This window comes from Coregonus lavaretus (genome assembly GCF_964263955.1).
Source record: "Coregonus lavaretus genome assembly, chromosome: 37".
Taxonomy (NCBI): domain Eukaryota; kingdom Metazoa; phylum Chordata; class Actinopteri; order Salmoniformes; family Salmonidae; genus Coregonus; species Coregonus lavaretus.
In genome coordinates this window covers 11,100,621-11,167,714 of record NC_140024.1, presented here as the reverse complement: position 1 = coordinate 11,167,714, position 67,094 = coordinate 11,100,621, and the positions used below count along the sequence as shown (strand labels likewise).

General features: G+C 42.6%; 2 protein-coding genes across 6 annotated transcripts; both read right to left on the bottom strand.

Annotated features, from left to right (window-relative positions):
- Nucleotides 1-7,452: 7,452 nt before the first annotated feature.
- On the bottom strand, nt 7,453-29,646 carry LOC311111809 (CTD small phosphatase-like protein 2-B). The gene is made up of 13 exons (XM_084154664.1): nt 29,465-29,646; nt 20,782-20,972; nt 13,938-14,076; nt 13,616-13,783; nt 13,100-13,321; nt 12,886-12,979; nt 12,579-12,690; nt 12,021-12,107; nt 11,762-11,824; nt 11,566-11,645; nt 11,148-11,274; nt 10,904-10,999; nt 7,453-9,038 (listed from the first exon to the last, which is right to left on the bottom strand). Exons 2-13 carry the CDS (start codon nt 20,947-20,949, stop codon nt 8,973-8,975), a joined length of 1,422 nt encoding a protein of 473 aa, XP_084010790.1. The 5' UTR covers nt 20,950-20,972; nt 29,465-29,646; the 3' UTR covers nt 7,453-8,972.
- Nucleotides 29,647-31,051: 1,405 nt separating this feature from the next.
- On the bottom strand, nt 31,052-47,114 carry LOC311111532 (protein GOLM2-like). Of its 5 annotated transcripts, none has more exons than XM_084154269.1 (10): nt 46,210-46,636; nt 36,892-36,946; nt 36,462-36,564; nt 36,192-36,282; nt 35,838-35,946; nt 35,595-35,678; nt 35,171-35,479; nt 34,416-34,556; nt 33,395-33,562; nt 31,052-32,578 (listed from the first exon to the last, which is right to left on the bottom strand). In XM_084154269.1, exons 1-10 carry the CDS (start codon nt 46,534-46,536, stop codon nt 32,502-32,504), a joined length of 1,464 nt encoding a protein of 487 aa, XP_084010395.1. In that variant the 5' UTR covers nt 46,537-46,636; the 3' UTR covers nt 31,052-32,501. The 5 variants fall into 5 exon arrangements, with proteins under 5 accessions (XP_084010395.1, XP_084010397.1, XP_084010396.1 ...); XM_084154271.1 differs by having other exon boundaries at nt 33,476-33,562; XM_084154270.1 differs by having other exon boundaries at nt 35,595-35,675.
- Between the last annotated feature and the right edge of the window lie 19,980 nt (nt 47,115-67,094).

Sequence of the window (67,094 nt, the reverse complement as noted above, 5' to 3'; positions counted from 1 at the left end):
GTTCTGGGATTGATTCGCACTTTTCGCACCAAAGTACGTTCATTTCTAGGAGACAGAACGCGTTTCCTTCCTGAGCGGTATGACGGCTACGTGGTCCCACTGTGTTTATACTTGAGTACTATTGTTTATACAGATGAACGTGGTACCTTCAGGCGTTTGGAAATTGCTCCCAAGGATGAACCAGACTTGTGGAGGTCTACAAAAACAATTCTGAGGTCTTGGCTGATTTCTTTAGATTTTCCCATGATGTCAAGCAAAGAGGCACTGAGTTTGAAGGTAGGCCTTGAAATACATCCACATGTACATCTCCAATTGACTCAAATTATGTCAATTAGCTTATCAGACGCTTCTAAAGCCATGACATAATTTTAAAGGCACAGTCAACTTAGTGTATGTAAACTTCTGACCCACTGGAATTGTGATACAGTGAATTATAAGTGAAATAATCTGTCTGTAAACAATTGTTGGAAAAATGACTTGTGTCATGCACAAAGTAGATGTCCTAATCGACTTGCCAAAACTATAGTTTGTTAACAATAAATGTGTGGAGTGGTTAAAAAACAAGTTTTAATGACTCCAACCTAAGTGTATGTAAACTTCCAACTTCAAATGTACATAGTGCTTGTATTTCTAAACGGTAAAACAGATATGTAAGAACATACCCTCAAATAAAAGGGGACATTCTGTACTGTCGCCTCATAAAACATTTGATCTCAAATAGCCAAATTAAACGTTTTAGCTTCACTGTCCAAATACATACGTAGGGGAGTGCATTTGTTAGTAACTATATCACCAGTCACAAATGTAAAAGGACCTAATAAGAATCAGTCCTACTTGTGTCACCTTGATGAGGAAAAATCCATCACTAGTCTGATCTCTTCCTGTCTGCATCAAACTGGTCAGCACTTTCTGTTACGGACAAACAAACAAATCTTCAAGCTTATCATTTGAATGGTTAAAGAAAAACTAAATCAAGATAGACAACAGCAACAACACAGTATCAACAACAAACAAGTGATTAGAGATTAGTGTTGGTTTGTCATTAAATCACATCAACGTCAGTCAGTTAATCTCATCCAGGGGAAGAGATTTAATGTCCACTATCAATGACAGGTGTGAAACTGTGTACACCATCTGTTGACACAACAATAGCCCTCATGGTAATTGATATAGATGATTAATTACCTCAACAAAAAAACCCAGATTCTAAGAAGTTAGTCATATGACATTTCCACTAGACAAGAATGGGTCCGATCTAAATTTCCCTAGATATGAATCAGTTGAAAAGCCAAAACAGCAGAACACAGGCCTTGTGACCTGAGGGAAATGTATAAATGACCACCAATCATTCAGGACTGTTCAATGTAGCAGTTTACAATACACACAATGTTGGAATTCTTTATCTGCAGATAAAGTCTGCAAAGCCCACCTACCCCAAAGCACTGCAGCAGGACCCTCTTGTTGTCAAAGTTGGTCTCCCTCTCTAGATAGAGCACCACAGACTCCAGCACACTGAAGCGGATGTTATCAGTCACACGTAGAGAAGTAATCTGGCTCTCCTCCAGGGCCACCAGCAGCACCACGGTCACACTGGTGGCCTGGTCCACCACAGAGGCCATATGTATGGTCAGGAGCCCCTCCAAGCGAGGCTGCAGGACCTCCACCCCGCAGCGCAGCAGCAGCTGCAGAGCCTGCGACTGACTGGAGCCTGGCTGACAGGCTGGGCTGAAGTCTGCAGTACAAGTCCAGTTCAGCCACCTCACAATGTCTCTGACCAAGCAGGGCTGGGAGTCTGTGGAAGTGCTGTTGGTTTTGCCCTGGCTGTTTACTTTGGTGTAGTTGGTGAAGGTGGCGCAGAGAGTTCCCACCCACAGGCTGGAGGGCTCCTTGGTGAACAGTGAGAGGAGGCCAGTGTTGGTGCAGATGGATGAGACAAAGTTGGCCTGGTCGTAGTCCCAGCACAGGGCCAGGAGAGCAGCATCAGGAAGTGTCACTGCCCAGCTGGGGTACTGGCATTGTTCTACTGGCTTAAACCCCATCAGGCCTCCTCCCTGTCCCCCTCCACCCCCAGGGCCAGTGTGGTTAGCACAATACGCCAACAGCCATGTATTGTCCAGGTTGGCTAGCAGGTTCTGGAGTACCGTGGCGTTGGCGCACACCTTCTGAGTGAAGTTCAGAGAGTCCAGCTCAGCACAGAGAGCCAGGTCAGTCATGTCTACAACGATGGGCTTGTTCCAGTCGGAGTATTGGCACACCTGGGGCAGGATGTCCTTGGTCTCCTTGTCGACACATACAGACACGAGCCACTCGTTTCGGGGCTCTAAGGTGAGCTTCTCAAACAGGGGCATGTTGCAGCACACGTTCTTATTAAAACCCATCTGGTCGTGTTGCCAGCAGAGCTCCACCATTGACGGGTCCACCAGCACCTTGCTCCACTTATCATAGTTGCACCAGTCTGGGATGCTGAACACCACAGGCGGGTTGGTGGGTGGGGAGTTAAGTGAGATAGTGCAGTATTCTCCAACCCATACAGTAGCACTATTATGGAGCAGTTTATTCAGAAAGGTGGCATTGGCGCATACCTCCTGTACAAAACCCTGGTCATCATTCTGGATGCACATGGATATCATCTCTATGGTGATTTCCATCATGTTGTGCCATTCTGAGTACCGGCAGGAAGCCGCCACCAGAGAGTTTATATCTGGCTGTGTCGGGGCCTCTGTACAGTTTGGCTGCAGCCAGTTGTTGTCAACATGGGAAAACACAACCTTGAAGAAGTCCAGGTTCTGACAGAGGAGGGTCTTCAGCCTCTCCTTGTCCTGGTCCCAGCAGACTGCCACCATGGTTGGGTCCACTGTCTCTGCCGTCCAGGTCTCATACCTACAGAACTGACTCACCATGTATCCATCAGAGGAGTTAACACAGAAATTCCACAGCCAGCTATTGTTAGGATTGTTGTTCATCAATGCCTGCATTAGCTGGATATTGCTGCACACCGCTAGGATGAATTCTTGCCTGTCATTTTCACTACACAGAGTCACCAGGCCTGCGTCCACATAACTAGCATCGGTCCAGTCGCCGTAGTTGCACAGCAGCTGGCTGAGGCTGAGGGATCTAGAGACCCGTGGGCCTGGGAGTGGCGGGTCCGGGATGTCACCACTGCAGTCAGACCTGTCTTCCAGGAGGGGCAACAGTAGAGCCTGGATAACATGACAGGTGTTACTCCACACCTGTTCCACCTCAGTGGGGTTGAGGATGCTCAGAGCGCTGCAGAAAGTGTATAGAGTTGAAGAGCTCTGTTGGCCCACTGTGATGATGTCAGCGCACAGGGTGTCGTTGAGACGGGCTAGGTTGTCGTGGTCACACCTAAGCAGGGCAGTGGGGTTGTCCTCTATCGCGTCGAGGGTATGGCTGAAGGAGACTGTGGGGGGGCTCTGGCAGTCTGGGCCTGGGTAGCTGCACAGCGTTGATTCTGGAGCCAGCAACATGTCCAGGATGGAGTCACCAAAGGACCAGCTCACATTGTGACGTATACCCCTGAATAAAACATAGTCAGATAGAAAGGATATTGGGAGATCTTATTCCTCTGTCAGCGGATAAAATATTAAATTTAATCCACCATAACATTCCCATGACGTTTATCTCAAGGTATCACATGAAAGGTTTCAGAGAGGAAAGGTTCCACACATCACTGTCAGCTTACCACATAAGGAGCTGCTTTAGATCCCCTTATATAAAAAAGGCAGAACATTAAATACGGATGACATAAAATAACACAAATGTACAATAAAAACGGTGTCTAAAAACTGTATACATCACAATCATAACTTAACAAAATGACAGTGCAAATTGAAGACAAATTAGGCAATAGAAAACTGACAAACCTTGCTGACATTGTTCATTTTGGTCCAGAGTGGGAATTGCAATTCCAAATTGCAATGCTATTTTTACATAATCCATTGGGGTTTGGAGAAATGTCATTATGAATTCTGAACCATATGTCACTATTGTAGGAAATGTAATGTCTATTAGACCAGTCCAAGCAGACATAAAGTTATAAGATAAGGGAAGATGTGACAAAGCAGTCATTATCTCCTGAAAAGCACTGAATTGTTCTGCTGTGTAATCTTCTACTCTGAGGTAGGATCTTTGAAAAAGTGATGGTCCTGAACTTGTACTGCTTCTTGTGCATGTCTGAGATTTGACAGATGATAGAAGTGACAGCAGTGGTTTGCCAAGCTCAAGTGATACAGTCTTTGTCAATTCTGCCTCCAAGCCACAGTCAGTTCTCCCGGACAAAATACACACAAACGTTTTGGGGAGGTTGTCAATGAATCCATCGTCTATTAGTGGTCTATACATGGCAAATACGCTGCCCAGGACACCATAATAAGCGCTCAAGTCAATGCCCTCTAACGTTGTGCCAGAAAAAACACCTGTCCTGACATTTGGGTCCTCTAAAAGTTCGTCTGGGCTGATACCACTCCTGGCATTGGCACCAACGTTGTGATTTTCGTCGGATAAATCGTGTATTCCCTCTATCAATTCTTCCATGTTTCTGTCAAACTCGCTGGCGTCCGCGGGACCTTTCCTCGATACAGTGCGTGGCAATGAGCGCACTCGTCTTGCGGCATCGCAAACCATCCCTAGAATAAAATGCAATACACCAACTAGTAGCCTACATTTAAACTGAAGAATAAAAACATTAATAATAATAAACAAATACATAGCATGCTTCAAACATATGTAAATTCGCTTTATAATTTTTATCCTATCAAAGTTGGCTGAATGCAAGTAGCCTACTTACCAAGGATGCTTAGAGCGAAAAATATATGCATTCTTAGCAGCATTCTCAAAGTATAGGGGAAGATTAACTTGAAAATAGTCTACAAAAATGCTAACTATCCAGTGGATTCAGAAAAATCTAAACTTTTAGGCCTATTATCCAGGCTCACTGAAAGGCAATAGTTATATTGTCAATCATCCTTAGTTGTTTTCTGTTACATTCCTGTAACCAAAACACCCGTCTTTGTCAAAGCAATTTAGTCGTCTCTCCTGTATCCGTTCTTGCTTCCCTACTTCCTTTTAAGCTTTGTAAAGTAGTGGTCCACTTACGTAACGCACTAAGCGAATAGGACATCTCTACCTGCCCCTTCGCTTCCATCACGGCTCCCGTGTCCACCTGCAACTCTAGCCATGCGCTAAAAGTAGCTTAATTAGAAACAGTGGCAAAAAAATCGCTGTGAAATGCACAGAACGGATTTAGCAAACAAACTGCTGCCGGTTCTGAAATATTAATACGTCTTGTTCATTAATTTAGAGATTAAATTGGTATTCCAATTCCACATTTTATGGATTAAACCCTCTCAGTGCATTGTCTGTAACGCGAGCCTCTTCTCTAGAGGTAAAACGCGCCGGAGACACAGGACAGGATGGTGGTTGCCCAAATCAATTAGTGTGGTTGAACAAAAATTATATTGAATTGGGGCTATACAACTGCACATTTAAAAATGACTTTTTCCATGGATGATTATGCCAAGAAACTGTCCCCGCTTAGGATAGACAAATATTTAATAAACGTCTACACATATCAGAACGTATGAAATAGGCCTATATAAACCATATCAAAAAATACAATGTTTAAGTAGGCTATTCTGTCTGGTGTTTGTTACAGGCTAAAACAGGATAAGGGACTATATGTTCAAGAGTGGCTCAGTTTCTCAGTGTTATAACTGGAAACCAGTAGGCCTGCCCCCCCAAAAAAATATCTTCATCAGTAAAATGAATTTGGAGAATCTAGACCCCTCAAACGCAACTCTGCACATCAAAGCCAGTTCCACTGCATTTTTTTCCATTGTTACCCCCTAATTGGGGACTGATTTAGACCAGGGACACCAGGTAGGTGAAATTAATTATCAGGTAGAACAGAAAACCAGCAGACTCCAGACCTCATAGGGTAAGAGTTGAATACCCACGATCTAGAGCAGGGTTTCCCAAACTTGGTCCTGGGGCCCCCCTGGGTGCACATTTTGTTTTTTGCCCTAGCACTACACAGCTGATTCAAAGAACCAACTCATCAAAATAAACTACCAAGAGTTAAAATACAATGTTCAATAGGAAAGAAAAACAGCATGCTGGATGGTTTAACTTTAAAACTTTGTTCAATACTTCAATGCAATTGGTATGTACATTTTACAACATGGCTAACAAAGATTTTAAATACATCTCAATGGAAATTGAAAAAGTTAATTAACACAGTTGCTCTTTTCTGCAGAAAAAGTGCCAAGATTAAAATTTAATTCAGGACTTTCCCACAAAACAAGATTCTCTACATACATGCTAGGTTTCTAACAGTTCAGTGACACTGTCCTAACTAAACATACACAGATATTTGTAAGAAAAACACTCCATCTGATGTAAAGTTAAATCTTCATGAATACATTTAAAAAGTAGATGACATGCCTTTTGAAATAAAAAATAAAAAAAGATTTTCCTTTAAGGATTTTCTTTTCACGCAAAGCTGCATGTATTGTACAATATCCATCGTACAATAAAACTGGTATAATACACATAAAAATGAACTGGATGTACATGTCAAATAGCCCATCCTTCAAAAACAAAATCACTACTGCTCTTAAACAATTAAAGTAAGCTCTCCCTTGATAGAAAAGTGCCAGGCCCCATTTAAGGAGCGGGTTCATCCTCCTAGGGGCCAACTCTCAACCAACCGCTGAAGTGGGTATGGATAGGGTTGCATATTTGAAAATGTTATAGAATAGGGTGTTCATTACTTATATATATATATTTTTTTTATAATGGTGAAAAAATTAACTCATTGTGCACCCTTCAAAGCAGAGAAAATCTAAGCAATTGATAGATCCTTTGGATCATGGACTTTTGATTTGTTAATTTATTTTCCCCATTTTGGGATAAAGTGTGGGAAAATAATTACATTCAGTCTGGAAATATTTAGCATTGCCACAACAAAAAAAAACTGTGCCCTGTAATAGTGTAACTCGTCTATGCCAGTTCAGTTTTATAGGGCGATGATTTCCAGAAAGGCAATGAGAGAGCAGGCTAAAAGGACTGGTACTCTACAGAGTTTTACCCTTAGTCCCTCAGATGTTTGGCAAGATGACATGCACGATTAGCTGGAATAGGGAACAGTTGGATTCACCTAACAACTTTGTTCGCAGGGCACAATTCAATTTAGAACAAAAAACACAGCGCAACTAACAAACTGACCAGAATTTCCTTTCCGATTTGAGTGTTTTGAGCTTAGAGGCTTGATTGTCTCAGACTTATAAACACTTCCAACGAGGAAAAAGAGATTACATGGGTGGCGATGTTAGATCAGGTTAGGAAGGAGGTTTGTATGGCACCATATACATGACCATGTAAATGTACAAGTCCATAATATCAACAAAAGGGCTGACTGGACATGGAAGGGTAACCATTTTGGGGTGTAATTCTTTCTTATGGTTTTTGTCATCAATAAAGTGTCTATGAGCTGGGATCTGGTTAGGCCACATGAAATAACACAAGTATTAGGTACAATATCTGACAATGCATCATGGGATATTTTCTACAACTCTTCCAAGTCTGGGCAGAGACAGACATTCATAACGAAGGTTCTCCAATAACGATGCCTCTTTCAACTGCATTTAAAAGAAAGGCTTTAAATCCATATAATAAAACCAATTCCTAAAACAAAAAACTACTAGAGGCAGGTTGGGTTTAAACCACAGTGATGAGGCTTGCAGTTTATATGCTGGTGGTGCTACACATTGGGCTGTTTCAGGACCCAGCCATCCATCCATATGCCTCCAGTAACAGACAGGGGTGAGACGCTGACAGAGACAATCTACATTAGTTATAATTCAATACTAGACATATCCATTAAAAAAAAAAAAAGTTTAAAAACTTGGTTGCGTTAAAATAAAACATTTAAATATATGAATGACAAATACATTTTACAATAAAATAAATGTCTGTAACACTTAACTTGTGAAGTGGGGGACATTTAGTCACAAATGATGAACTGTCCCCTTGATGCAAATTTCTTTGAAAGTTATACTAATTGATTGATTGGCAAAGTGTCCTATTCATTCAAACACAAAGCCAACACTATTGTTTAAACAGAAGTACTTCCACCACAAACAAATTTTATACAGGAAGTTCTGGATTCGTTCAATTTGATTTGACATAGCATGGGGATATCCTACCATAACATCAATATTAATTTCCAATCAACAAGCTTGGACAACACCTACATATCCCCATTATAAAACATTATAGGCAGAAAAAAGCAAACAATGAAACATTGTGAAATGGGGTAAAAGAAGAAATTGCAGTTTCAATGAGTGTCTACAAAAAAAAGCAATTCAGCTAGAGGAATGCATAATGAGTTCCTATAGGCTACAGGTAAAACACTTGTAAAAACCCCAAGATGGAAAGAAAAACAATAGCTATGTACCCACACACAAAACATACACACTTTACTGGCCATTCCTGTTAAAAATAGGTCTGTAGCCAATGAGTGTCACTGTCAACAGTCTTATGAAAGCACCAAAGGGAGCAAGTATAATCCTCTTCTCTGTCATCTAACACATTTAGTCCAACCAGACAGACAGCACCTTGGCCCCTCCGATAAGAAGCAGGGAGAAAGAAACCACTCCTGAAAAAAGCCAGTCAAAAAGGAGGAGCCTTCTTGGTCTTGCCCACAGTAATGTGATCTATACACGTGGCTTTAGAAATTATTTTTAACCAAAAAATTATTTGATACTTTGCATTTTGTCATTATCGATGCAAAAAACAATGTGGGGTAAAAAAAAAAAAAAGAGAGAAAAAGTGTAACCTTCAACAGTAATGGCAATGTTGTAATCCAAAGAGGGCTTTTTACACATCTGATTGTTGGTTTATTCAATCAATCGTTATTTCTTCTGTCCCATTGTGTCCGTCCATTCCAGGGATCAGTCTGGGGGAAGAAGCTGGTGCAGGCGAAACCGTTCTCGAACGTGTGGTCTCACATCCTCATTCTGGAGCACAGGAGACAGACATATAACATATTAATACCACATGGATATGAACCTAAACCAATGATTTAAAGAGATGATTTCTCTCTGTTAGTGGTGCGACCATTTCATTTTGTAAAAGACAGGTAGATGGCTACAAAAAAATTAATGAATGTTGGGGGCATTGCAAAGCACGTCAATGACAGCTCAAGCATGTATGGCTTAGAAATAAAACAGAATATTACTATCCAATCATGAGTAAAACATGTACAGTGAGGGAAAAAAGTATTTGATCCCCTGCTGATTTTGTACGTTTGCCCACTGACAAAGACATGATCAGTCTAATTTTAATGGTAGGTTTATTTGAACAGTGAGAAACAGAATAACAACAACAAAATACAGAAAAATGCATGTCAAAAATGTTATAAATTGATTTGCATTTTAATGAGGGAAATAAGTATTTGACCCCACTGCAAAACATGACTTAGTACTTGGTGGCAAAACCCTTGTTGGCAATCACAGAGGTCAGACGTTTCTTGTAGTTGGCCACCAGGTTTGCACACATCTCAGGAGGGATTTTGTCCCACTCCTCTTTGCAGATCTTCTCCAAGTCATTAAGGTTTCGAGCCTGATGTTTGGCAACTCGAACCTTCAGCTCCCTCCACAGATTTTCTATGGGATTAAGGTCTGGAGACTGGCTAGGCCACTCCAGGACCTTAATGTGCTTCTTCTTGAGCCACTCCTTTGTTGCCTTGGCCGTGTGTTTTGGGTCATTGTCATGCTGGAATACCCATCCACGACCCATTTTCAATGCCCTGGCTGAGGGAAGGAGATTCTCACCCAAGATTTGACGGTATATGGCCCCGTCCATCGTCCCTTTGATGCGGTGAAGTTGTCCTGTCCCCTTAGCAGAAAAACACCCCCAAAGCATAATGTTTCCACCTCCATGTTTGACGGTGGGGATGGTGTTCTTGGGGTCATAGGCAGCATTCCTCCTCCTCCAAACATGGCGAGTTGGGTTGATGCCAAAGAGCTCCATTTTGGTCTCATCTGACCACAACACTTTCACCCAGTTCTCCTCTGAATCATTCAGATGTTCATTGGCAAACTTCAGACAGGCCTGTATATGTGCTTTCTTGAGCAGGGGGACCTTGCGGGCGCTGCAGGATTTCAGTCCTTCACGGCGTAGTGTGTTACCAATTGTTTTCTTGGTGACTATAGACCCAGCTGCTTTGAGATCAATGACAAGATCCTCCCGTGTAGTTTTGGGCTGATTTCTCACCGTTCTCATGATCATTGCAACTCCACGAGGTGAGATCTTGCATGGAGCCCCAGGCAGAGGGAGATTGACAGTTATTTTGTGTTTCTTCCATTTGCGAATAAACTGTTGTCACCTTCTCACCAAGCTGCTTGGCGATGGTCTTGTAGCCCATTCCAGCCTTGTGTAGGTCTACAATCTTGTCCCTGACATCCTTGGAGAGCTCTTTGGTCTTGGCCACGGTGGAGAGTTTAGAATCTGATTGATTGATTGCTTCTGTGGACAGGTGTCTTTTATACAGGTAACAAGCTGAGATTAGGAGCACTCCCTTTAAGAGTGTGCTCCTAATCTCAGCTCGTTACCTGTATAAAAAGACACCTGGGAGCCATAAATCTTTCTGATTGAGAGGGGGTCAAATACTAATTTCCCTAATTGAAATGCAAATCAATTTATAACATTTTTGACATCTGTTTTTCTGGATTTTGTTGTTGTTATTCTGTCTCTCACTGTTCAAATAAACCTACCATTAAAATTATAGACTGATCATGTCTTTGTCAGTGGGCAAATGTACAAAATCAGCAGGGGATCAAATACTTTTTCCCCCTCACTGTAAAATGTAGCTTGAACGTACCAGCTCAACAAGCTTCTCCAAGAACGGGACCAGCCTCAGGAGTTCGTTGTCATTTTTGTCCATGAACCAGCTCTCAATGGGAATCCCATTGGAAAGCTGTAGGGATATAGGAAGGTATACTCTGTATTGGATTGTACAACAATAGCATATATAAATTCTGCGAACATCATTTAAATGTTAACAGTAGGCTTAATTACTCTGTGCTAGGTTGGGTTACAGACGTCACTTGGGCTGAAAGGCTCACCTGATATGCAAAGGCTTGTGGTGAATTGTCAATGATGACGGTCTTGGACAGGTCTCTTCCAAGGATGTTCAGGTCCTTGATGTAGTTTCCTTGTACGCAGACACAATGCTCACGAAATAACCTGTGTCTAGGGTTAGTGGAGAGGAGGAAAATAAATGGCCAAATCTACATGTCTGTTTATCAATAATTCAGTCAAACCACAATGTTGACACCTGAACATCACATAGACGCAGCACGTGCCCAGACTCAAAATCCACAATCAACATACACAGCAACTGCAATCTCATGCAAACAGAGAACACTATACATGCATGTCAAAGCTAAGGCTGGGTATTATATTACAAAAACAACATACAACATATTTGGACTTCCAATGCATCTAAATTAAGGAAGGGGTAGAAAGAAACATTTAACTTACCTAACCAACTGTTTCTTGGGATCCAAGATGTTGAGCAACTTGTCTGCATAAACCTTCTTTGAGGCAGTGAAGAGAATGATCTAACGAGGAAAAGACAACTGAATACGTTTCTCACTTCAGAGTAGCTCAATGCAAGTAACAGTAATCTTTCCATAAACTGTTACAATTAAATAGGAGAAAAGGAAGCCCAGTTTACCTCATAGATTTGAGACATGCGCTCCAGGAACTCTCTGAAGAACGGCCTTAACCGCACATACACCTGCAGACAAGCAAAGTGTCAGTTATTTGTACAAAGTTTCTACTAGAAACTTTGATTTTGCATCTCCCACATTTACCTGTGGCTGTCTATAAAAAGGCACCGCTTTAGCACCCTCTGGTGGAAAAGTCACAAATGCTTAATAATGTCCCATTTAAAATAGAAATGCCTCTGTCAAATCTCAAAGACTTCTGTATACCTGGTAAATTACATCTTGAAACAGGACCGGGAAGGTAAGTGCTGCATCGTCCAGCTCATTCAAGCTACAGTGCACCAATGTCTCATCCTGGTAGGAATCACAAAAATAGTTGTAAATTGCAAACCACCATATCAATACCCTTTAAGTGGATGTACCATTTAAAGTAAAAGCCAATTTATGCTTGATCCAAAAATGTGGTCGGAGGCTCCATACACAGGGTGTGACGCAATTGCGGAGCCTCCGGAGACATACAGAGGCCAAATTGAGCTCTGTACCGCATCGCCGTGTGCCTCCCAAATGTTGTAACAATGAGAAGGGCTCCTTCTGGCGTCGCATTGACATGATTGGTTGATGGTAGGTGGGGGCGGGTGGTCCTGTATAAACAAACTCACTTCCTTTACAACAGCTCTGAGCAGCTCCGGGAAGTGCAAGAAGTATGAATGCCCTGACTTCTGCAGTGGCCGTAACATTGTAAAAACTGCACGGCCAATGCATACGTAGGATTGACCATGCAGCGCCTTTTAGTCTCAAGATGAGCACCATGTAATCATCACTCACCAGGTCGAGGACCAAGGAGAACTCAGGTGTACTGCGGGTCTTTAGTGGGAGAGCAGGCTTCCTGGTCAGCTGTTCCTCTGTCAGTGGAGGTACATGCTTGATGAAGAAATACCTGGACAAAACCAAATCAAACAGATCAGAGTTAAATCCAGTGTTTTTCATTGAAAGTCCTGTAACATGTTTTTCTGAACAAAAATATAAAACGCAACATGTAAAGTTTTGGTCCAATCTTTCATGAGCTGAAATAAAAAGATCCCAGAAATGTTCCATATGCACAAAAAACTAGAGGGAGCAGATTTGTACTTACGGGTCAAAGACCTCCCAGTCCTCCTCGTATGTCCCCTCTGCAGGGGCTGTGGGCTGTGCCTCCACATAGCATCCTTCTGGAGGGGCGCCTGGGGCTGAGAGGATAGGAAGGAGGAGACCACAAGAAATGGGCAGGAGAGAGTGAAGTGAGAATGATCCTTGTCCATAATGACATGGACTCTATACCAAGAAGACATTTCTTTATCTCCAGCTACCTGTGAGAGGAGGCGCGTCTGTGACGACCTCTTCCTCGACGGGCACTTCTGGAGGGTGTGGGGGCCGCAGGGGTGGCAGCATGTCGCTGGGGTAAAGGGGCATAGTCGTACACACTTCCTCTGTGGAGGTGGCAGTGCAGGTGGGGGTCTCCTCCACCGTCTCCATGTCCAGCTGCTTGACGATCTCCTCAGCCTCCAACGCCTGGTCTGGGGAGTCCGAACCTGATGTGGATGAAAATTACATTAGCTTACTATATTATATTTATACTACTTATTACCGTAGTTCCACGTGGAAATTAGATTCGACCACAACATAAAAAATACAATAACATAACAAACAAGCATCATACAAGGTAGAATGAAGACCGAGGTAATATAGTAGGCCATTTACCAGTGCAGAGAGGAGCGACAAAGGGAAAGTTAGAGATAAACATGTAGGCCAATCTAACATATTTTAAGTCAAGTTCCTGCAGAGTACTTGGCACTCTTCGACCTAGCATCATTTTACAGTATTACCATTTTTATTTGCTGGTGAGAAGAAGTTGAAGACTGGAGAGAAGATGGTTCCCAGGAGAGTGGTTCTAGGCGGACTGGTCAAAGTCTCTGCCGCCGCCTCCTCCAGTTTCCCATTGGGCTTCACAGGCTTACTACTGGTGTCATGGTTCGTGTCATGGTTTGTCGCTTCTGTGGTTTAGGGTGAGGAGCAGGTAAGGACAACATGATAAGTCACTATATCAAGGCATGTAAACTCCTGTTGGTGTGCAATGTATGATTACTGAACAGGATAAGGTTTTGTTCCTGTCTTTCAATTAATCCTCCACGCTCTTTGCAAACTCACCTCCGTTGACTGAGTTTCTCCTGCTGACCCTGGAGATTGTCCTCCTAGGGGTATCGCCACCTTGTGGTGTGGAAGAGATCAGGTTGTCGTCTATGTCGCAGGTGAGTCGCGTCTTCTTCGCTGGATTCTTCTGTTCTACCTGAGGTAGAAACACAACTCACATTTCAGAACTGATGGGAGGAGCATTTAACTGTAGAATAAGCCAAAATCAAAACCGCATTCAAAATCTCTTACAGTATTCCCAACATTTAATTTTGAATCCACCCACTAGCCTCATACTCATATCTGGTTGGATATACAAAGGACTTGTAGTACGCCAAGTGACGATGTTCCAAGAGAAAGAACCCATATGCCTTCCCAGGGGGATCATCTCTCTCCTGGAATATTGTTTCAGCCAACCTTAGCTACCTAGTAGGGCTGCACGATTAATCAAATTCAGATCGAAAATTGCAATATCGACGCGCAATATCCATTTCGCAAGAGGCTGTGATTTTCTCTCCTTTCTTTGACACTCTGTTTAACAACAAATACTAGACTACGGTACCATCTCCAATAAGAGGATGCTGACCAAACAAGCGGTCTCTCACACTCTGCATGGAATGCTAATGCTGGCTAATCATAAGCGTCCCACATAGAGCATGCAGTTAGATGCTGGTGAGGAGAGAAAGGGATTTACATCAGTGTGTGGGAAACTTGAGTGCTGCTAGTGCTAACGAGAACGGCGATTTGGTGGCAAAGGGCCCATCTTCAGTGGTATGGCAGTAATTCGGGTACAGGCAAATCGATGTTAACCAAATGCATGTGTTGTGCAAAAAGTGCCTCAGAGTTGTGGCGACAACAAGAGGCAACACAACAAATGCATTCAATCATTTGAAGAACCACCATCCCCTACTTCAATGGTGAAAAAAGTCCCTCAGCCACAGCTAGCCACCTACTTTAAAACAGGCATTGACAAGTGTAACGCCCTTCAAAAAAACATCGCGCAGACATATAAATCATAGAGGCTATCACCCATCTATCACATAGCCAAAGACATGGTTCACATTTACAGTCAGCAAAGCTTAAAGACGATAAACAAGCTGGACAGGATGCAAGAGTCCATCTCTCAAGTCACCATCCCAACGCTGTATAACATGTTGATTATTACGCGACTACAACATATACTAGACCAAAAGATAGGCCTAACATAGAGATGGGAATTGCCAGGATCCTCACGATACCACGAAACTTAGGTGCCGATACGATATGTATTGCGATTCTACATGTATTGCGATTCGACACTGATTTTATTGTGATTCAATGTTCCAAACATATTGCTCACCTACACTACCAGTCAAAAGCTGACACACCTACTCATTCAAGGGCTTTTCTTGATTTTTACTATTTTCTACATTGTAGAATAATAGTGAAGACATCAAAACAATGAAATGACACATGGATTCATGTAGTAACCCAAAAAGTGTTAATCAAATCAAAATATATTTTATATTTGAGATCCTTCAAATAGCCACCCTTTGCCTTGATGACAGCTTTGCACACTCTTGGCATTCTCTCAACCAGCTTCATGAGGTAGTCACCTGGAATGCATTTCAATTAATAGGTGTGCCTTCTTAAAAGTTAATTTGTGGAATTTCTTTCCTTCTTAATGCGTTTGAGCCAATCAGTTGTGTTGTGACAAGGTAGGGGTGGTATACAGAAGATAGCCCTATTTAGTAAAATACCAAGTCCATTTTATGGCAAGAACAGCTCTAATAAGCAAAGAGAAACGACAGTCCATTACTTTAAGACAGGGTTGCCCAACACTGTTCCTGGAGAGTTATCCTCCTGTAGGTTCTCTCCAACCCCAGGTGTTACTAACACAATTAATCTTATCAACCTGCTAATTATTAGAATCAGGTGCACTAGATTAGGGTTGGAGCAAAAAACTACCGGACAGTAGCTCTCCAGGAACAGGGTTGGGGAGTCCTGCTTTAAGACATGAAGGACAGTCAATACGGAAAATTAAGAACTTTGAAAGTTTCTTCAAGTGCAGTCGCAAAAACCATCAAGCGCTATGATGAAACTGGCTCTCATGAGGACCGCCACAGGAATGGAAGACCCAGAGTTACCTCTGCTGCAGAGGATAAGTTCATTAGAGTTACCAGCCTCAGAAATTGCAGCCCAAATAAATGCTTCACAGAGTTCAAGTCACAGACACATCTCAACATCAACTGTTCAGAGGGGACTGTGTGAATTAGGCCTTCAAGGTCGAATTTCTGCAAAGAAACCACTACTAAAGGACACCAACAAGAAGAAGAGACCTGCTTGGGCCAAGAAACACAAGCAATGGCCATTAGACCGGTGGAAATTTGTCCTTTGGTCTGGAGTCCAAATTGGAGATTTTTGGTTCCAACCGCCGTGTCTTTGTGAGACGCAGTGTGGGTGAACGGATGATCTCCGCATGTGTAGTTCCCACCGTAAAGCATGGAGGAGGAGGTGTTATGCTGTGGGGGTGCTTTGCTGGTGACATTCAGTGATTTATTTAGAATTCAAGGCACACTTACCCAGCATGGCTACCACAGCATTCTGCAGAGATAAGCCACCCCATCTGGTTTGGGCTTAGTGGGACAATCATTTGTTTTTCAACAGGACAATGACCCAACACACCTCCAGGCTGTGTAAGGGCTATTTGACCAAGGAGAGTGATTGAGTGCTGCATCAGATGACCTGGCCTCCACAATCACCCGACATCAACCTAATTGAGATGGTTTGGGATGAGTTGGACGGCAGAGTGAAGGAAAAGCAGCCAACAAGTGCTCCGCAATGTGGGAACTCCTTCAAGACTGTTGGAAAAGCATTCCAGGTGAAGCTGGTTGAGAGAATGCCAAGAGTGTGCAAAGCTGTCATCAAGGCAAAGGGTGGCTATTTGAAGAATCTCAAATATAAAATATATTTGGATTTGTTTAACACTTTTTTGGTGTTACTACATGATTCCATGTGTATTATTTCATAGTTTTGATGTCTTCACTATTATTCTACAATGTAGAAAATAGTAAAAATCAAGAAAAACCCTTGAATGAGTAGCCGTGTCCAAACTTTTGACTGGTACTGTATGTCTGCTGCAGAGGGATAAGAGAGCCATGAGAAAACGAGTTGAGCAGTCATGGAAATAAAAGTGCAGAAAACAAAACTGGCTCCCTATTTAAAAAGATGGCGAACAAGCTATGAAGGGAAAATACTGGAGTTTTGGTGCAGGTACAGTCAACTAGAGCAAAAATAATAATGTGAGAGTCAAAACAATACGATATATCGTTACAAATAATAGCCTGATATGTCATTATCGACCCCCCCCATCACTAATATAACAACCGAGCCCTACATTAGTTTGACAGTAGGCTACATTTTATTGATGAAGAGTTTCAACTGAAAGGTCCATGCTTGCAAACACCATAGGCTACTTCCCCAGAGATCACAAGAGAAAACATGGCTCTGGGGCTAAGAGAAGCTTTAGCCGCCTGGGCCCAGAACGAGGAGTATTAAGTGTGTATAACGATAACGGTGCAAACATGGTGAAGGCCATCGCGTTGAATGACTGGACCAGACTCCAATGTTTTGGACACAGGCTGAACTTTGCAAATTGGTAGGTTACATGTTTTTAAAGGAACTTTGACTTATAATTTCAATTATAATAATGATTCAGCCTACTTATACATAATTACAATCATAAGCCTCCTATTCCATCTGCAGCCTATGGCTGGCTGAATAAATAATGAACATAACTTTAAATAATTAACTAAGAACTCAATGGTAAAACGGGAACTCATGTTATTAATTGATTAATGAATAACATGCTACGCTTTAGCACACTATATTTCAAGGATCATCAATTAGATTCAGCCGTGGGAAGATTCTTGAGTGGATGGTCAGGGGGCCAGAACATAAATTACAAATAATTTGTACATTTTACATTTACATTTTAGTCATTTAGCAGACGCTCTAAGAGCGACTTACAGTTAGTGAATACATTTTTTTTTTTTTTATACTGGCCCCCCGTGGGAATTGAACCCACAACCCTGGCGTTGCAAACGCCATGCTCTATCAACTGAGCTACATCCCTGCCGGCCATTCCCTCCCCTACTCTGGACGACGCTGGGCCAATTGTGCGCCGCCCATGAGTCTCCCGGTCGCGGCCGGCTGCGACAGAGCCTGGATTCGAACCAGGATCTCTAGTGGCACAGTTAGCCACTGCGCCACTCACTGCGCCACTTGTAGACTGCATATTGACCGCAAGAAGCTCAAAAAAGATACAGATTTGACAAAAACGTCATTTCAAACGTTGTTTACATTTGTATACGATCACGTCTCTCTATTATACATGGGAATACTTGGGGAAAGATTTCCTAAATTAAAATCACTTGGAGCTGATTTCCTGGTGTTTTCACAGTCTTATGTCCAACAATGAAAATGTGCACTTCTTTTTTGCTCAGAAAACTTGGGGGGCCAAATGAAACCACCTGCAAGCCAAATCTGGCCCGCCAGTTGGGGAACCCTGCTATATTTTGATGATCATGTTAAATTATGTTTGTTAATATGTAAATGTAGTAATCCTATCTATTATCATATGTATAACAATGTTGGAAAATATGTGTTTAATTTGGTAATATTCAGTTAGCACAGTATGTACAGTGGGGAAAAAAAGTATTTAGTCAGCCACCAATTGTGCAAGTTCTCCCACTTAAAAAGATGAGGCCTGTAATTTTCATTATAGGTACACGTCAACTATGACAGACAAAATGAGGAATTTTTTTTCAGAAAATCACATTGTAGGATTTTTTATGAATTTATTTGCAAATTATGGTGGAAAATAAGTATTTGGTCACCTACAAACAAGCAAGATTTCTGGCTCTCACAGACCTGTAACTTATTCTTTAAGAGGCTCCTCTGTCCTCCACTTGTTACCTATATTAATGGCACCTGTTTGAACTTGTTATCAGCATAAAAGGCACCTGTCCACAACCTCAAACAGTCACACTCCAAACTCCACTATGGCCAAGACCAAAGAGCTGTCAAAGGACACCAGAAACAAAAGTGTAGACCTGCACCAGGCTGGGAAGACTGAATCTGCAATAGATAAGCAGCTTGGTTTGAAGAAATCAACTGTGGGAGCAATTATTAGGAAATGGAAGACATACAAGACCACTGATAATCTCCCTCGATCTGGGGCTCCACGCAAGATCTCACCCCGTGGGGTCAAAATGATCACAAGAACGGTGAGCAAAAATCCCAGAACCACACTGGGGGACCTAGTGAATGACCTGCAGAGAGCTGGGACCAAAGTATCAAAGCCTACCATCAGTAACACACTAAGCCGCCAGGGACTCAAATCCTGCAGTGCCAGACGTGTCCCCCTGCTTAAGCCAGTACATGTCCAGGCCCGTCTGAAGTTTGCTAGAGTGCATTTGGATGATCCAGAAGAGGATTGGGAGAATGTCATATGGTCAGATGAAACCAAAATAGAACTTTTTGGTAAAAACTCAACTCGTCGTGTTTGGAGGACAAAGAATGCTGAGTTGCATCGAAAGAACACCATACCTACTGTGAAGCATGGGGGTGGAAACATCATGCTTTGGAGCTGTTTTTCTGCAAAGGGACCAGGACGACTGATCCGTGTAAAGGAAAGAATGAATGGGGCCATGTATCTTGAGATTTTTAGTGAAAACCTCCTTCCATCAGCAAGGGCATTGAAGATGAAACGTGGCTGGGTCTTTCAGCATGACAATGATCCCAAACACACCGCCCGGGCAACGAAGGAGTGGCTTCGTAAGAAGCATTTCAAGGTCCTGGAGTGGCCTAGCCAGTCTCCAGATCTCAACCCCATAGAAAACCCCAAAACATCACTGCTCTAGAGGAGATCTGCATGGAGGAATGGGCCAAAATACCAGCAAGTGTGTGTGAAAACCTTGTGAAGACTTACAGAAAACATTTGACCTGTGTCATTGCCAACAAAGGGTATATAACAAAGTATTGAGAAACTTTTGTTATTGACCAAATACTTATTTTCCACCATAATTTGCAAATAAATTCATTAAAAATCCTACAATGTGATTTTCTGGATTTTTTTCCTCCTCATGTTGTCTGTCATAGTTGACATGTACCTATGATGAAAATTACAGGCCTCTCATCTTTTTAAGTGGGAGAACATACACAATTGGTGGCTGACTAAATACTTTTTTCCCCCACTGTATTAACTAATGATCTCATTTTAGAAATGGTGTTCTCTACCCGGACACGTGTTTTAAACAGGTCTGATGGAATCACCAAGTTTTCACCCATGTGTTGGAAAATCGCAATTGCAATATCTGGCCCAAATTTTTTTTTAATTACATTTTTCCCCCCCTAATCGTGCAGCCCCACTACCTACTATCCTTCTACAATCTCTAGAGCCACCGCTAAAATTAGAACACTGCTGGAGTTCTCAGACAAGCCTCTGCAGTCCATCATGCATTTCTAGGGAAACATAACACTGGGTACTGAAACAGACTTTACTTCTTAAATCTGGACAGGTGCTAAATAACGGTCTAGGGAGGGGTGCAAAAAGGAGCAGCTTACATAACATGTTGCTAAAATGTTTAACTAAGGACTGCATGTAACTTTAGTGATCAAACAGCTGTGGAATGTTGGAGGGGGGAATGTTACTCGGAGTGCCAGTTAGGCGCAGACACTCAAATCCATCCCAGAGATGGCACCCTATTCACTATATAGTGTCCTACTTTTGACCAGGACTCATAGGGCTCTGGTCAAAAGTAGTGCACTACATAGGGAACAGAGTGCCATTTCAGAGACAGATAACGGAGAGACGGCTCACCTTGACAGCATTTCCTCTGATTAATTTCTTAATGGTGGACAGCAGGCCTCTTCCTCCACCTGTCGGCGTGCACTCCTCCACTTCTGAATGCCTCCGCTTGGTCCGGGATGGGCGGGGCGCATGGGCAGGGCTCGACTGCTGAGATGCCTTCCGCATTCTCAGCCTCATTGTTTTAAGAGTCACATGTAAGACTGGAGGACAGACAGAGCAAAGCGGGTTGATGGGCAAAAGCGGACGAATGGGGGAGATTGGGTGGGAAGAGTGAGGGAAAGGAGAAAAAAAACAGTGTTAGTGAAAGACCTGATTTTCCCCTCTTCATACATTCACATAACATACAGCCTAACAGCTAAAAGGTGTGGATAAGCTGGTGATTTGAAAACCCGCAGTGAACAAAAAACACCAGCAGAAAAAGTGCTGCTGCTAACATCTGGTTGCATTCAAGACACCATTTCCTTTGCATCACAGTACATCATTGCTGCCTCAAGTGAGCCAAAGACCCATCACACGACCCGACCATTGAGTACTTAAGACTACTTACTTCAGTGAATGTGTTTATCTAACAACTGACCAACTGATGGGACAAATTGATCACCAAAAGTATGAGGACATTAGGGATTATGAATACAATTACATTTTCTTGATGAGAGTTGATCAATGTTCTCCTGATGGGATGAGATGGACCTATTGTTTTCATTAACATTTACCTGACATGCATATGGTATTTTTTTGCTGGATCTTTGTAGAATTCTGACCCATTTTGAGTCACACACAATCGTGTGTTCTCTTCTCCGACTATTAATCCACAGATAAAAGGGGAAACCTAATTAGTTCATTTTCTTTTATTCATTTTTCTTCTGTGTTTTTTTATATGGCAGTAGGCAACCAACTTTAAGGTGCATTACTGCAACCGACTGGACTGGAGTGTGGACCTCGTTCATCTTTCAAATCATCCACGTGGGTTAGTTTGCTCCTAATAACCAATGAGTAGATGGGAGAGGCGATATTTGCAGCGCTTCCCGCGTCTAAAATAGAACCAAGTTCTATTTCGCGCCTGGATACGCAGACACTCGTTGACGCGCGCAAGCAGTTTGGATGAAATTATTAAATAACGTGTACATTTATTTTGTGACACAAGTTTGGTCAGCATGTTACATTACATAACAACAATTGGATGGAAATGTGTTCAGACATGTCCAGGACCTATCAGGCACCATGCCAGACAGTGCAGACACACAGCCCTCTCTATCCACCACTCCCATTGCACTGCAGAGAAACCCACTGCTTCTGCATTACATTACCATGGGGCCTAAACAGTGAACACACTTTCTCAACAGATCCTAATATAACAAAGTCCATTTACTTCAGATAAACCTTGAGGAATGTGAACACACCATCCCTTTTTTCAGTCACTACTGTAAAGTTTCCATCCCTTGTCAAAACGTGTGGTGGACAAAAAATAAATGTATTACCCAAATGAAATTAGCAGTTGATTACAGGGCAGGGATTCGGGGAGCGTATGTGCCTTGTACAATATTTCCATAGATACAAGACAAGTAGCCAGACTTATTCAATACATGCCAGAGGGAGGATTATTTACAAATGAACACTAAAGTATTCACCGTGACGAAGCAATAGCTGTGATGTTGAGCTAGCATAACTGGGATGTTACGTGCTACTATTGATGTAATATGACAGCATTAGTGTAATTGCAAGCCCCATGGGCACAGGGGTGTCAGTCAGTGTGAGCAATCCAATGCCGCAATGGAGAGGGGAGCATGAAGGTTTGCAACAAGTCATAGATTAAAAATAGCTTCAAATCCAGAGACACACAAAAAAATTGTATTCCCAAACAATATAGCCAGTAAATAAAATGTATGAATGAAGGAACAACCTAGCTCTCTGTTAGGCTAAGCCACGCATCAAACAAGGCCCGCGGAACGAATCCTGCCCATGACACATTTCTATCTGAAAGGCACAATGATTTGGGGTGTCAATTCATTTTGGCCCGCTTCCATGCCGCCCATGATGCGCTGCACTACAAGTCACAGCAAGCACTGCCAACGTGCTGCACGGCAAACAGTGCATTGCCACACACACCAGCGTGCTGTATCATATCACTAATGGCACTGACCGAATCTTCTACCAGACCAAAGTTAAGGTGTTGTAGTCTAAATGTCCAAGCCAAGTTTCAGTTCCAACTGGTCATTGCTGTAGCCTACAGAAAATGTCATCTTTGTTGTCAAAAAGTTAAGATAAAGGATTCACACGCGGGTATAAATTACTACTAAAGGACAATAGGACACCCAAGCGAGTATAAATGAGTCAACAGTTGAGTCCTCTGCTTTATGAAATTACAGCGCTTGCATCTGTGAATTCATTGTCAATTGCTCTGCTTTCGTGTGTCCCTTACAGCACGCAGCAAAGGGAAAGTGTACCGTACAGTCCTTCTAGGCTACAAAAAATGTTGAAGTCTGGGTTTGATTTTTAAAGCTTAACAATGAATAACCGAAAAACAAAACCTTACAATAAAACACCATGCAAAGGAGAAATGTAGGCCTATGACAACATGAGCAGTAACCTAGGCTTGCTACTCAACTACAATACATTTTGAGTGCACCATACAGAAATACTGCATTCAACTGCACTGGTGATCCATGCAGTGCAAAAAAATTAAAAACATGTTTAAATGTTACAACTACCTAGTTATGTTTTTGTTATTTGGGAGTTATTAAATACTTTTTGATTAGGGTCGCAGCATTTTATGCACATCTGCAAGCATAGCAGCAAAGGCTGGACAAACATGACTTAATCTCTTTTGTTTTAATATGTTAAAATGCTATATACAGCATCTTATGTACATAAGTGGATATTATAAAGGGCCATATTCTTGGCAATAAAAAAATGGCCTGTTTGGGTCGCGGTTGTATGCACGTTTTTTTTGTAAAAACAAACAATAGGCTATGTCTGGGCCGCAATTTCTCTTTTCTTTTTTCAATATGGCCTGTGTGCTGATTGAGTTTAACGCCCCTGGGCTAAACCATCCAAGGAGCCAGCAGATCTTCCAATGCAGCAGAAACGGCATGCCTCAATTTTGCCTGCAGAACTCAGCATGGATGCAAGAGCCAATGAACATGAATCACACACACAGTTCCTCTAGTCACAGCATGCCTATTTTTTACCATCTCAAAGCATGACTCATTCACAGTTTCCAACAAACCAAGGCTGCTGCCAGCAGCACCAGAAACACTATACTGGGGAAGAGGATTTCCTTTTTTCTCTTTCTTTCTAAGAACAAAAAAGGAAATCTATGGATATATAATACACAAATCAAGTAAGGTTGTGGATAAAGCTAAATTTCTAAAAACTACAGTACAGACTATCCATTTTCACTGCCCCCAGACTTGTTTTTCTGAAATTACAACCAGCTGTTACACATGCTACAAAGAAAATGACATCTATAGTAGCTAGATGATAGCTACTCCCGCATACACACGACTTGCACACCATTATACCAGAGCACTTTCAAAAAAAAAAATGTTTGAAGCGGTGTGACACAGTGATTTAAGTTGTTAAAAATGTAAACAGGGTATTACCTCATTTTATCGTGGCTCAGTTTACCCTACAGCAGGGTTATTCAACTAAATTCTTACGGGGGACAGATTTATATTATAATCTTATAAAGAGCTTTCATTCAAATTAAATGTTACTAGAAGTTCATTTTGAGTGCTTTAAGATCAGCCTAGTTCAGTGCATCAAATGGTTTAAACAGAACACATTTGTACTTTAACACAGTTGACCTGCATCACATTAATTAACTTCTACTTTTCTGTCTGTTTTACATGCATAGCCTCATCTTTTGTTTTTATTTACGCATAGAAAACCTTTTATGCATGGCATATCTCAGTTGACCAGCATCAAAATCTGTCCCATTTTCAATTTCTTCATTATTTTCTCTGTCTGCTTTTGTTGTCGTTTTTACACAGAAACCTTTGATGCACGGCATATCTCAGTTGACTAGCTTTTGCGGAGAAGTCTCTCTCCCACCGCATCAGTAGAGAACGGGTTCCTATAACAAACTGCACCACCTCTGTGGGGACTAGCTTTGCAACACCATTTTATATAATATATAATATATATAATAATAATATAATATGCCATTTAGCAGACGCTTTTATCCAAAGCGACTTACAGTGATGCGTGCATACATTTTTGTGTATGGGTGGTCCCGGGGATCGAACCCACTACCCTAGCGTTACAAGCGCCGTGCTCTACCAGCTGAGCTACAGAGTTTGCTTTCAGTTTATCTAAAAACTCAGACATCACGGGAGTGATCTGTACCGATGACTGAATATAGTTGCGCAGTGTAGGGAAATGGAAGGTTTTGTTTGAGCTTAAAAATCAGGAGAAAATAACATTTTGAAAAGTCAGTTTTTCCAATCATGTCAATGACTCCCCTGTAGTCCCAAATTAAGTCAATTCAATTGATTGAAGATAAAAAATAACCTGATACAAGCTCCTCAAGCATTTTCACTAGATATGTTGATTTCTTGTGGCAGCAATCTCGGAAAAAAGCAACCATCTCCTCCATAAGCTCACATAGGCTGATATCACTCATATCAATTACACGTTTAAATCAATTGAACTGGGGCAAAACGTTTGGGTTGTAAGCACTGTTAAAACGTACATTATACAAAGACCACTTGGAATAATCTAAATGATATATGATTGGTTAGATGAGAAATTGTAGAAGGCTTCCATCTAAATTTTGGAATGGCGGATGTTGATTTCAGGAGGCTGCCATCACAGAAAAGTGACCAAAACACCTTTTCTGTTAACTTCAACAAATCATGACCCGGCATAGGATATCAAGTGACATCGGTTGGCTGCTATTTAAGTGATAGTTTGACTGTCAAATCTGTGTATTGGTGTGGCCAGCGACTTTTATAGAGAGACCACCCGGAATTTGCAGTGCCAGATTTGATTTAGAAACTGAAGTCCTAAAAACCCCAGAGCGTGTGACAAAATCAACGGTACAAAAACAAAGATAATGATCTGTTTTAAGCAATCGATCTTATGTCATCGTGATGACTAAACTTTGATACTAACATCACCAATCAGAGGTAAAAAAGATGGGTAATTCCCCCCAATCTGTTCAAAATGTGAGCTTGAGTAATGTATTAACACATTGTCCACATCAAGGAAGGTAGCGCAACCTAAAATAATGAAATATGGCAAATTCTATATTTTAATGTAGGATGATGCAAACTCACAGATGCACAATTTAAAGGTCGTGAAGCACTTATTTGTCAATGCCAGAAACACATATAGTGACTAAGAACTCCCAAAGAAAACGTTCCCAAATTACAAAACGGTTAAATAAATTGTTATATTATGTTGTTCTAAAAGTTGGGTTTGAGGTTCTCCAAATCAACTCTAACTTCTGAAAAAATCCCACAATGCCCCGCGGTCAGCGTCACACGATGAATTAAAAACTTTGTCAAAAGTGGGATTAATGAGAGGGAATAAGGTGGGCGAATTGGGCATCTACTCATCAATCTGCAGGTCACATTTCATCCCTGAGAACTTCCACGGCGATCAACAATGGAAGGAGTGTTTCAGCAAGAAGTTGCTTCTCAAAGTCCCTACCACCAATGTGGCTTTAAAGCATCTCAAAACAGCCAGCGGCACCAGCCGAGCCCAAGCATTATCATAGGCTTCAGTGAGCATGGAAGTGAACCGGGTAAGTGAAAGAGCTATGCTAACGTTAGCTAGCTATAACGCATTTAGCTCACGTCTTCCATCTAAATAACACTGATAAAACTAACCAACATGTAAACATGTCTGCCAGTAGTTGGTAGCTAACTGCTGATGCTGTCATACTATAGATAGTACAAGCCTATGGGAAAGAGTAGTTTTGTCTACGACGGAGGTCACTTACTATACAGAGCAAGTTTAAGGTGTTTGTGGGGGCTGAGCGTTGAGGTAATTCGGCCATTCTGTGGCTCCAGGGGAGTTTTCTATACAGCCTGCCGAGTGAAACGTCGGCCATGGATCTGATCGCGGATCTGGTGGCATTTCAGAGAAGCCCCAGATCCATGTTTTCTTTGGAGAGGTTGATTGTGGATTTTGCTCGATAGGAACGTTTATTTTAGCTTAGGATCAACGTTGTGACAGTTACTTCTTGTTGAAGAGGCAGCTGATAACGTTAGCTTGCTATAGCTAGCTATCCTCTTCCTCCATATCTGAATGAATTTGTGGCCATTTCTAGGAAGCAAAATAAGTGATCTCGATTTTGTTTGTGTACTGCCATATGTCAATAACATAGCTAAGTTTGTCACTGGTGTGGGCTAGTAAATATCCTAAACCTAGCCAGCTACTGTAGACTGCAAGCTAAAACTGGGGAGAGAGGGAGAAGAGAATTCACTTGCTTCATCTGCTGGTGGCTTGATAATGTTCACGCAGATACATATTTCCACATATAATTGATGAAATTACATTTTTATTCTATAAATATTGTAATTGTGTCAATATGTTGTGAATATTCTTAAAATCCTCACAGCCGTTTTCTATATTAAAAAGTGGAAGTGCCACTTACAGCTTACCATGTACAGTAGGCTACAGGCAATATGTTCCTCCACCAAGTGAGTCAGAAATTACGATCTTACGTTCAGGGCTTTCCTTATATGCAGGGTGCATAAATTGTACAATTGTAAACTAACAAAGATTTTTTCAAGTTAAAACCCATGTATATTTAAGCAGTAAGGCACGAGGGGGTGTGGTATATGGCCAATATACCACGGCTAAGGGCTGTTCTTACGCAGGACGCAACGTGGAGTGCCTGGATACAGCCCTTAGCTGTGGTATATTGGCCATATACCACAAACCCCTGAGGTGCCTTATTGCTATTATAAACTGGTTACCAATGTAATTAGAGCAGTAAAAGTAAATGTTGGCATACCCGTGGTACACGGTCTGATATAACACAGCTGGAACCATTAAACTATTATTATAAAGATAAATTATAAACTATTAACTTTTATAAACTGGGTGGTTCGCGCCCTGAATGCTTATTGGCTGAAAGCCGTGGTATATCAGACGATATACCACAGGTATGACAAAACATTTATTTTTACTGCTCTAATTACGTTGGTAACCAGTTTATAATAGCAATAAGGCACCTCGCGGGTTTGTGATATATGGCCAATATACCGCGGCTAAGGGCTGTGTCCTAAGAACAGCCCTTAGCCGTGGTATATTGGCCATATTCCACACCCCCTCGGGCCTTACTGCTTAAATATACAGCACCAACTTCATAAATATCTGTTTATGTCCATTATAGGCGGCGGGTAGCTTAGTGGTTAAGAGCGTTGTGCCAGTAACTGAAAGGTCGCTGGTTCTAATCCCCGTGCCGACTAGGTGAAAAATTGGTTGATGTGCCCTTGAGCAAGGCACTTAACCCTAATTGCTCCTGTAAATCGCTCTGGATAAGAGCTTCTGCTAAATTACTTTAATCGGGGGCTCTGGAAAGAGTTCCCATAGTGACTGCAGCAGCCCATTCATTCGCCCTCACTACTAATTGTTTGGTGGTGGCAGTGCATCGTTACATAACATGTTAACATGTGGGAGGTATGGTTAGATGAGGGGATGGTCGTTCAACATGAGTGGCAAGTGGGAACACCACTCACACTTCCTTGAAATAGATAGTTAGCTAACTAAAAAACGTTTGTTAATGTCTTCTGGCAAGTTAAACGACTTGTCACTATGCAACATGTTTCTGATTCCTTCGTGTAATGGGTCAATGCTGGTTGCAATTCAAAAGAAAACATGGAAAGCTTTTGCACTTGTTCCACAGCTATAGTTACCAACTAACTTTTCCTATGTCCATGGACGGCAACCCTATCCAGGCTTGCATACACAAAGTGGGCGGGAAATTAAAGCTTGATACCGACCACTCGTGTCCAGGTAGAAGGCCTGAAAACAGGACACGAATAATAACTAAATAGCTAGCTAAACCTCACGCGAGTTCCCAAGCTGCTAACAAGTAACAAATATCGTTCGAATACAGCGCGGGAGGTTAGTTAACGTTAGCTAGCCGTGGCGGCTAGCCCGCTAGCTAGCAAAAAATATAGTACCTAAATAACTAGCTACTGTACCTGACATTTCTCACTGTCCATTTTCAACTGAGAAATGTTAGCGTTTTAGCTATGCATTTAGCTGTTAGAACATTTAGCTAATGAAATTAAACTTAGCTTGCGAGAGGCTGGACATAACATTTTAGTTCCTTGTTCTGTCCAAAGACAAATTTGACTAGCTAGCTAGTGTACCGTTAGCTTAGCAAAACTTAACTACCACTACCCAAACTTCGCTAGTTGGTTAGCTACCTAGCTTGGCAACATGGATCTAGCCAATTAGCTAACTATTTAGCCAATAGTTAGTTAGCCAAGACTATTGCAAATGTACAAGAAATCAAACCAACATTTACAAAACCATTCAGTAATTTTCCGCTGCAAAAGGGTTACATGTTAGCAAACCAGGAGGCCGAGATTTTAGCAAGACAGAGATCAAGTTGGCTGGCTAGCTACTGTAGATTGCTGTTGTCCATGCCATGGGGGCGAGAAATGAAAATATTTATTTGTACGTCACTCACACATGCTGAAAGACGCTTGAAATAATCCCTACTTACTTTACAGTACTCCACAGTATCTCGAAAACGAGTTGACTGATCAAGCACTGCTGGCTGCCACGGTGCGGACAGCAGCTTCTTCTTCTTCTTATTGGTACCTCTCTGCCTTTGCTGTTTTTACGAACCGTCTAGTAGCTGATACTGCGATGTGCTCCCAGACGCCATTTCCCGCCTCCTCACCCACACTCTTTCGGTGGCAGATACCCGGATGACAGAGGACCGCTTGAGCCAGAGGCGTCAATGAGGTGGTTCGTTTATCTGTCCCGGGTTACCCCGGTGCGAGGAGTTTGAACCGGGTTAAGTGATTGCATTAGTTTTTTAACCGGGCTGCTCCCGGCCGACGGCAAAGTCGGCTCAAAACAAAAGTGACGTAATTAAGCACGAGTTATAGGTAGGTTTCTGTGTTTTCACATGCAAAAGTTATTGCTTTGGATAAAAACGCTTTACCTGCCTTCCCAATGAAAACTAGTTTGAAAATTCAAACATTTATTTTATGGAAAAGAGATGTATGTTTCTGGACGATGCACCGTGCTGACATGACCAAGATGCGCAGTTTACTGTTTGATTTGAGAAGGGCGCTCCTCCCTCCCCGCTTTCGCCCGATGACGTGCCGGGCCATTGGCCGGTTCGACCCGGCCAGCGTAATATAACTCTATTTTTCCTTTGCGTTGGCACATGAACTCACACCCCTTTCATTTGAATAACAGTACAGTACCAGAGATACTCTCTGCCAGTACATACCGTTACCTGGCCCTGAATCCCCCGAGCACCCATGAGTGTGGTTCCTCTCGAGGTTTCTTCCTTCCGGGGTATTTAGTAGTTTTTTCTTTCTTCTATACAGCTTGTGGTTTTTACTTGCAATTGCTTGATCTTTGGGGGTCTTCTATGCAGACTAATAACGCGTACAAATGTTGAAAAAAAGAGCGAGTAAAATGTAATTTATTCATTGAAAATACTATAAATGTTATGGTGGCTTTATGGGCATTTGAACTGAATCAAGATCATCTAGTGATGTGGATTTGATTACAACAGAGAGGATTCTGGTAACACTGACATAGTATACAAAACATGAAGAACACCTGCTCTTTCCATGACATAGACTGACCAAGTGAATTCAGGTGAAAGCTATGATCCCTTATTGATGTCACTTGTTAAATCCACTTCAATCAGTGTAGATGAAGGGGAGGAGACAGGTTAAAGAAGGATTTTTAAACCTTGAGACATGGATTGTGTGTGTGCCATTCAGTGGGTGAATAGGCAAGGCAAAACATTTACGTGCCTTTGAACGGGGGATGGTAGTAGGTGCCAGGCGCACCGGTTTGTGTCAAGAACTGCAACGCTGATGGATTTTTCACGCTCAACAGTTTCCAGTGTGTATCAACAATGGTCCAACACCCAAAGGACATCCAACCAACTTGACACAACTGTGGGAAACATTGGAGTCAACATGGGCCAGCATCCCTGCCACAAGCACATGCAGTTTTCCCATTGTCAGTCAGTCACCTTTTCAGGTGAAGTACAGTTCACATGCACATTCACAAGAGGTTACAAAATATATATTTTTTATAAATCATGGATCAAAAGGCATTCAGGGGGAAACAATTGTTTAATTACTTGTATCAATAATGACCACTTAAGAATTATTTATTATTCTTCCAATAATGACCACTTAAGAATTATTTATTATTCTTCAGTATGAAATGATAAATTAATTGCCCCCAAGATCAGTGATACCAACAGCTTTTAATAATCTCCAGCAGATAAGTAACACGTTGGAATTTGAGGGAAAACTTAGCTGGGGACTTGCTGACTGGTTCACAGTTATATCCATTAGCATCTAAATTGTACAGTTGTAACAATTAACTACCCAAATGTCTTAATTACATTATGATCTTGAAAAACCAAAACATCAGCAGCGTACATTCAATATGCCGACCTTCCATATGAAATCACCAACTTTTAGACAAACAAAACTGATTTTATGCTTATTATTTCAAGGAAGAATAGTCTCTCAGTCCTACAGTTAAAATAGAAACAGTTCAAATATGTACATCTATGCCTACTGTAGTCCATTCTTATTAGCAGGACAGGTGTGCATTGAGCTTTTAGTCCTCCACAGGATTCCTAATTCTAAACTGGTCTAAGTATTGTATCCAGCTTCAAGATGTTCTTCAGGTTGATTAATAAAGATTGCATGCACTTTGGAGTGTTATGTCTGTGACAGAAATAAGATGAACAAAGAGGTTTAAGAAGCCATGAGAAGTCCTTGGCAGAAGCGCTGCGTTGGTTGGAGCAGCTGTGTTTGAAGTGTGGGCGTCCATACAAGAGTCCAACAATAAGAGAGAAAGCGTCAAATTCATTGACACAGTTCGGAGCAACAGTTCTCAGGTTTTTTTTCCTTTGTCAAGTAACAGCTGTCCCAAATCAGAAGGGAAACATATTCCTTTTTAGGTAAAGACAAGTAAAATTAAAGTTCCCCATTTCAAGCAATATGCTATGCCTGCCAGTCTAGGTGACCAGGTCAGCAACAGAGTCATCTAAGCCAGCGATGTTCTGGGCCAAACTGGCTCTTTCAGACCACTACAGTCTATTCTTGCAGCTGACAGTTCATTCAAAGTAGTAAACAAAACAAAAGCCTTCATAATCTGTCATGAAAAAAAACATTACAAATGTACACTGTATAGCACTCTTGTACATTATATCATTGTAATCGCTAAGGAATTCTAATACCAAATAAATTATAAAATCATTATTTGCAAGTCAACGGCTGCACAGAACCATATTATCATGAATTGTTTTATAGATTCAATGATACATGGTTTTAGGTCAAACTGCTTCATGGAATAATAATCTGTACCGTGTCTTCAGAATAGTCCATCGCCATAAGAGATGCACCTAAAACGTCTTCATGATTCCAACCAGTCCTAAGAATGACATCCGAAGCAACAGTGAAACAAAATGCGGAGGAATAAACCCTTTTGCTCGAATTTGCTATCCCACTCCATTTCAGTAAGATCCTAGAGCAAGTTGATAAGGTTTACAAAATGTCGATGGCTTGACGTCTCTTTCCATAGTCCACTGCCCGGTCTCCCTGCATGTCTCGGTCTTCATCATCTGAAAGGAGATTGAGGACAGAACATCAGGGAGTAGTCATCTCCCTCATCCCTAAATAACAGCTGCTAGATAGATTTAAAAGGAAATCCCTAAAGATTATCATTAGGAATGCTCAATAGAAGAGCAACATATTGTATGTATTAGTCTTGTCCCATGTCCGCCATAGAATTCCTTAACACTACTTTATCATCACAGTAGCCTATTAGAAAATGGCACTTTCAATGGCAGGAACAACAACAGCTGTTATAAATGTTATGATTTACATTTACATTAAAGGTTAACACACAAAACACTTCACAATCTAACCTGTCGTGGAGAAATGAATGACAGCTGTATAATAATGATAAGACCAGAACGCACATGCATTTGAAACTTCAAGTACTACTCAAACACAGCATCTATTCATCTACTGCAGGTGTACACAGATGTCCAGTGGGCACAGACAGGTGGCGGAGCACAGACAGTGGGGAAGCGCACAGCTGGATGGGGCATGCAGACATTGGAGTGGAGTCACACAGAACCATAAGTCACTGAGGGAGAGAAGTGCCCCTATCCACATGTAGAGGTAAGGCTTTATTGTGGTATACAATGATGGGAGGCTTGCCCTCCAGCCTAAATGACCCACTGAACAGTCCTCAGGCTTAGATCCTGAGGGGAGGTTGGTTATGGATGTTCCGGAGACAGGAATGGTGGGTAACTCAGGGTGCTGTGAGCTATGGCCGAGCTGGTGGTACTGAATCTAATGCAGGGGCAGCAGGAGTGGAGGAGGGAGAAATGGTGATACAGCTGGACTTGAAGACCCCTGGCCTGGCTCACCTTGGACGTCTTCCTCCCCACCATCACCATCCTCTTCCTCATTGTAGGCCAGCTCGGCCTGCTTGTCCGCCTCGTACTCACCCACGTTCCCATCGTCCCCATTGTAGTCCGCCAGCTTAGAGCCGTGCTGCGGATCTACAGGGGACTCGTTCTCATCAAAGAAACGGCCTGTAGAGGCAGAGAAGGGCCCCATCAGGAAGGGAGGGAAGCAAAGAGATTGTGACAGAGTCAGAAGAGGGGAGAGAGTGAATGAAAGAGGATGATGAAACTAAGAAATGGAGGGTATGAGATGGACTGAAGGAGGATGTGATGGGTTGGACAGTAAAGGTATGGGAGGGAGGCATAGTATATATGTTTAAGGGGATTTTTTGGGGGAGAAAAAAAAAGTAATTGGCAATGAAGTGATGTCAGTGTAAAGGAACTTGGGAGGAAAACATGTGTGTGTATGTGTGGTGCAGAGTGTGTGAAGATGAAGCAAGGAGAAGGGTAGCTGGCAGGGCAGCTGGTTGGGGTATTGTTTGGAGAGTAGGCAGCGAAGGGAGGGAGGGAGGGAGCAGAGCTGAAGCCAGGCAGGCAGCAGGAAGGAACACCCTGAGACCCTTGAAGTCAGGGGGCCTCTCTCACTGTGCGTACTCTATGGCATCTGGCCATCTCTCAATTCAGTCTGTGGCGACAGCACCTCTAATATGAATGACTTTATGAGCAGTGTTGAGGAAGGTTTGTTAAAACCCTGATAGCTAGGGAAGGCAACCACTTATAGTAGACCTAACGCAACCTTGAGAAAGAAAACTCTAGATAGGGCTCGGACTGCAGAGTGCGTTCAAAAATAGCTTATGTTATTGTAAAGGTTATGTTGTAACCTTGACACATCTGCAAGTGAGAGAAGCTCTTCTTACTGGGACGCTGCAGTTACATTTCAGAGTAAAGACACAACCACAGCATAAGTCTCCATGTGTCACATCTCCTGTGTACTGAGAGGTCCTCAGTCCCCCCATCTCCACCAGCCTTTGGAGGCACTCACTCTGTCTGTGACGCAGGGGCTCAGCAGGCTTGGGGTCTCTGGCATGCCGAGGTTCTATAGGGTTAGGCACCTGGGCGGGGTTAGGAGGCAGTCCTGCCCCTTTCCTCTGTACACCATCTGCTTTCATCACATTGTCAGGAGCTTAAAGGAGACAGCGAAACAGAGGTAGCATCAATAATGACTTTTCTGTTAGAAATATTTCACCAGAAATTTGGTCATCCTTTTTGGGCTTTTCATTTCAAATGTACAGTAGAGAGGTTTAGGGTGAACTCTGTCCTGTAGTACTGAATGTGCTCCTTCACAGAAAGCTAGCTTACAGTTTGAAGGAGCATGTTTTCAATCTCTGGGAGAAAAGGATTAATCACCTTTAAAAAGACAGAGGTTGCCAAACAGAGAGCAGAGCACTGCGCCAACAATACTTTTCCCTCCATTTTCTACACAAACATTCCATGAAAAAAACATCTGAACTAAAAACAGGAAGCCAGCATGGCTCACGTTTTATGGCAGCTAGTGTGGAGTTGAAGAGAGGCCAAGAGCAGCGGAGCCTCTGCTGCACACAGCCATTAAGAGCCCAGTCAGAGCAGTACCCAGGCCATGGCCTCAAGTCTCAAACTCAATGGCAGACACATGATAGCATGTCACCACTGAAGCATTACTGTTCTAAATAAGTGGTTTTGTCTCTGTGCAGCAAAACTAATAAAGTACATTGAAAATGCAAATATGTAGTGTGTGGAGCATGAGTTGAGTTGACATACCTCTAAGCGGTCTGTGCTGCTCTCCGAACTCATCTGCCTGGATGGCTGCCTTGTTGTCCTCGTCAAAGAGGATGGGTCTGTCTGCCACCGCCTGGGGGGGCTGCTGCTGGAGGGCCCCCGCTCGCCCCTCCATCCCCAACCCTAGGACCTTGTCCTGAATCTGGAGCACAGGCCGGTCCAGAGAGAGGTCTCGCCCAGCCCCCTCACCTGCCCCTGCACCCGCCTCTGCTCCCATACCAGCCCCCACCTCTCTTAACCCAGTATCAGGTATCTCTATGTGGTTCTGGGTGATGGCTGGCTTCTTCAGAGCTAGAGACAATGAGAGGGGAGGAGGACAGTTCCACTTGAGAGGGGAGGAGGACAGTTCCACTTACTGCCAGGGTCATCATCAAAAGTAGAATAACCAGAGAGAATAAATACTCACCAAATTGCACATCATCTATTTTTCCCACTTCACTGTCCTCAATACCAGGCATGCCAGCATCACTGCCAGGCTTGCCCAAATCTTCTGTGCCAGGAGGGAGGGAGAGAGAGAGATAGGGGAGAGAAAAGAGTGGATGGGGTGGAGGGAGAGTAGAGTGGATGGGGTGGAGGGAGAGAGGGTGGGTTAGCTCTGAAACATATTACACAGGCAGAATGTGGCAATATGAGCTGGTTGTAATGTTACCTTTGAGGTCAGTGTCTCGTTGGTGTGTGGCCACAGTGTGGTGCTCTTCTGCTGTCTCTACCTCAGTCCCTCCTTCTGCAGCTCCGACCTTCCTGCTATCCAGCACACTCTGCAGAGGGTGGGGAGGGAGGGGAGGGAGAAGAAGCAGAGAGGAGAGGGATGAATATAATCACTATTGCTGGGTAAGCAAAAAAGTCACGATGACTAAGTGCAGAGCTGCTGACATCCAGGACAAAGGATATTCCACAGTGTATGATCTATGAACACCAGCAGGGGGTGGTAGACAACCACTTACATTACGGGGAAAGGAAAGGTAGGGACATCATGACTAGGTGCTCTGATAGAGGGCCTCACCTTTCTCAGCTCCACCGCCTCCTCCTCCAGGGTCTTTTTAGCTTCTTTATACTCGTCCATTAGTTGTGTGATTTGACGCCCACACTGCAAACTAACATACACACAAACAATTGCTTAGACAAATCAGAGAGAAAAGCAATGAAGCTCGTGTTAGAATTCACACCAATGGCTATATTGGTGCGATAGTCATTATAACCTCAACTTTGCTGTGATTTTGTGAGCGTAGAGCAAGAACATGAAAGATTTATTGAAAGAGTTCACTCCCTGTACCTCTCATACTCCAGCTTCCTCTCCAGATTGGTGCTGTTCTTCTTCACCTCCCTCAGCTGGATCTCCTGCCTCATAAACTCCTGTTTCAGCTCCTTCAGCTGCTCTACACCCCCCCAAAAACACACAATATAACCTTAGGGTTCATATTCTATGGACAAATGCAATTTCAACCATGCAGTGATATTAGGCTACAGCTTTAGTGTTGGACAATCATTCAATAAAGAAACTAGGAATGACAACATTGCAAATCTGTATGCATTAGAGTCCACTTGGGACTTGAGATAAAACATCTTAACAGCACTAACAGCATTATGCAAACTGCTGTTACTGCTCCAGGCTCCATCTATGGTAATACAAGCCCATACTGCCTTCTGCTAGCCATAAGACCCCAACAGAAGTGTGCCCTCTGCTGGCCAGTGTCTGCTCTTACCTTTCAGCCTCACAATCTCCGACATCTGTGCTGTGACATCACCCTGCACCTTCATCTGGGAAGGACAGAAAAGAACATCAGTCTGAGGAAAGGTCACCAGAACACTTTGTTACCAGAACTCTTTGTTATCATATTAATGCCAAATACAACCGGTTTAACTGGAAATATAAAGTGGCTGAACTAGCCTAACTGGAAGGATGACATTTTTATACTAAGGCCAGGTGCAATAGCACTTTAATGTCAGCTCAGCAACAGAGATATCTAGCTGAATAAAGGTTCTGCTGAGTGAAAACTGCTTGCAAAATGCTCCATCGGATTCATTGTGTCTGACCAGCCGAGTGACTAGAAGACCATCTGCAGCCAGATAGAGTCAGATTAGATGGAAGAGAGATCCTAGGGACAGCCAGGCTGAGGAAGTCAGAACAATCCACAGAGCAGCAGCTTTCATTAGATCTCCTCTCCCCTTCATAATGAAGCCTGATGGCGGGAGAGAGGGAGACCTATCTAAGCTGAACACATCTATGGCTCACTGTAATAGGAATATTTAAGATGAATAAAGTTCACATTCAGGTTAGAGTGATTAACAATGTTTAGCATTTTTATACATTTTCCCTTTCTGTAATACAGAAATGGTTTCTAGTGTTCTGTTTGTGACACTTGGGTTGATGTCACTAAACTGGATGCTGTATGTTATGGGTTAAACTCCTATCTGTTGATAGTGATTGACGCCAGACTGGAGGTACAAGGACACAGTGATTGCGATTGTATTCTGTGAAACACTGATTCTGTAGCAACTTACAAAGTCCATGCCTTTTGTTTTGACTTCCCAATAGCCTCTCGGGTTTACAGAACCGTTGTCTGCTGTTTAGAATATAAGGGCCTTCTCAGAGAAGACCAGTTAGACATTTTCTCTGCTTCTGTGTTGGAGGTGTCTCCCTGTTGCAACTTGTAAAACAGAATTGATTTGCGATTGACTTTCTGTGACTGCTCTTTTGTTCACCTGGAAATTCCTATTACATCCCCAGACCGCTTAGAGTGAAACCAGCTTATAGTCAGAACAATGTGCTATTGACCCATTATGACACACTGACCGCCTAAGGAATTATTCCACTTCTTTACATACATGTACAAAGACAAAATTCAATTGCAAGTGTTTTTGTTGCCTCAACGAGAGGAGAGCGGCTGTGGCTTTGAGGTAGATTTCAGGAGCAGCAGGAGGGGTGCAAGCATTGATCTCAGGGGACAGAGGGGAGGAGGTGAATGTGAAATGCAGCTGGGAGAGAAACAGAGGAGGATGGAAGGCCATCCCCAGGGCTCTATTTGTGCATGCTTAGAGGGACAGAGAACGTGAAGTGTCTACATGTCTGGTATCTGCATATTTCTGTGTCCATATGCGCAAGTTTGACAGACATTAGCCTACGTGGCCACACCAACACCTGAGCTGTATTAACGTCTATTCATGTATACAGTTACCTTTGTATTGAACATAATATAACACAGTAAAAGAGGTGAGGCTGAGTGTGTGGCAACATTAGGCTACACCAAATAAGAGTAGGTATTTGCATTCTGTGCTCAACATAAATCAAGCATGTTGTATCTGTGGATTTGTTACAAAGGCATTATGAGATTAATTTATGCATACATCCTGTGTTCAGTTTCATATTTGTGCAATGGTTATACACCGTTGCCAGATGTAGGCTACACCTATTTCAAAAGGAAATCCTAATTTATCCAGTTTGCTTTCCTTTGTCCGGTCTTTCCCTCCCCCTACCTTGACCACAATAAGACGGCTCAGCGCCCAGTGTTACCCAGTGACCTAAAGAGGGAGCCATTATCGCAGCCCTCCTCATTGGCAGTACAATCAGTCACAGAAGGAGCTACTGCACATGCACTGCCAAATATACTTGGTATCCTCTCCTCTACCATGCACAAAGTAAATGCATTCACTTGGTAGAACAAATTAGTAGATGCGGAGCATCACATCTGCAATACCCATCTTTTTGAATATACCAAACCATATCTAATTGAAAGCGCTCAAGCTGTCCAAAATCCAACACAGGCCATATATGTCCACTCAGGTCAGTGGCTGAGAGACCACAGATGGCAGACGGAGTGAGAATCTGTCAGACGAGAGAGTTCTGTCCTCCTGAGCCCATGACTGATCCAGACAGGCCCCTCTCTGCCCTCCACTCAATTATACCATCTACCTTATCTGGGGTCTGACTATATCTCTAAAGCCCAGCCAAACGTATAACCAGTCAGAATGAGCAAAACTGTCATCAGTGTAAGGACAGGAGATTAACTGCGAAAAACACAAGCATAGGACCATCAAACCTAGGAGCTTCATAGACCTACTGTATTCTACACCATCAATGCATGAAATAAACAAAGACAAAAGTAAGCGTCAAACCCAGCCCAGAGAAACCAAATCGATTTGAGCATGGTGCAGACACCAAGGGGATGCCTTGCTGGCTGGGATTACCCTTTCAAGGTGGAAGTAACCACAGGTCAAAAGAGATCACTACTTTATTTGCCTGCCCCATACATGCAATCCAATACTAGTCTCTCCCAAAGCAGATTCTCTCTCTGATAGCTCCATTGGCCCAGTCACTAAACAGTGTGTTAGGCTGCCATCATGTCTGATATTCCTTCTTCATGTGCTCCTGTTTGTTAATTGAAGGGAGTGAAAGCGAAGGAACCGCTCAATGAGTAAAGAAACCGTTCTTTATAGGCTAAGGAGGGAATAGTATCCATTCGGGCACCCCTATATGACTGTCCCACAGACAAACACCTCCCCACAAATGAGATTCACGTCTCCATCAGTAGCCACTAGCCACCAATCAAATCACACGGGTGGATTCTCCAGGGAGAACAAAGGGCTTGAATCAAATCCACACAGAGAGGGAGAGAAAGAGGGGCTCAGGACTTTAATGAGACAGAATGCACAGAAGAGGAGTGTCAGTAATTACAGCATCAATGTCAGCCATTGTGGAGATAAAAGCTTCATGCTGTCACCTTCCCTGAAAAGAGACACTGAGTGGTTCAGTCTCTCCACCTAATCTGCTGTGTGGAAAATAACAGTGCTCTTTCTAGGCACCCACAAAGCACACTGCGGATGTGGAGACCGAAACATTAAAGCAAAGCACCTCAAAGACTTTTACATTGTGTTGCTTCTCTATCCTTCAGCCCTTTCAGCAGTACTAGGAGAGGACTATTGGCATAACTAGGCTATGCTAATACACCTTGATTCCTACTACCACCACAACTCAAATCCCATTCCTGATATGGTGTGTGACTGACAGTTACTAACACACCCTGTCCTTAGTAGTGGAGTTGACAGAGGAGTGGAACACCTGCACAGGAGGAACAGAGTAGAACAGGATGCTGGTTAGGGTTGGGCGATATTACGATAGCATCGTCTATCGACGACGATTGACAACCATCGTCGATGGCGACGACATGATGTGAGACAGTTTAGCCTAGATAGTCTATTAGTCACATGCACGGGGTCGCTGATGTAACCACAGGGTACAGTGAAATTCTTATGCGCTGAGCTACAACAGTGGAGGTATAAAAAAAAAAAAGGTGAATTTAGACAATATTTGCCTATTTCAATAAATATGTTACAGTGCCTTCAGAAACACCCCTGGACTTTTTCCACCTTTTGTTGTGTTACAGCCTGATTTTTAAATGGATTAAATTGAGATTGTGTGTCACTGGCCTACACACAATACCCCATGTCAGTGGACTTATGTTTCTAGACATTTCTTTTATTAAAAATGAAAAGCTGAAATGTCTTGAGTCAATAAGATTTCAAACCCTTTGTTATGGCAAGCCTAACTAAACTCAGGAGTAAAAATGTGCTCAACAAGTCACATAATAACTGGCATGTACACTCCGTGTGCAATAATGTAGTATTATTTGTTGTTGTCATTTAGCAGACGCTCTTATTTACATTTTAGTCATTTAGCAGACGCTCTTATCCAGAGCGACTTACAGTTAGTGAGTGCATACATTTTCATACTGGCCCCCCGTGGGAAACGAACCCACAACCCTGGCGTTGCAAGCTCCATGCTCTACCAACTGAGCTACACGGGGCCTTTATGCTGTTCTTGCCATAATATGGACTTGGTCTTTTACCAAATAGGGCCATCTTCCGTATACCAACCCTACCTTGTCACAACACAACTGATTGGCTCAAACGCATTAAGGAAATAAATTCCACAAATTAACTTTTAACAAGGCACACCTGTTAATTGAAATGCATTCCAGGTGACTACCTCATGAAGCTGGTTGAGAGAATGCCAAGAGATTACTTTAGAAATGTGCATGCGTCATTCAAATTAGTCAACCAACATAGTTTGCCTTCAAATCTCATATTTAGCCAAGCAGGGTGTACCATGCCAAACAAAACAGCAGCTAGACACACACATATTTAAAGATTGTGATAACGGAAATTACCTATCAAAACAAACGCAAATGGAAAGCTGACTACTGTCTATCAGAAAATGCATTACAGGATGTTAAACAGAGCTTGTTTGTACTTTTATAGCACACAGATCAAAAACATTGGCTAGTCTGTGTCTGGGACACCAGCCCTTAGTTAGAGAATATCAAAAGCATTACATTTTTATGGGCAACAAACCACCTCAAGACTATTAGTTGCAACATTAAAGAGATCAGTGTTCTACTATAGCATGTGTTTACATGTGCTATATACACCAAACACTGAATCCTTACTATTTCTTTAATTACTGAAACCATAATTAAAGGAAATAATCATAGGTCCACTTATCCAGAGCGACATACAGGCGCAATTAGGGTTAAGTGCCTTGCTCAAGAGCACATCGACAGATTTTTCACCTAGTCGGCTCGGGGATTAGAACCAGCGACCTTTCAGTTACTGGCACAACGCTCTTAACCACTAAGCTACCTGCCGCTCCAGGCATGATTTTGGAATAACTACCTCATCTATGTACCCCACACATACAGATAATTGTAACAGATTCAAAGAAGGGCACCCATTGGTAGATGGGTAAAAAAATAAAAATAAAGCAGACATTGAATATCCCTTTGAGCATGGTGAAGTGATTAATTACACTTTGGATGGTGTATCAATACACTCAGTCACTACAAAGATACAGGCATCCTTCCTAACTCAGTTGCCGGAGAGGAAGGAAACCGCTCAGAGATTGCACCATGAGGACAATGGTGACTTCAAATCAAATGTTATTGGTCACATACACGTGTTTAGCAGATGTTATTGCGGGTGTAGTGAAATGCTTGTAAATGCTTTAAAGTAAAACTGCTAAAAAAATGTGGCAAAGAAATTAACTTTATGTACAGAATACAAAGCATTATGTTTGGGTCAAATCCAACACATCACCGAGTGCCACTTCATATTTTCAAGCATGGTGGTGGCTGCATCATGTTATGGGTATGTTTGTCATCGGCAACAACTAGGGAGTTTTTTTTTTGTATAAAAATAAACTGAATAGACTTGAAAATGGCTGTCTAGCAATGATCAACAACCAACTTGACAGAGCTTGAAGAATATATATTTGTTGTATTTTGTAATGTTTTAATGGGCAAATATAGTACAATCCAGGTATGCAAAGCTCTTAGAGACTTACCCAGAAAGACTCACTGCTGTAGTCACTGCCAAAGGTGATTCTAACATGTATTGACTCAGGGGGTTGAATAGTTATCTAATAAAGATACTTTTATTTTCATTAATGTTCTACAAATGTTAGAATTTTTCTTCCACTTTGACAGAGTATTTTGTGTAGATCGTTGACAAAATATAATAATTAAATCCATTTTAATCCCACCTTATAACAAAATGTGGAAAAAGTCAATGGGTGTGAATATTTTCTGAAGTCATTGTATGGGCTAAAGCACCCCATTGTGATATCATTACTTCACATTCACTGTAAACAATGTAGCTTTTGACACAAATCAGCTACTTTGACCACTTTCCCAACAAGTTAGACAAAATGTTATAGGATATGACATCTTGATCAACCTCTCTGCTATTCAAATATGGAATCAGAACACAAATATATTGTACAGATCTAACGATACAGCTGTTTTAGTATCCACATCAATAACTTGTTGTATACATTTTTGTCAATTTGACCACTTTCCAAACAACAGACAAAAAGATAGAGGGTATGAAATCTTCCTCTACTATTCAAATCTGGAAATAAGAACAGAAATATCTACTACCTATAGTACAGCCGTTTTAGTAACAAACTAATTTAGCCAACTTTCCACTGTTGAATTAACTGCCATGGAACTTTTCAGAACTTTCAAATTATAACAATGGGGGAGCACAGTCTAAGCATGAGAAAATGGATGTTTCTCAATATGCATGCTACCGCGCTCCACACTCTCAAGCGCCGAGTGCATTCTCTGAGGACGTTCTCTTGAGTACATTATTGTGAGGACGAGTGTGGAGAACGCATAAAACATTACATTTGAGAAGCACTCGCAGTACTTTATTACCTTACGCTGCACCTCCACTGAACCTTCTTCCAGCCAGGACAATGGCAACAATAGAAACGAAACAAGATATACGCAAAGCAAACGTTTTACTTATCAGCTAGCTATATGTGAATCATAATAATCTAGCCAGCTAGTTCAACAGGCAAAAATGACCTCAAATGTTATGCAAGGTAGATGTCAAATCTTTGTAGGTAGCTAGCTAGCTAACAATTATTAGTGATTATCTGGCTAGCTAACAGTAGTAGCTAGCCAGTTAGCCCTATTGACTTACTATGGGCTTGCAATCTACACACACTACAGTGGGTATTGTAGGCAAGTAAACATACATTAATAAATACATGCTGTGTTAATTTTGGTATCAAGATAAAACATAGTCAGGCAACATATAAGATGTGAATAAGCAACATTTCATTCCGAAGTCGGAGTGTATTTTCTCTCACTTCAGCTCAAATAATGACCGCCACTTTTTACGTGGTTGCATCATATTTCTGTGCATACTTTACATTGAAGCTTGCGTCGACGCATGCTTAAGAAATATATGCAAACAGAGTACGCGTTCGAGAAGTGCCCTCTGTCGCATACATTGATTTGGACTCATACTCCGACCCTCCCGTACTCGGAGCACGTGGTATGCATTTTGAGAAACACCAAATGAGCAAATGTGACTTTTAACACAAATCAAGCTACCTTGACCACTTTCCCCAACAACACATCATAGATAAAAACTTAAAAGGGTATGACACCTTGGTCTACTTCTCTGATATTCAAATCTGAAATCAAAACAGCAATAATTACAACCAATCACAAAATAAGCCAGTATAGTGTAGAGAATCATTGTACCATCTAAACCACTGTGAAATATATTTTTCATAACCAAAAATATTGTATTTTCAGCTGGTGTACAAAACTGAAAGTAAAGACGCCAAAAACTCAACTTAAGAACGGGAAGCATAGAAATAGTGCACATAGAACCGATCTACCGCTTCTTAAACTTGCTTTTAATGACAAATCTATAACTCATATTTCTATGTCTTCTGTACTCTATTATTACAGTTTGCATATACACTGTGGTATTGTAGTAAGAGAGTGGATAACAGTGTAGTAGGCTAGTCTGAGTGTAGTTATTTGTGATAAAATGTGATCTAACTGCCCCACAATCCAAAGTAATAAAGTAGATAGTGTAGTCTCAAAGCAATCAGACCAATTATTTTACTAAATGTAACTTTGAATATATTTAACTGCTTGGTTTTAGTAAAACATTTAAAAACTTCTTCCCCTACCACAAAGACACTTGTAAAGAGTTAAAGTCCCACCAATTTTTCTTCATGGAGAATGTCCATCTAGTTTATTTTTCTATTATTTAATGAGGGGAAAGACTGCTTCTATCCAGCCCATGATGTAGGCCTATAACCTAGCGCACTATGGTAAGACAGCCCGTTCCTCAGACAGTCACTGCTCTATCATGTATGCGCCACACTGACACACACACAAACACAAACCTGTTCTGCTCCTCCACCAAAAAGGAATATTAGAAAATATTTGCCATTGCCTGCACTTAGCCTCTGTCCAGGCTTTTAAAAATCATCTTTCGTCATGATTCGTCCAGTTGCATTCAATTTCACACTATAGGCCAACTGTCGTTTATTTTTATTTTTATGGAGGGTACAATAGGGGTGTGTTTTATGGGTACATAATCACAATAGGACTAAGGTTGACGTCGCCCAACCCTATCACTGGTAACATCAGAAAATAAGATCCTGATATGGGACAACGAGCAGATTAACGCTGGGAAAAATCTGGGATTGGTATTACACTACACCATCCCTCATGTTGAACAGAAGATTTGCACTGTTGGACACCATTAACATTCAGGAGATGAGCTGTAATTAAAATATACAATCCGGTTTGGGCATGGCTAGCCCACACAATCCGAAGAGCAAACATCCGTGTGGGTACGGCATAATGCTAATGAAAGGTAGGCCCTCCCCTTCAGCTGTTCTCGCCACACCTCCTATGCAATCTGATGCGGCACATAAGCATACATTGAGGCGGTTGGGACAAGAGGGGGGGCAGACAATGTAGTAAGGGTAAAAAGAGGCTGGTCCCCAGCACTGGGCACACAGACAGGCCCTTGCAGAGGGGCCCCAGCTGGGACTCATAACCCCCATGTCTGCAGGGAGGGAGACTATACCTCCTGTCAAATGACTAATATAAGAGCACAAATACACACCAATAAACAATGTGCAAACTGCAATGCAATGCCAGGTTAGCAGGCGCTATTGTGATGGGGAAAAATGAGTTTAGCTGTTACACGATATGGCTTTTGAAATCACCTTTGAAATTCAAAGGATCTGATGGCTATCACAGCTGAAGTACGATAAACAATATTTTAGTTTAAGTGGTTATTTTATGAGTTTAACCTAAATTTAAAATGACATCAAGACTCATTCCTTGAATTAGGAAGTAAAAAAAAAAGGTGTCACTTAGGTTGTACTGATGTGTACCTCAAACTCATCTCTAAGGCTTAGATGACGACAATGCACTGGGACAACCCACTTTCAACTTTGGCTTGCTTGCTTGTGTGTTTTAGGCATTCAAAACATTGCTGGAGACTGCTCCGTTTTTACCCATGTTGGTAGGTGACACTAGGTTTTGCCCTCTACTGTAATACAACAATAGGATGCAGGTGCAAGGCTGCTTTCCACCTGTCAAACCTCTGGCACAGTTAGTTCATATGCCTGAGACCTGCATGAACTAGGAAGCATAGTTACTACAGATGGATGAAGTGATCTAGTATCGAGTCCTACCCACCTTTTCATCTGTGCACTTTTTGATGAGTGCTTCACGAGCGTGCAGCTTGCCCTCCAGCATGCTGTTATCTCCTTCCTTCTGATCGATCTGTTTCCTGTGCGTGTCTACCTGCACCATCAGCTCCGAGTTGCGCTTCTCCAGTCGACTGCGCGCCGCGTCGGTCCGCTTCACCTGTGTCTGCACCTCAGCCAACTCGTCCAATAGGCGCCCTTGCTTGTTGGACACAGTCCAGTAGTTGAAAGACAGTATGGCAATGATCACCATCAATGCGATCAGGATGAAGGACGGCAGACGGCCTCCCCGTCGGTTTGCGCCAAAGCCAACCATTTCAGAATGTGTTCTATAATTGATCTAGAAAAGCCTATACTTCCACTGGTAAACAAATTGGGTAGCTGACATGCCGTTCAATTACGGCAAACATACAGCCACTGACATAGTCAATAAAGAAAGCATTTGTATCAAACCCCAATCGAGTTAATTGCATTAGCTAGCTGCAGGAAATGTGGGGAATAGTTATTCACGCGCCTTCCCTCTTCCGCACAGTTGTCGCCTGTCTTGTTTGCATTCATCCAATGACGCTGTCAGTGGATGAAATGCATCTGCAGCGACGTGGCCTAAATGCAATAGCAAACACTAGCCAAGCATGCAAGTGCCAAATTATTTAACTATCTAACGAGTCCAGAGTCAAATTATCTGAACGATTCTGGTGGGCCGTGAATCGTTTCAAGACAGCTAGAAAAAGTGTATTTATCCACCAAATCGTAAACCTACAGTTGCTAGCTAACACTTTAGCAACCTGATTGCGCTAACACAGATTTACCAAACTGGTTTGGCTAGCTGCTTGCCCTGAACGTGCTAGTCAGACACACTTGAAAGCAACTATTGTCATCCTAATGATACATCTTCATTATGCATTTTAATTATGTATATAGAAAATACTGTATTCAAACGTTAATCTAGCTAGCTAGCTAACCTTTCTAGCGCTATCCAATGCAATTCAACGAAGTCGCTACGCGTTAACTGCTAATCCTAGGAGCTACTACGCGAGATAGCAAAAGGGTAGCAATACGTTCTTTGTAGCTAGCTACTAGACTCATTTAAATACATTAACACGTGGTAAACGCTTATTTTACCGATAGATAACAATTTCCCTTACTAGCTGGCTAGTTTGCTGTAAGATTCCTACTCTGATCAGTTTTGTTTTACCCCTGTCCCCAGCTTCGAGCCTGTCTTGTCTGTTGATATGGTTACTTTAGCTACTTCCACCTTGCTTGGCTGGCATATCGTCTGTTGGTGCCTCTTGACTCGTGGACGCCAAACGCAAGCGACGTTGAAAACAGTGATTAGCTATATCGTTATAAAGGTTAGACAGTTAACGTTACATTGACAAACCACTAACTAATGTAGAAAAATCTAGTTTAGCAAATCATTGATTTCTGAAGCGTTGCCAAGGCGTGCAAGGTGCATGGTTGGGTTAAAGTGACAGTACAATTATCCAATCATGACATACGTCTTGCAATAAAGAGCACATTCTATTGGGTACCTCTTGCAAGTTTGGAAGCACATTGGATGACAGAAAAATGACATATGCGGGGTTTATACAGATCATGAGGGGGGGCTGGTTTCGGATTTCTAACGCGCTGAAGTTCCGTGTTCGTAGGCAGGGCACCACACAGTGGACAGAAATATGATATGATTCAGAATCATCAAGTCAAATTTACCAAAAATGTTGGTGTCTGACTCTGGTGGAAATGTGTGTGTGTGTGTGCAGGGCCGGTTCCAGGCATAAGCTAAATAAGTGGTCGCTTAAGGGGCACCAACCAATTACTCTTATTATTTATATATATACACTACCGGTCAAAAGTTTTAGAACACCTACTCATTCAAGGGTTTTTCTTTATTTGAACTATTTTCTACATTGTAGAATAATAGGGAAGACATCAAAACTATGTAATTACATAAATGGAATTATGTAGTAACCAAAAAAGTGTTAAACAGATCAAAATATATTTTATATTTGAGATTCTTCAAATAGCCACCCTTTGCCTTGATGACAGCTTTGCACACTTTTGGCATTCTCTCAACCAGCTTAACCTAGAATGCTTTTCCAACAGTCTTGAAGGAGTTCCCACACATGCTGAGCACTTGTTGGCTGCTTTTCCTTCACTCTGCCGTCCGACTCATCCCAAACCATCTCAATTTGGTTGAGGTCGGGTGATTGTGGAGGCCAGGTCATCTGATGCAGCACTCCATCACTCTCCTTCTTGGTAAAATAGCCCTTACACAGCCTGGAGGTGTGTTGGGTCATTGTCCTGTTGAAAAACAAATGATAGTCCCACTAAGCCCAAACCAGATGGGATGGCGTATCGCTGCAGAATGCTGTGGTAGCCATGCTGGTTAAGTGTGCCTTGAATTCGAAAGAAATCACAGACAGTGTCACCAGCAAAGCAACCCACACCATAACACCTCCTCCTCCATGCTTTACGGTGGGAACTACACATGCTGAGATTATCAGTTCGCCCACATTGCATCTCACAGAGACAAGGCGGTTGGAACCAAAAATCTCCAATTTGGACTCCAGACCAAAGGACAAATGTCCACTGGTCTAATGTCCATTGCTCATGTTTCTTGGCCCAAGCAAGTCTCTTCTTATTATTGGTGTCCTTTAGTAGTGGTTTCTTTGCAGCAATTCGACCATGAAGGCCTGATTCACACAGTCTCCTCTGAACAGTTGATGTTGAGATGTGTCTGTTACTTGAACTCTGTGAAGCATTTATTTGGGCTGCAATTTCTGAGGCTGGCAACTCTAATAAACTTATCCTCTGCAGCAGAGGTAACTCTGGGTCTTCCATTCCTGTGGCGGTCCTCATGAGAGCCAGTTTAATCATAGCGCTTGATGGTTTTTGCGACTGCACTTGAAGAAACTTGAAGAAATGTTCCATATTGACTGACCTTCATGTCTTAAAGTATTGGTGGACTGTCGTTTCTCTTTGCTTATTTGAGCTGTTCTTGATATAATATGGACATGGTCTTTTACCAAATAGGGCTATATTAACTTTTAAGAAAGCACACCTGTTAATTGAAATGCATTCCAGATGACTACCTCATGAAGCTGGTTGAGAGAATGCCAAGAGTGTGCAAAGCTGTCATCAAGGCAAAGGGTGGCTATTTGAAGAATCTCAAATATAAAATATATATTTTGATTTGTTTAACACTTTTTTGGTTACTTCATGATTCCATGTGTGTTATTTCATAGTTTTGATGTCTTCACTATTATTCTACAATGTAGAAAATAGTGCAAATAAAGAAAAACCCTTGAAGGAGTAGGTGTTCTAAAACTTTTGACCGGCAGTGTATATAAATGTATATATATATATATATATATATATTTATTCAGTTAGGGTCTCAACTTACTATTAAAGGTGCAATACGCAGAAATCACTACGCCATTTCCTGGTTGCTAAAATTCTAATAGTTTGCCTAATTTCAGTTTATGTGACAAAACAATCAATGTCTTGTGTAGCGAATCATTGTACCTTCTAAACCGCTGTGCAATACAGTGGCTTGCGAAAGTATTCACCCCCCTTGCCATTTTTCCTACTTTGTTGCCTTACAACCTGGAATTAAAATATATTTTTTGGGGGGGTGTATGATTTGATTTACACAACATGCCTACCACTTTGAAGATGCAAAATATTTGTTATTGTGAAACAAACAAGAAATAAGACATAACAACAGAAAACTTGAGCGTGCATAACTATTCACCCCCCCCCCCCCAAAGTCAATACTTTGTAGAGCCACCTTTTGCAGCAATTACAGCTGCAAGTCTCTTGGGGTATGTCTCTATAAGCTTGGCAAATATAGCCACTGGTATTTATTCCCATTCTTCAAGGCAAAACTGCTCCAGCTCCTTCAAGTTGGATGGGTTCCGCTGGTGTACAGCAATCTTTAAGTCATATCACAGATTCTCAATTGGATTGAGGTCTGGGCTTTGACTAGGCCATTCCAAGACATTTAAATGTTTCCCCTTAAACCACTCAAGTGTTGATTTAGCAGTATGCTTAGGGTCATTGTCCTGCTGGAAGGTGAACCTCCGTCCCAGTCTCAAATCTCTGGAAGACTGAAACAGGTTTCCCTCAAGAATTTCCCTGTATTTAGCGCCATCCATCATTCCTTCAATTCTGACCAGTTTCCCAGTCCCTGATGATGAAAAACATCCCCACAGCATGATGCTGCCACTACCATGCTTCACTGTGGGGATGGTGTTCTCGGGTGATGAGAGGTGTTGGGTTTGCGCTAGACATAGCGTTTTCCTTGATGGCCAAAAAGCTCAATTTTAGTCTCATCTGACCAGAGTACCTTCTTCCATATGTTTGGGGAGTCTCCCACATGCCTTTTGGTGAACAGCAAACGTGTTTGCTTATTTTTTCTTTAAGCAATGGCTTTTTTCTAGCCACTCTTCCATAAAGTCAAGCTCTGTGGAGTGTACGGCTTAAAGTGGTCCTATGGAAATGTACTCCAATCTCCGCTGTGTAGCTTTGCAGCTCCTTCAGGGTTATCTTTGGTCTCTTTGTTGCCTCTCTGATTAATGCCCTCCTTGCCTGGTCCGTGAGTTTTGGTGGGCAGCCCTATCTTGGCAGGTTTGTTGTGGTGCCATATTCTTTCCATTTTTTAATAATGTATTTAATGGTGCTCCGTGGGATGTTCAAAGTTTCTGATCTTTTTTAATAACCCAACCCTGATCTGTACTTTTCCACAACTTTGTCCCTGACCTGTTTGGAGAACTCCTTGGTCTTCATGGTGCCGCTTGCTTGGTGGTGCCCCTTGCTTAGTGGTGTTGCACTCTGGGGCCTTTCAGAACAGGTGTATATATACTGAGATCATGTGACAGATCATGTGACACTTAGATTGCACACAGGTGGACTTTATTTAATTAATTATGTGACTTCTGAAGGTAATTGGTTGCACCAGATCTTATTTAGGGGCTTCATAGCAAAGGGGGTGAATACATATGCACGCACCACTTTTCCGTTATTTATTTCATTTAACTTCACCAATTTGGACTATTTTGTGTATGTCCATTACATGAAATCCAAAAAAAAATCGATTTAAATTACAGGTTGTAATGCAACAAAATAGGAAAAACATCAAGGAGGATGAATACTTTTGCAAGGCACTGTATGTTCTTCTTCGATTAGGTTTAACGGCGTTTGGCATCCAATAAATGTTGCATTACTGCTACCTACTAGACTTGAGTACAACTCCCTTATACTTTGCTTGAAAAAATAAATAAACAAATACCCTACCATCTAACACTACACTCACATAAAAATAACTAATAATAATAACACCAACCTACTCCACAATTTAAATCTATTTAGTCCTACCTCAGGCCAACAACCTGAAAAGATGGGACACCACCACTTAACACAGCCTGTAACTCTTCTGATGTTAAGTCTCGCACACCCAAATACCTCTCTGCAGCTGCCACCACAACCTCAATTTTCTGCGACTTACGTTCCATCCCTGCAGTACAGTTGATAACCATTGCTATAAATGCTAAAAATCCAATCTTACTGAAACATATATCACTTGTTGGCCTATATCTCTGTACTGGTATAGATATACTACTCACACCACTCCTCTCAGGATCCCTCCCCTTGACCCATCTTCCTCTACTTTCTTCACTGCCTCAGCATATGACAACTTCTGTACTACTCTAACCCTGAAAAACCTCATCCTGCCTCTCGCGCATGGGACATTTCTGATCTCGCTGTGCAATATATTTTCAGTAACCACAAATATGAGATTTTCAGCTGTTTGAATCTGGTGTACGAAACCGAAGGTAAACGAAGCAAATACCAAACTTAAGCATGGGAAACATAGAAATAGCGCACATAGAACATATATATCGCTTCTTAGTCTTGCTTTCGATGTGAATGACAGATCTATAACTCACATTTCTATGTGAATTTGGTCGAGTCACCCAAAAAGTTACATATTGCAGCTTTAAGAATAAGAATAGTAGAATGCACCAGGTGAAATTTGGTTGTGCATTAGCAGTTTTTGTCTTATTATGTCAGTCACTGACAGTCACTCAATTAGCCATGTCAGCGAACAATTTTTAGATTGGTATTTAGTCTAGCCAGCTATCTAAACTTGTAGTAATCATGGCCGAATACCGACCGTGTACGTGCCCAGGGGCCCTGACCTCCAGGGGGACCCCATTGATTTTGTTAGTCACTGTCACTCAGATATCATATAAACATGGCATAAGTCATTACAAAAACAGCTCTTGCACTAAAATGGCATTATCATGTTCACAATTTCACAGTATTATTTCAACCTCATAGTGTGGAAACATAAAACACAGGAAAATCACGTTTTTGACTGTACTGGACCTTTAAAACTGCAGCGTTTTCTCTACGCCTTATGGCAAAATGTGTAGAATTGCAGTAAATTAACATTAAAACATACATTTTTCTCTCCACTGTCAAGAGGGGGGCCACTAAAATAATTTGCAGAGAGGTGGGGGCCCCCCAACCAAGTCTCGCTTAAGGCCCCCTAAAGGCTAGAGCCGTCCCTATGTATGTGTGTGTGTGTGTGTGTGTGTAATTTCTCATTGTATCTACAACCTCAAAGAATGAGAAACAATCAAGAATCAGAACAGACACTACACTGAAGGTGTCAGGGTGGCAATTGACAGAAAATAAGCAACTTGATAGCGTCACGTTGATGTAGGCTACAATAACCAGGTTTCCATCCATGCTCATGTCTCCACCCTAACAATGGGATAAGCTTAGGTCCAAAATAAGCCCATAGAAATGCATTGGGTTTATTTTGGACAGATTTTTTCAAGAGTGAAACCTCTCGCTTCGCCTCTTCCTCTCTGTTTCCATCCAACCATTTCATGCGGATGGAATGCATTAAAAAAATGTCACGACAGGCCTTATGGAAACAGCACATTTATATGTACAATTTCACTGTAGCTAAATTTCCAACCAATTGGTGACAGATTTTCATCCGAATATTCTAGAATCGGCATTAAAAAAAGTGCATTTCCCCACCAGTTGTGTTTCCACCAAACGGACACGTTGCAGATAGAAATCATTGCGTGATGACGTAGTGCATACAAAATGTACTTTTTCGCTTACATTTTCATTTACCGAATAAAAATCTAATGTTCAATGTGTTTCCATCACATTTTGAACTCTACCGATAGTTTTGTCACAAAAACTTTTGCGTTAAATAGCCTACTCTGGTCTTGGCACGTGCCATCTAGCCAACAGCTTGCAGATAGCCTACAGTGCAGGTAGGATGTGCGGTAGGCTAGTCTACATGATGAGATTATTATGGAGAATGTTTTTATTTGTCAAACGGCAGTCAAGCATCGATCATCATGTCACCAGAATAAGATCCTCGATATTTATTGGAAAGTGTTGATGATCACAAGTTTACTGGAGAACGGAGACCAAGTAGAGACTTTTGGACAAGGTGGATGATTGTATAATATAAGGCAGTTTATTCAGAGGTAAAGATATCTGTAAATAGCGTGCACGGACCCGTTCGTCAACCTCGTAGGGAGATATCTGAGAGCGCGCCCCAAAACATTGTGTGCTGACATTTTATACAATAAAATAAAGTAGGTTGATTCTAGTAGTTCCGATCTTCCGATTGGTCCTGATGAGTTGGTCGAGGTCATCTCCATTGCATTGGCTCTGAGTCGGGTTCTCTGTCTTCAGCCTAAGAGAAGGGGTTTTTTGTGTGTGTGTGCTTAACAATGATGATGTGTGTGTATGTGTGTGTATGTGTGTGTGTGTGTATGTGTGTGTGTATGTGTGTGTGTGTGTGTGTATGTGTGTGTGTGTATGTGTGTGTATGTGTGTGTGTGTGTGTGTGTGTATGTGTGTGTGTGTGTGTATGTGTGTGTGTGTATGTGTGTGTATGTGTGTGTGTGTATGTGTGTGTATGTTTAACGATGATGATGTGTGTGTGTGTGTGTATGTGTGTGTGTGTGGGGGGGGTGTGTGTATGTCCTCAGAGCAATAACTCGTGAGTTTGGGAGAACTTGAGAGACCTATGGCGTGGGTGTTGTCCATAGCCACCTGCTGATAAGGCCGACAAGATAGAAGTCTTTGTGCATTGTATTAAGTCCAAAGGCCCCAACACAAGATGGGTTATGCACAAGATTTTAGTCAGACCAAGCTATAACATAATATATTTACCACGACAAATCCCTCTCTTCACGTCTCCCCAGAGACGTGACCAAGTAACAGTAAAGAAGGAAAACTTAAGACGTGACACAAGCTAACAGTGTAATTGGCAAAATAGGGAAAACTTTATCAGAAGATAAAGTTTTGATTCCCCCTCTTCACGTCTCACAAGAGACGTGACATAAAGCTTAAATGCTGCAATTTGGCAAAATAGGGAAAACTTTATCAGAAGATAAAGTTTTACATTCCCCCTCTTCACGTCTCACAAGAGACGTGACAAAAAGCTTAAATGCTATTCATCATCCAGATATCCTTGGTCAGCATCGTCAATAGCAAGCAAAGGAAACATCTGACCGTTATCTGCAGGATGTGGATCAATAGCGGTGGTTATAATCCTGGTTGTCAGCGTCCGTATGCATGGAATGCAACAGCATCCACAAAGCACTAGAATTGCAGCAAAAACAGAGATGGATACAAGTATAGAAGAAACAAGCGTTTTATATTTACCAAACGCATCCATCCAAGAGTCCCACATTGAAGTGTCCACCCCTGAGTGGCTCTTCATTTTACCATTAAGAGTTCGTAACCCTTCCAGGGCGACAGTCAAGCTGCCATCTGTGGCTGTATTGTTGGGAATAAAGGTACAACATTGTTCACCAAACATAGCACATACTCCTCCTTTTTCAGCCAGGAGCATGTCGACAGCAATACGATTTTGGAAAGCCATGAGAGAGGTCGCAGCCAACTGGCCATGCACCGCCTCAAAACCTTGTTGTGTCCAATTGCCTAATTTTTGAACATTAAAATGGACATAATTGATTCTGTCAACATTTTTATTAATTGTGCACCACCAGCAAAATGAAGATTCAAAACCTGCGGCTACTTGGTCAATCAATTTATACTCATCTGGTACCCCCCTAGGGACCCCAATTGCATCAATGTAGGTTGGGTCCCCATGAGTAGGGCCCACAGCGCGCCTGGTCCTGGTAGGAATTAAGTCAGACACATGGGTCACCAGCTCCTGAACACCTGTTGGATGCACAGAAATTGGTAGCAAAAGAGAGACTAGTGCACAGGTGCCTGTGGCATTTCCAGGCAGTCCATCAAACAGATGAACGCCTCCACACCACCACCAGACATCAGCCCTGGAAACAGGTTTAAACTCAGCATTAGACGTATAGATAAACCGACACCATCCAACAGGTACCATACCCAACAATGGTAGACCTTTCGTGAGATTAACACAGGTAAAGTTAGCTCTAGCCACCTGATAGGAAAAAATTGGTTTCTTAGTTGCTTTAGTAACCAAGGGATGAACTACGTCCCATAGTGTACAATTGGCGGAAGGGTTGTCATATTTCATGACAGACAGGAAGCATTCTGGCGTAATGGCGGCAGGGATAATGCGAAGCAATGGCCGTGCCCCCATACAAACCACACAACTCTGATGAGTCACCTTTGCCGCTTCCTCAGTCAACAAGAGCCAGTTGTTAGAAAGGCCAGAGACACCTGTAGCGGTCAGGATTGCATCATCCAAAGTAGGTGGAGTGGTAAGTAAAATAATAGAATTATTCTTATTACCATTTTCATTAATAGCATGTGCTTTTGTGTTATTAATATGACAAATTCGAACCTTCCAATAGACTGGTGCAGTGGTACAGCTTACATAAGGAGCAAGTCTAAAGTCCTGGCAGCCTAATGCAATACCAGGATAGATAGTAAATTTGAGTCCTTTAGAGTTTTTTGTCAAAGTCAAGAGTTTCCTCCATTGTTTTCCTAATGTAGTAGAGGTGCAACTGGACCAGTCATAATTAGTCTCACATACCAAGTTTGTCCAAGTCCAATCGCTATGGGTGACCCCCACTGTCATATACCAGTCCCAGTCACGGTAGTAGGTAAGTTCTCTGAAGTCTACCCACGGCACTGTCGCAGTAGTGGTAACATTAAAGGGTATACATAATGTGGTGCTTCTATACAATTGTCTGGGCCTACAGGAAAGGGTGTTAGAGACAACTTGTCGTTTATTTACGTGGTGGCTGTGGCTTACATTCTGATCTGGGCTCAATGTGTCGGAGTGCAGGTTGGTCGGACGTATGGTTGTGGCATTGAATGTGTCGTTAGGTTTACTAGTGGGTGTAATGGGTGTCTGTGTCATGTGCTGTACTGACCAGAGTATGATTCCTAGAGTAACCCCAATAGTTACAATCAGCAAAACAAGGAGTGGAGCAGAGCACCCCAGTCTCTCCCATGGTGGTCTGTCCCTCCTCTGTCTTTCCCCTCCAGTATCTGTAGATGGGAGTCTCCTCCACATATTCAGATAGTGTTGGTGTCAAGAATTTGATCCGAATTTAATGTGATTAAATCACTTCTGACTTCAGTCAGGGTTCTGGAAGGAGTTGGTGCTGGTGTACAATGTGTCAAGTGGTGCCAAGGTGCGCCTGATTTACCTTTGACCTGGACTGAGTGTGAAGTAACCTCCTTCACTTCGTACGGTCCAGTCCACCTGGGATCTTGCCACTTTCTCTTGTGAACCTTGATCCTTACCCAGTCGCCAACTTTTACCTTCAGCAGCGCCGGATCTCCCGTCAGCTCCCCCTCTTGGACCTTGTGAATCTGTTTGGAGAGAGCTGCAGAGAGTTCCGTTAGTTTTCTCACATATTCAGACATTACAATTTGTTGTACATCAAGGGCGGGCATATGACCTCCCTCCCTTGGTGGACCAGGCATGACTCTACCAGTCATAATCTCATGTGGAGAGAGATGGGTGCCTGCTCCTGGAGAGGCTCTCATGGCCATCAACGCCAGGGGCAGAGCTTCAACCCACGTCAACTTTGAACCTGCACATACCTTGGCTATCTTAGCCTTCAAAGTTTGATTGGCGCGTTCCACGAGGCCCTGAGATTGCGGCCGGTACACAGACCCAAACTTGTGCACAATGCCGAACCTCTCCTCCACCTGTCTCAGGTGTTGGTTACTGAAATGGGACCCGTTGTCGGATCGAATTTGTCTTGGAACCCCATACCTTGGTATGAGTTCAGTCTGCAGCCACTTAATAACTGACCTAGCATCCTCACGTGCTGTTGGTATTGCCTCAACCCATTTGGAGAATCGATCTACCATTACCAATAAGTACCTTTTCCCATTAGTTACATTATCAGCCCCCATGTCAGTGTAATCTATGCTAATGTCCTGAAAACATGCATTAGGTACTGGGTATGAACCCATGGGTGTTTGGAAAGGTTTCTTTGGGTTGTGGCTGCCACAAATGCTGCACTCATCACAAAACAAGTCTGTCATGTCCTTAATGTGTGGGTGCCACCAAATATGGGAAACCTTCTGTAAAGTTTTGAGTTTCCCTTCATGGGTGGGCCCATGAGCCTCACGTATCAGCTCGGGGCAGAGATTAGCTGGGGCCACCAACCTGCCGTCATGGCATCTCCAAAGTTCATCAGGTCCTTTGGTGGCTCCCATCTGTCCCCATACCGAGTGCTCATACGGGCCCGCTGTGAATTGTAGTTCCTTTATGTGTTGGTCTGTGAGTTCTGTTCTAGCTGGTTGAGTCTGCAGCACCATCTGTCTTGGAGTGTAGCCCCCAGCTTTCTTGGCTGCTTTGTCAGCTGCGTCATTTCCCTCGCTGACTTTGTTCTTGAGTTGCTGATGTCCTTTGCACTTCATGATGGCCACCTGCTCAGGTAGTGAGACTGCTTTTATCAGTCTCTCCATTTGTGCCTTGTGTTTGATCGGAAGGTTTCCTGTTGTGGTGAAGTTACGTCTGACCCATTGTGGTCCATCTGTATGGACTGCTCCATGAGCATATGCTGAGTCAGTGTAGATGTTCACAGTCTTTCCTTCAGCCTTTTCCAGGGCTTGAGTCAAACCAATGATCTCAGCTAGTTGGGCTGAGGCAGGTTGTGGGATGATGTCTGATTCCAGGGTCACGTGTGACCCGTCTGGAAGCTGCTGTACCACTGCATATGCTGCTATGTTCCCTTCTTCTCCTCTATAGCAGCATCCATCGGTGTACAACCATAGATCAGGATTGGTAAGGGGTTCGTTTCCCAAGTCTGGTCGCAGTTTCAGTTCCTGTGCCGCCCTCTCTTCGCAGGAGTGTGCCAACCCTTCTTCTGCATTGAGTGCGTCTGCCATGTTTTTGTCGGTGTTGACAAAAGTAATGTGTGATTGGGTGCATTTATTCTGGATTTTGTTCTTTCTTTCAGCGCTGAACGTGAATTCCTTGCTCATCAGATATGCTGCAACCCCATGGTGCGTATGGATTTCCAATTTGTGGCACATTACCAGGTGGGCGGTTTTTTCAATAGCTTTTGCCACTGCAGCCACGTACCTGGAACATGTTGTCTGACCTGCTTCAATATGGTCCAACTTAGAGGAATGATACATCAGTACTCTTCTCTCCCCCTCTTGTTTCTGAAAAAGGATGGAAGAAGTGAACCCCTCCTTTTCAGAAACATCAAGATGAAATTTGTTTTTGTAGTCGGGTGCTGTCAGAGCTGCTGCCACCGAGAGATCGGTTTTTAGGAGAGCAAACGCTGTTGATGCTTCAGGTGTCCAGGTAAGTGAGGAGTGTAAGTTTCTTGGTCCTGCTTCTCTCACTATTTCTCTCAGTGGTTCAGTCCTGGATGTGTAGTCAGGGATGTGGGTACGGCTGTACCCTGTCAACCCCAGGAAGGACAACATGCCTGACACTGTGATGGGACGTGGATGATGGAGTATGGAATCTCGGTGGGATTTCGAGAGACCAGCACCTTCTCCTGAGATTTCTCTGCCAAGGAAAAGGACAGTTCTGCGACAGGACTGGACTTTGCTCATTTTGACCTTGTAGCCTTTGACAGCCAAGAAGTCAAGTAGGGTTTTTGTCATTTGTAGACAGAGATCAGATGTGGGAGCCCCCAGCAAAAGGTCGTCTACATATTGGATGAGTATCACTCCTTCAGGGATTTTCAATTCAGTCAGGTGTGTCTTCAAGATATGATTGAAGATTCCGGGAGAACACCTGTAACCCTGTGGAAGAACCGAATACGTATACTGTTGATTTTCATATGTGAAGGCAAAGAGAGGCTGTGAAGCCTCATCCAGTGGAATGCTGAAGAAGGCATTAGCCAGATCCACAACGGTGAAGTATTGGTGTTTTGGTGAGAGATTACTCAGTGTAATGTGAGGGTCAGGGACAGGTAGGTCAATGGGTGCAGTGACGTCGTTCACTGCTCGGAAGTCTTGTACCATCCGGTATGTTTCGCCTCCTGTTTTCAAGACTGGTAAGATTGGTGTGTTCCATGGAGACACAGTGCGATATATGACACGAGCTCCCAACAACCCATCTATGGTTGGTTTGATCCCCCTGGTCTGTTCAGGTTTCAGACGGTACTGTGTTCGGTAGATAGGAATTTGATCAGGGTTGAGTAAGGTGATGGTGACTGGTTCCACCTGTAGTTGTCCAACATCAAATGGGGTGTGTGTCCATATGCCTTCATCAATGGTGGAAAGCAGTGCTTGTGATGAGGGGTGGTCTGTGTAAGGTTTACCATGGTGTCTTGGGAGAGTCAAACGTTCAGGAAGGCAATGTTCCTCTGTGTCAACTGTCATAAACCTCCACATGTTCTCAGTGGTGGCTTTTGTTATTCCTGGAGTTTGGGTGGGTTCCCACTGGAGTTTGGATGCTCTTCTGATCATAGGCCCAAGGCTCCTTGCTTCAAAACCGTTTCCAACTGCCAGTGTAACATGGGGAGCAGATTCTTCGCCCAGTAGGTACCAGGATTTCAAATGGGAAGGTAGGATAACCGGAGCAGCCACTCCTTCTTGTCCACACACTATGGTACAACATCTGATTGTTGGTGTCAGGTGCATCATGTTTTCATCCCAGTCATCGGTATATGGGTTGACATCATTATCAGTCACATTAAGTGTACAGTGGATTTCAGCTTGAGGAGTCTTGTATGGGTGAAATGTGTAAATGAGTTGTCTCAGCTGGTTGAACTTGAATTGAACCTCAGGGGTTCCTTGGCCGGATTCGATGCACTTCAACCAGTATATTTCTTGGGTCAGGGAGAGCACTGGGGTTGGGATGATGGGTAGCATCAGCACCCTAACTGGATGAACTGGTGTGGAGGTAATGGGATCAATGGAAACCTCCACACCCTTTTCGGTAAGGTAGATTGAACATTTCAGTTTGCACAATAGGTCCCTTCCCAATAGGTTGATTGGACAGTTGGGACAATATAGGAATTGATGCTTCAAATTGGAAGGGCCCCATTGGAAGAGCAATGGTATGGTCTTATTTTGTGCTTCGGGTGTTCCTGATACCCCCACCACCTGTATTGATTCCGAAGAGAGTGGTTGACGAGATCTTATGGCAGAGTACGTACATCCTGTATCTACCAAAAATTGGTGGGTAACTCCCTCCACTTCACACATGACAGTTGGTTCAGTATGAAGTGGAAAATGCTGACCCCCATTCCCGTTCTGTGGTGGTGGGCAGCTTCAGGGCCAGGGAGGATATTCGTCTGACATGCCCTGGAAGGTAGGAGCTGGCTGCTGGTTAGGCTGTTGGTTTGGGTCTTGTTGTGGGTGGTTATATGCTGGTAGGGCAGCATGTGGCTGGTACATCGGTCTTGGGCCTCCTCTTGATCTGAAGGCATAACCTCTACCCCTGTTTGCCAGCCAGTGTTGCTGTTGCGGACTAGGTGGTAATGGACACCATCTGACAGAGTGGCCATATTGATGACAATTGTAACAGGCCCCCCTATTACCTTGTGGCCTTGGCTGTCCCCATTGAGTCTGGTATGGTGCCACCGGTGGCTGATATGGTGGAGTTGGTGCTTGATAGTATGGCTGAGGCACCATTGCGATCGTTGGGAGTGTTGTTGGAGGCGGCTGTTGTGTTTGTATCATTTGTGAGACAGTTTTTTCAATTATTTGAGAAATGTCAGGTTGGTCTTCAGCCACCATCTGTTTCTTTGGCTTATCTCCCTTCTGTGCCTCTTTCAGTTGTAGCTTGAGCAGCTGCACCTGCAGGGATTGGACATGTGTTTCCGCCCCTCCCTTGTCTTTATTGTATTGGGTGATGTGATGATGGACATGGGAGTTAAACTGCGCCCTAGGGAGTGCCATTAATCCCACAGTTCCCCTTAGTTTGGTTCGAACGTCACTTGGGGTCCCGCTCACCACCATCTCTTTCCACATGCTGCACGTGGTGTCGGAGTGATCATATGGTTCGTCATGGACCGTTCTCCAAGTGGTTTTGGCCCTGTCCAGGTAGGCAGCTGGCTGTTCCCCAGGGCCGATGGTAAAAGAGGTCAGTGTTGCATGGTTTCGTTCTGTAGGATATGCCCTCCTCAGAACTTCCCACAACACAGTTCTATAGACTTCCGGTGGCGTCACACCTCCGCTCTTTTCCAGACCTGCCTCTCTTGTCCGTACCGTCATGGTGGTGTGATCTGTGGCCCTGGCCAAGAGTGCCTTCATGTCTGCCAGAGCAAGCCTAAACCCAGATGTAAGGGTTTGAAGTTGCAACAGCCAAGCAGACGCTCCACCATGGAGGCTGGGCATCTGATCCATCAGGGCGGTCAGGTCAGTCATCTTCCAGGGTTGGTATTCTTCATGTTGTTGGTCTGCTGTTGGTCTAAGTGGCATTTGGGAGTTCAATCCCCTTTCTCTAAGTCTGGCAGATTTTCTGATGGGTTCATGCAAGTCAACAACTTCCCCCACCATCACCCCTTTCAAGGCCCAGGTCTTCCCCTTCTCTGCTTCTTCTATTATGGTGGTGTTATGTGACGCCTGTCCCTGACACGCATCCCACTCAGCCTCATAGGTTTTTTCTTCCTTCCTTTGTTCTCCTTCATCATCCTCACTTGGTGGGTCCCCGATTGAGACCCCCCGTGAGCTTCTTAATGAGCCAGACCCTATCGACCCCCAAAGCTCATTGTCCCCTGCACCCCCTTCTGTCATGGATTGGGTACTTCCCCTTTCTCTTTCGACAAACCATTCTGAGAGTCTGGGTTTAGGCTGATTGGGTGCAGCTGCTTGTCTTAGGCCAGATGCTCCCCCCTTCCTGTATAGATCTGACGGTTGGTTTTGAGTCATCATTACCAGGGACTCTGGGTTGGAACCCCCTCTTGTGGGACTGGGTCTGGGTTGGGTTCCGCTGGCCGGGTGTGGCTCCTCTCGTCCTTGTGGCTCGCTGTTGGCTCGGACTTCCACACAGTGAAGTACTCCTTGCCCTACGCTTAGTGCCATGTTCCCCTCTAGGTGTCCTCCTTGCACCACGAACACAGGCGCTTGTACCACTGCAGGACTTAGGAATGGGTTATAAGGGTTAGTTGGAGGAGTGTGTGTGTATGCGGGTGGTGTGCTCTTCGCTTCCTGTGGCAGGGTCGGATACAGTGGTGCTGAGGGCGCTGGTATGTCACTCATGGACTGTGTCCCCACTATTGGTGTTGTCTCAGTTGTGGGTTCAATCACCACACCCATCATGTCTGGTTTCTTGTATGGGTGTGCTCGTCGTGTTTCCTCAATTGCCCACGTACCTATCCTTAGCTCAGCCTCTGCTCTCTCTCTGTGTTTAGTCCCTTCCTTCTTGAATAAGTGAGACTTATTCCTTACCAATTCACTTTCTGTTCCTTCCCTCACTGCCTCCCCTAGCTCTTTCTCCATAGAGGTGAGTTGCCCTTTAGACGGGGCACCCCCGCTAAAGTAACCTGCATGTGTCCATTTGAGTTTCACTCCCTCCCACACTTTCTTCACTGTCTTATACTGTTCTTTCCCTCCCGCTCTATCCTGTATTTTTTGATCTAGATATTCATTAAACTTGAGTTTTGGGACGGTAGTGGTTGCCATGGTTATACAGTTTTTTTTTTAGACTATCTTGGTGCACTTAGCCCGTCACTGGCCGAAACCAGCAATGTATTCTTGGCGCTGACTCAGACTTATCTCTGATGTCCCACCCTCGTACACAAAGAATTTTTTCAATAATTTATTATTAGGAATTATTTTGCAAAAGGTACTATTGTTTTTCAGTTATTCGAGTTATTGTATATCTTCCCAAAAGGTATCAGAATCGCCCTTTTGGAACAATACATTTAACAAACTCGAGCGCTCCCAAAATAATTATCAATTCAATTTTAGGAATTATTTAGCAAAAGTTATTATTGTTTTTCAATTATTCGAATTATTATATATTTTCCCAAAAGGTATCAGAATCGCCCTTTTGGAAGAATACATTAACAAACCCAAGCGCTCCTAAAATAATTATCAATCTAATTTTGGGAATTATTTTGCAAAAGTTATTATTGTTTTTCAGGTATTCGAGTTATTATATATTTTCCCAAAAGGTATCAGAATCGCCCTTTTGGAAGAATATATTAGCAAACTCGAGCGCTCCTAAAATAATTACCAATTTAATTTTGGGAATTATTTAGCAAAAGTTATTATTGTTTTTCAGGTATTCGAGTTATTATATATTTTCCCAAAAGGTATCAGAATCGCCCTTTTGGAAGAATATATTAGCAAACTCGAGCGCTCCTAAAATAATTACCAATTTAATTTTGGGAATTATTTAGCAAAAGTTATTATTGTTTTTCAGGTATTCGAGTTATTATATATTTTCCCAAAAGGTATCAGAATCGCCCTTTTGGAAGAATATATTAGCAAACTCGAGCGCTCCTAAAATAATTACCAATTTAATTTTGGGAATTATTTAGCAAAAGTTATTATTGTTTTTCAGTTATTCGAGTTATTATATATTTTCCCAAAAGGTATCAGAATCGCCCTTTTGGAACAATATATTAACAAACTCGAGCGCTTCCAAAATAATTACCAATCTAATTTTAGGAACTAAGGAAATACCAACTTCCACAAGAGGGATAAAGTTCAAGTCAGCTTTTAGCGCAGCGGCTACATAACAAGCAAAATAGGACTCCGTGGTCCTCTTAAAAGTTATCAACTAGTTAGTCTCATGAAACGGCCAATCTTACACAACATTCAGGTTATCATTTCAACAATTACATTTTCATTACATATCAGCATCAACACACGAATTCAGTTTAAGTTCCTCACAGTACTTATAGTTGAGTGCCACGTCAACCAAATTGCCCGACTATCTGAACTTGTATTTTTATTTTTATTTTTTTTGATTCTCCTCAAGGAGACTCCCAGTCGTTTAAACCATTCAACTGGCGTCTAGTCGGGAGAACCTTTTCTGGACTTGGATTCTCACGGAATTAACTCAACCCGACTATCTGAATCTTTTTATCAAGTCACCAGATCCTTCTCTTGTGGATCAAATAAAAGAGTCCATCGCTTGTGGACCAAAACCTCTGTAATAGGCTCCTCACTAGAAAGCCACATTTCAACAGGAAAAAAAACCACTGTAACTAGACTTCTTCTCTTAGAGTCACATTTCAACAGTAAAAACCTAAGATTTCAGATATCAACAGCAAAAAATAAAAGGGTCCGTCTCTCGTGAACCACAACCTGTAACTAGACTCCTCCCCTAGAGAGTCACATTTCAACAGTAAGAACCTAAAAAATTCAGATATCTTTACATATATGCCTTTTGAGTCATAATAGATATGTTATAAATTTAACAGTAATCCATACTCACGCCCAGTACTACTGATCAAAATTTGGGTTTATCCTACAATACAATATGCAGATTTTGTTTTAACAGGTTCTGCTTACCTTTGTATTGACGGCCGTCTAGATCAGTTTCCTGAGGCGAGCTGGATTCCCGGCTGCTCCTGCGGACAGGTCACCCGTCCTTTCAGATCCGTCTCTTACTTGTCTCCTGTCTCTATCAACTTTTATGGACCGAATTCAGAGTTAGAAAACCATCCTCTGCTACCAAGTTTGTTGATGATCACAAGTTTACTGGAGAACGGAGACCAAGTAGAGACTTTTGGACAAGGTGGATGATTGTATAATATAAGGCAGTTTATTCAGAGGTAAAGATATCTGTAAATAGCGTGCACGGACCCGTTCGTCAACCTCGTAGGGAGATATCTGAGAGCGCGCCCCAAAACATTGTGTGCTGACATTTTATACAATAAAATAAAGTAGGTTGATTCTAGTAGTTCCGATCTTCCGATTGGTCCTGATGAGTTGGTCGAGGTCATCTCCATTGCATTGGCTCTGAGTCGGGTTCTCTGTCTTCAGCCTAAGAGAAGGGGTTTTTTGTGTGTGTGTGCTTAACAATGATGATGTGTGTGTATGTGTGTGTATGTGTGTGTATGTGTGTGTGTGTGTATGTGTGTGTGTATGTGTGTGTGTATGTGTGTGTGTGTGTGTATGTGTGTGTGTGTATGTGTGTGTATGTGTGTGTGTGTGTGTGTATGTGTGTGTGTGTGTGTATGTGTGTGTGTGTATGTGTGTGTATGTGTGTGTGTGTATGTGTGTGTATGTTTAACGATGATGATGTGTGTGTGTGTGTGTATGTGTGTGTGTGTGGGGGGGGTGTGTGTATGTCCTCAGAGCAATAACTCGTGAGTTTGGGAGAACTTGAGAGACCTATGGCGTGGGTGTTGTCCATAGCCACCTGCTGATAAGGCCGACAAGATAGAAGTCTTTGTGCATTGTATTAAGTCCAAAGGCCCCAACACAAGATGGGTTATGCACAAGATTTTAGTCAGACCAAGCTATAACATAATATATTTACCACGACAAAAGGAGCATAAAGATCACAGTGCACTTTCACCACCCTTTGAAGTTCATCATAACTTGTCATCTGTAGCCTAATAAACTGCATGTTTTCCCGAGTTGTAGTGGGAGGACACAACATATGCATATCATCGTGTGACTCCAAGTTTACTGGTTATTATATCAATATTTGCAAAGGCGTTTCCACTGCCATTTCTCGCATAATTAATTTTAATGACACAAAAAGATCCCACCATATCGAACAAACAAATTATCTAAAATTGTTTCAAAACTTCCTGTTTCCATCACAGCTGTCATGATTTTTTTGATTTGTCAAATGGCAGTCAAGCATCTATCATCATGTCACCAGAATAAGACCCTCGATATTTATTGGAAAGGAGCATCAAGCTCATCACCTTGCACTTTCACCACCCTGTGAAGTTCATCATAATTTATTTAATCTGTAGCCTAATAAACTGCATGGCATCACATGACTCCAAGTTATTATTATATCAATATTTGCATAAAGGCGTTTCCACCACATAATTCATTTTATGGACACAAAAAGATCCCACCATGTCTAATGAACAAATGATCTGTCTGCATTTATAAAATTGTACCGAAACTTCCTGTTTCCATCACAGCTGTCATGATTTTTTTTATATGGTATGACTTTACTCGCATAAAAACTGTGGAGGGGTCCATTTGAGCTTCGGCAGCTAACTGCTTCCATAGTATGTAAACGTGGTTAAAGAGCGACTGCCTTTAAAAAGCAACGAATCCCTTTGAAAACAACCTTTGTGGCATCATTATGAGCCAGAAACAGTAATTCTAGTGTCAAAATTTTTCACTGAGGATGGGAGGACATGTCCCTCCTCACATTATGAAATTGCATTTTTGTCCCCCACAGTTTTATCATTGGAATGTGATACAAAACGAGGCAACGGTGTGCTTTAGGACCATTTTGGTCATAAGTGAATCTCGTCTAAAACGGAGATTGGAACATCCATGCATCACAACGGTAAA

Excerpts from the sequence above, each read along its gene's own strand:
- LOC311111809 (XM_084154664.1), bottom strand. The coding sequence starts at position 20,949 with ATGAGGCTGAGAATGCGGAAGGCATCTCAGCAGTCGAGCCCTGCCCAT. Across the intron at positions 12,980-13,099 it reads AGACGCGCCTCCTCTCACAG|CCCCAGGCGCCCCTCCAGAA; the intron begins GTAGCTGGAGAT and ends CTATCCTCTCAG. Across the intron at positions 11,825-12,020 it reads TTCAAGATGTAATTTACCAG|GTGTATGTGCGGTTAAGGCC; the intron begins GTATACAGAAGT and ends GCTTGTCTGCAG.
- LOC311111532 (XM_084154269.1), bottom strand. The coding sequence starts at position 46,536 with ATGGTTGGCTTTGGCGCAAACCGACGGGGAGGCCGTCTGCCGTCCTTC. Across the intron at positions 36,947-46,209 it reads AAAAGTGCACAGATGAAAAG|ATGAAGGTGCAGGGTGATGT; the intron begins GTGGGTAGGACT and ends TGTCCTTCCCAG. Across the intron at positions 36,283-36,461 it reads AGGAAGCTGGAGTATGAGAG|TTTGCAGTGTGGGCGTCAAA; the intron begins GTACAGGGAGTG and ends TGTGTATGTTAG.